General features: G+C 47.8%; 1 long non-coding RNA gene across 1 annotated transcript; it reads right to left on the bottom strand.

The window, feature by feature from the left end:
* Window positions 1–14,882: 14,882 nt before the first annotated feature.
* On the bottom strand, window positions 14,883–63,740 carry LOC122935742. The gene is made up of 3 exons (XR_006388823.1): window positions 63,712–63,740; window positions 62,838–62,839; window positions 14,883–15,001 (listed from the first exon to the last, which is right to left on the bottom strand). It is a non-coding gene; the product is annotated as an uncharacterized LOC122935742 (long non-coding RNA).
* Between the last annotated feature and the right edge of the window lie 8,349 nt (window positions 63,741–72,089).

Genomic DNA, 72,089 nt, shown 5'->3' with positions numbered 1-72,089 from the left:
TTTGCGGATCTGCGGGACACTTACGGACGTGTGAGTGTACCCTAAGTGTAAGCGTAGCTCCTATCGGACATCAGTTTAAGTCCGTGCGCACCTAAATGTAGTGCAGCGCATGCGCACTGGAATCACTCTGGGCCGTTTGGTCTAAGTGTCTGCGCAATTCCGTTTGCGCAGCGCGGACTTGATGACGTATGTAGGAGGCGACAGGCATCAAGGTTTGACCCACCCTGTGGGTGTGTGCTAACTAAGGCAATAGGTCAAATCAGTTAGTTGCTGCCAATCTTACTGGACGAAGGTCCTGTCAATCATTAAACAGTGCATTTAACCCTCCAAACTTGTGGCGACACCCATTGCTGCCCATTTCCCCTGATGAAGCCAGAATACTGGTGAAACATGTTGGGGGCAGTTGTAGTTTGCAGTTTTAGATTCAGTCTTCCACTCCATTGTGATCCAACTGTGTTCAGTCCGGCCGGACTACATCTCAATAGAGAGAACAATCAAGCTATTCAGTTCAAACGCAAGCTCATGGTGTGCACTATAGCTTGTAGGGCTATCTGTGGTCTGGCATTTAGCTGGCCTTACGTGCATCCCTCTGACAGTGGGTTGATGTCGCCTGTTCCCCACTGCTTTACACTGCCATACTGACAACAATATTCAATTGGCAACAGCCCGGCATTGTCCTATAATACAAGAAAGAAGTCTTCCACTCCATTGTGTTCCAATATTCAGTTCAAACACAAGCTCATGGTGTGCACTATAGCTTGTAGGGCTATCTGTGGTCTGGCATCAAGCTGACCTCATGTGCATAAGGGGGTCATTAGCATCCCTCTGACAGTGGGTTGATGTCGCCTGTTCCCCACTGCTTTACACTGCCATACTGACAACAATATTCATTTGGCAACAGCCCTGCACTAAGTAATACAGCATTGCCCTGCATCACAGCTGTGTGACCCTAGACCCCTCAGGGGTGCTGCATCTTGCCCCCCCTGAACCCCCCGCACAACTTTTTTTGTACGTATGCTGACTCTTAGCGTCCGGCCACTGTTAGCGCATCGCACACCCTACCGCTGATCAACTTCAGACTGTTGATCAGCGATTTTGATATTTTTTTTTTATTCAAATTTTTGGGCCTTTTTTTAGTTAGTCTTTTTTTTTTGTCTGTTAGGTTTAGGGTGAGTTTGCGAACACCCGTGCCCCCACACACACGCACACCAAATAAAGTATTCCTCGCATGCACAAACACACACCCCTAGCTTGCCTCCGAGTCCGATTGTCCCAGTGAGGATGAGGATGACCCCACTTTCCATTTGTCATCCGCATCCTCCTTATCATCTAGCGATGATGATGAGCCCCCAAGGTGGCGGAGACGCTGCCAGGTGGAGCAAGGGGACCGCCATGCTAGGGACCCTGTGGCCCACCCTAGTACGAGCATCTCTGGGGCTCGTACTAGTTTTCCGGCCCACCACTTAAATCCACAATTCATGGTGACGGCATCACCCCTGTCCCTGTGCGAGGTACCGCGGCAACGGTCCTCAAGCCTGATTGTATTGTCGACTACAATCGGTATATGGGAGGAGTTGATCTCTCTGATCAAGTCATCAAGCCATATAACGCCATGCGCAAAACCCAGGCATGGTACCAAAAAGTTGAGGTCTACTTGGTAAAGGGTGCCTTGTACAACTCTTTTGTGCTGTCCCGGAGCGCTGACAACACAGGGACATTCCTCCAGTTCTGTGAACCATTGTGGCGAAAAAAGATAGGAAGGCGCTCATAGGGTAATAGGTTCAGTAATAAGTATATAAAATCAAGATATCAGAAATAGTGCTCACCTTGTAGTGTTGTGCATACGTAGGCACAACACTCGTGAGGACAGGGGGTCGGTGCAGCCGGTATCTTCTCAGTCCTCGTAGGTGGAGTAGCCAAGTCTCCAGAGGAATGATATGTATTGCATTAAAAAAAAGATTTATTGTGCACTAGAGTAGTGCACCAATTGATACCTTCTGGCGCAAAGACACGACCTCAGTGGATAGGTAAAGGGGTATTTTATTGATAGGTGACAGCGAGTTTCGGAGTCAATATTCTCCTTTTTCAAGTCTAAGAAATCACAAATTTAGAAGGGGGGTATTTCGGTACAGAAGAGACATAAAATGTATTCACACAGTCATTAAATTAAAAATAAAAAGAATTGGAACATAAAAAATCAGTGTATATGTACAAGTCAAAAAAGCACGAAAGGCAAAACACTAAAATACGTGGTTGGGGAAAATTAAAAATGCCCACAGTTTCAGAGATATAGCACAACTTTAGAGATATACCATAAATGGGGACGGGTAAAAAATATATGTATAAGAGGGGATATATGAAAAAACACATACTTGCCTGAGGTGTACAAACGTATACGTGGCCGCATGTGTAAACACGCATAAAAAATGGAATCGCTGTTGGTAATATAAAATGAGCTAAATTGCCATAAATATGGTGATATATACCATACCACAAGTTTGGTGACATATACCACAACTAGTGGTCATCATAATATTGACATTGGCACTAATGGTAATAATAGTGTCGCCATATAACTTCACATATATACAGTCCTGGACTGCTTACTCTTGATTCTAGTTATGTAAAAGTGCATAAGTGTTATGTATGGGGCTTAAACCAACATATGTATATACATATATATACACACACACATATATAAACACTTGCAAATGCGCTCACACATACACATGCACATGATGAATGATAAATGCACATTGAAACTATATATTGGTAGAGGATCTTAATAGTGGCATGATGGAGACAATTGATTGAATGAGGATTTATCCCATTTTTAATTTTAAGGGGTGGTCTCATACTATTTCAGGTTGAAGGAAACAAGCAAGTACATAATTACATAGTAACTTGAATGGATGGGAAACATAATCCGATGGTTTGGACCACTACAAAATGAAAATAACGTGGAGTGGAGTATAATAATGTTGGGATGGCATAACAGGGATTAATATTGTGGCATGGGGCCAGAATAACAAAATGGACATGAGGAGATCGAAGTCATTGTGGACAGCGCATGCGCCGGGCGCTGTATTAGAAGCTGGCTCCCTGAAGAGGGATCGCTCGCAGGGGGACTGTCATGTGTATTGATAACTAGATTGGGGAATGCTAGGAGGGGAGTGGTGTGGGATCGTGTGTGACTGGAGGCATGGTTTGATTGTGGACAGTGCATGCGCCGGGCGCTGTATTAGAAGCTGGCTAAATAGTAGGGGAGATTAGTGATTGGATGAATTAGTACACCCAATTGCTGATGGTGGCAGTGGAAGTGGCAGTAGGTCGAGGAGACATATTGTGTGGTGATGACAGGGGCCATGGATGGTGTGAATTGCAATGGAGTGGTGGCTGGTGTGGTAGTGGGCTGGTGAGAAAAAAAAAAGGGGGACATAGCCCAGGACCAGTAGTTGGAAGAGGACTGGTCAGAAGCAGTTACTCTCCAGTGATTCGTTAAGGCCATAGGGTTCTATGGTTTTCATTTTAAAAATCCAGAACATTTCTTCTCCAGTTCTATGAGGCAGTCCTCAAGGCCCTGATCTTTTCTGACCGGGAAAGAGCAGGCCGGAGTACCTCGGGAATTGTAGGCGCCCGGATCGTCCCTGGCCAACACTTTCCAGGTGTGGTCCCCCATACTGGAAAGAAGGGACGGACCCCAAAAAGATGCAGAGTGTGTCACAGGGGGGGATACGGAAGGACACCACTACTCAATATGACACGTGCCCCGATCATCCGGGCCTCTGCATTATTGGTTGCTTCCACACTTCCATGGAGCACTAAATTTATATCCCAATTTAGCCACTGATAATCGGATAATATGGAGATACTAAAATGTTATTTTTTTTTGTTTATAAAAAGATAATATAGTGTAAAACATAATTAGGTATCGCAGCATCCGTAATAATCTGCTCTATAGAAATACCCCCCAACCCCTCAAATGAACACGGTAAAAAATAAAAACGGTATGCTTTCGTATACTATGTCATCTTACGTCATGTCCAGCTCCCAGCCACTGGCCTGGAACCTTTTGCCCTGACCTATACTTAATAAGTTTCCATGCATTTTGATCATCTGCCCATATTTAGAGGTGTCTGTGGGCTGGTATGTGTATCTGCATTGTGCTGCTTTCACACTAGCTTTCGGGGCTCCACTTGTGTGTTCCGTTTAAAGGCTCTCACAAGCGGCCCCGAACGGATCTGTAGAGCCCCAATGCATTCTGAGTGGATGCGCTTCCGCTCGGAGTGCATCGGGAGGGCTTCGCTTGGCCTCCGTTCCACTCGGCAGGCGGACACCCGAGCGCAGCTTGCAGCGTTCGGGTGTCCGTCTGGCCGTGCGGAGCCAGACAGATCCGTCCGGACTTGCAGTGTGGGTTATTGAAAACTAATATTACAAATGTAGTTCACACTTTAGGTGTTCCATAAGAGTTAATGGCAAATGGTGATAAAATTTCAGAATTTTAGATTTTTTGGCAAATTTTCCATTTTAATCCATTTTTTCCAGTAACAAAGCAAGGGTTAACAGCCAAACAAAATGCTATATTTATTGACCCGATTCTTAGTTTGCAGAAACACCCCATATGTGGCCGTAAACTACTGTACGGGCACACAGTAGGGCATAGAGGGAAAGGTGCGCCGTATGGTTTTTGGAAGGCAGATTTTGCTGGACTGGTTTTTTTTACACCATGTCCCATTTGAAGCCCCCCTGATGCACCCCTAGAATAGAAACTCCATAAAAGTGACCCCATCTAAGAAACTACACCCCTCAAGGTATTCAAAACTGATTTTACAAACTTTGTTAACCCTTTAAGTGTTCCACAAGATTTAATGGAAAATAGAGATACAATTTCAAAATTTCACTTTTTTGGCAGGTTTTTCATTTTAATAATTTTTTTCCAGTTACAAAGCAAGGGTTAACAGCCAAACAAAACACATTATTTATGGCTCTAATTCTGTAGTTTACAGAAACACCCCATATGTGGTTGTAAACCGCTGTATGGGCACACGGCAGGGTGCAGAAGGAAAAGAATGCCATACGGTTTAAACTCCCAAAAAGTGACCCCATTCAAGAAACTATGGGATAGGGTGGCAGTATTGTTGGTACTAGTTTAGGGTACATATGATCTTTGGTTGCTCTATATTACACTATTTGTGAGGCAAAGTAACAAGAAATAGCTGTTTTGGCATTGGCAGTTTTTATTTTTTTGTTATTTTCAACATTCATTTGACAGGTTAGATGATGTAATATTTTTATAGAGCCGGTTGTCACGGACGCGGCGATACCTAATATGTATACTATTTTATTATTTATGTAAGTTTTACACAATGATTTCATTTTTGAAACAAAAAAAAAATCATATTTCAGTGTCTCCATAGTCTGAGAGCCATAGTTTTTTCATTTTTTGGGCAAATATCTTGGGTAGGGTATAATTTTTGCGGGATGAGATGACGGTTTGGCACTATTTTGGGGTGCGTATGACTTTTTTTATTTTTACATATTATTTTATTTAATCCAATAAAAAACAAAAAGAGCAGTAGTAATAAATTTAACAATTACATGATAAAAACATCAGGCATCAGCCAAGAGGAAGTAAGAGTGCTTAATACAATTGCATTGATAGAAGTAGTAGGGTATTTGTTCCTCTGCTACTAAAACACCCCCTACATGGAGATACTTGACCTATCCAGTATATTACAATAAATAACACATTACTTATATTATCTTTAAGCCTTTATTCCTTATTTCCCCCCTCCCCCCATCCCACCCTTCCCAAACCCATATCCCCCAACCCTATATCCATTGGGGGGGAGGGAAGGACAAAATAAATAAATTATATATATATATATATTTATTTATTTATATATTTTAGCCACTGAGCCCAAATTTTCTCATGTCTATAACCTATGTTACTCTTAATGTGTCCTACTCTTTCTATTATACAATTGGAGTTCATCAATTTTCCCATTCTTTTATTGTTGGTAACTCGGGGCGCATCCATCTTCTTGCTATCAATAAACGAGCTATAAAACATAATTTATATAACATAATTTCATTCTCCTTTGATAGCTCATGGGAAGTTTCACCCAAAATGCATATAGAAGCCGTCCATTGGATTTTAAAACTAAAAATGACCACGATTAATTCAATCAGACTACACCAGAATGGTTAAATCTTTGGGCACCTCCACCACATATGGATAATGTCCGCTTTATCATTCATACATCTAGGACAGTGATGGCGAACCTTTTAGATACCAAGTGCCCAAACTGCACCCCAAAACCCACATATTTATCACAAAGTGCCAACATGGGAATTTCCCCTGAATACTACAGTCCAGTATAGTATATCTTCCAAGTACTTCTCGCTATAAAAGCCTGTTTGCACTCAGTGCGCTGCCTCTGCTGTTCATAGTTCGCCTGCGCTGATAAATGGCAGGAAAAGTCTAAGGCCTCCTGCACATGACTGTAGGTGTCCCGTTGCCATATTGCGGACCGCATTTGCGGATCCGCAATACATGGGCACCGTTCCGTGTGCATTCTGCATCACGGATGCGGACCCATTAACTTTAATGGGTCTGCAAATCCAGAGATGCGGAACGGAAGCACGGAACGGAACCCTACGGAGTGCTTCCATGGGGTTTCATCCTGTACTTTTGTTCCGAAAAAAGATAGAACATGTCCTATCTTTTTGCAGATCATGGACCAATTAAAGTGAATGGGTCTGTGATCCACTACGGTTACCCCATGGTCGGTGTTCATGCATTGCGGCCCACAGCACGGCCACGGTTCGTGTGCAGGAGGCATAAGGCATATTGGTACACCATAGACTTTTCCGGGGTGCAAGTGCCCACAGAGAGGGCTCTGAGTGCCACCTCTGGCACCCGTGACATAGGTTCGCCGTCACTTATCTCCGACATAGTCCGGGCGTTTTAGCTGAAACTTTCTTGAGCCATTTTGGTGTTATATATAAACGGTGTAGTATCATAAACTGAGTTACCCTATGAGAGGGGTTCCTCAGATATGGTTTAAAACACCAAAATTTCCCCCACTGATCGTCTGTTATTATCCCTATATCATTCTGCCATTTAAATTTACTATTACAAATAAATCCCTCACTTCTAGTTTCTCGTATCTTTTTATACAAACTTGACACCAATTTGTGCCTACCTTTCCAGCCTAATATATAATTCATCACCTGACTTTTTGACTTTACTCCATACCCTCACCAATGATTTTACCAATGGGATTTTATATAGGTGCGTACTTTCCAGTTGTCCTGATTCGAGTAATGTGAATATATCCGGTAAACCACCCTCACTGTTACATACCAAATGACTCAGGAAGTCCACCTGTGTCCAATTCATCATTGTTGCAATATTAGCTACCATATAGTACAATCTGATATCTGGGACCTCTAGTCCTCCTTGTTCATAAGATCTTGTAAGCCAGTATAACTTTGTCCTTACCCTTTTGTTTGACCAAATTAATACATTGAATAATTTCTCTATGTCATGAAAAACCGAGTCTCCCAAGTAAATGGGACTGTTTATGATGACATAGAGCAACTGAGGTAGCAGTATCATTTTAATTAGTCCAATTCTATCTGCTTTGTTTATTGGTAATTTATTCCAGACTTTAATCCTCTCCTTCATCCTATCAGTTAATGGTTTAATATTCAATGCTATAAATTTATTAGGGGCCTAAGTATTTAAAACTGTCCTGGGGACTAAGAATCTTTAATTTTGCCTCTGAAATCACATTCTTGTCATTCAGAGGGAGCAGAGTCGATTTATCCCAGTTGATTAGTATACCTGATTGTGTACCAAACTCCTCCACCAGCGACATGACACGTTGCAGATCCATATTTGTATCATCCAGGAAGAAGAGCAGATCATCTGCACATAGAGAGATTTTGTCCTCACTCCCCCTTAGTCCAAAGTCCCACAGATCCACGTCCTGCCTAACCTTTATAGCCAGGATTTCTATTGTCAGGGCAAAAACCAAGGGAAAGAGAGGACAACCCTGTCTCACCCCTCGTTCTATACAGAAGCTATCATATAATATACCATTTACTGATATTCTGGCTTTGGAATCTTTATATATAATCTTCATCCAGTCTATAAAGCATGGGCCAATACCAAATGTTGTCATAGCTTCCCATACAAAGTCCAATGCCTTATGCGCATCTAATGATAGAATAGAGCATACTTTTTTATTATTCTCTGTAAACTGGATATTTGCAAAGACCCTAAGCAAGCCTATTGTTGTAGACCTATCCGGAATGAATCCGTTTTGGTCCTTATGGATCAAATGTACTATGACCTTCCTCAACCTTTTCGCCAAAATCCTAGCCAGAATTTTACAATCATTATTCATGAGTGAAATTGGACGGTACGATATGGGATCCAATTGGTCCTTATCTTTTTTGGGGATTAAAATAATTGTCGCGTCTCCCATAGACTCTGGGAGACATCCTGTACCTTTTGAGTATTCAAATACTTCCATAAGTCTATTTGCCCAGAATTCTTTATCTCTTTTATATAATTCATTTGGAATACCGTTTGGGCCTGGTGTTTTACCAGATGATGCTTCATTTATTGCTACTAATACCTCCTTTACGGATATAGGCCGGTCTAATGCTATCTGTTGATCATCATTGAGTTTTGGGGTTCCTATTTCTCGTCTCTTCTCTATGTATCTGGGTTTTTTCTGAGTACAATTCTTTATAAAAGGTCTTGAATATATCCCGTATTTTTTCCTGATCATTATATAGTAGCCATCTTTTCCTCTAATTGCGGCGATATTCTCAACCACCTCCATATTCTTGAATTACCTTCCCAGTAATTCCTAGTTTTGACAAATAATTCTTTATTCTGCGCCCTTTCCTTCATGTAATCATCATAATTATTAACCGCTTTTATCCACTAATTTTTTATTTCATCTGTGCCTCCTTATTTGTCACCTTAGTTCTTAAATCTTCCTCTTTTTTGCTATATCCTTTTTTAAGCTCAATAATCTTTTTATTTATCAATCCTCTTATGTAGGCCTTAGCAGTGTCCCAAACCACATTCACTCCAGCTGTATCCTTATTAATTTGAAAAAAGAAAGTCAAATCATTTAATATCTGATCTTCGTTACCTATTAAATTGAGCCATATGGGATTTATCATGTAGTTTTCACGCTTCCCTTTCAGATTCTCAACTTTCAAACCCACCTTTACCAGTACTGGAGAGTGATCTGAGATACATCTCGGCTCATACAAGACCTCTATAAAGTCTATTCTTGACAAAGAATCGTAGCTCTTACTATAACATGAGTACTGTTTTGCTTCTGCTGGATTCTGAATCCTCCATATGTCCCCCTACCCAAATTCTTGCATTAGTTTTTTTAGCGGAGTAACTACCATTTTTGTAGGGTTTTCACTTTTTGTTACTCTACCTAAGTTATTATTCATTGTGCAGTTGAAATCACCCATTAATATTAATAAAGAGTCACCTTTGTCAAACAGAAACTCATAATTTTAAGAGCACCTCATGTCTATAAGGTGGGGGAATGTATACCCCAGCCAGTACACATTTTACATTTTCAAAATATCCGTATAAAAATATATACCGTCCCTCCACATCAATGTTCGTCAAGATTATAGAGCACATAACATCCTTATGAATAATAATGCTAACCCCCCTGCTATACCGATTGAACACAGAGTGGAATTGGTGAGTTTAGTCTGTCTCTAACCATATGAGTCTCTACCAGACAAACAAGCGCTGGAAGATATCTCCCAATGATATCAAATAATGCATACATTTTTTATTTCTCCCCAAGGCCTCTCACATTCCAACATAAATTTTTTGCATAGATCATATTTTTTTACTTCTCATATATCCAAGGAGCAGTGGAAAAAAAATAAAAAAAATAAAAAAGGGGCAGAGGGATAGCAGAGCAGGGAGAGGATGGTGCTGCTACTAGGGGGTCTTATCATGGGGGAGTAATAAAGCCCCCCCTAGTAGAAATAATTCTCCTTATAATGTGACAGTGCAAAAAATACCCCCTTGTAATGCTCCCAGTTGAGCTAATGTCCCCATAGTGCCCCCATAATGTGCCAGTATAAAATACCCCTATATAGTGCCCCCAGTAAATGCCTCTATAGTGCTCCTCTCCCCCCTTCCTGCTAGTGCCCCCATAATGTACCAGTATAAAATGCCCCAGTAGATGGCCTCAGTGTCCCCTATAATTTGCAAGTATAAAATACAAGGGGTATTTTATACTTGCAAATTATAGGGGACACTAAGGGCATCTACTGGGGCATTTTATACTGGTACATTATGGGGGGGCACTAGCAGAAGTGGGGGGCGTACTCCTCTTCCCCTTCCCCAAAGTACCCACCATAATGTGTCCCAGTATAAAATGCTTCTGTATAGAGCCCCCCCATATAAAACACCACTTCTTTGTGGCCTCAGTAGATGCCCTTATAGTGCCTGCAATAACAGCCCCCCCATCATGTGCCAGTAGCCAGAGACCCCCATTATGTGCCAGTAGCCAACAGTATTGTACACACAAAAAAAATAAACACTTATACTTACCTCTTTGGCAGCGATGCAGGCCTCTTCCAACCTGTGTCCCGCGCTGTACGGCTCAGGCGGTGCAATAGGCGGCGCAATGACATCATTGCACCGCCTGCGCCGGCCTCTGATAGGCTGCAGTCACTAGGCTGGCAGCCTATCAGAGGAAGGGAAAGGGACACGCCTCTCGCTCACCTGCCTCAGCAGAGTCATCTGTATCGCTGCCCTGAGGATGGCGATACAGATGACTATGGAGATGAATGCTTCCACAATGTTCATCACTTAAATCCTAACTGCCAACTGACGGGCGCTGTTGAGTTCACAGTTAAAGGGCCGGTCACCGTGAAATTCACTGTTAAAGGGGCGGCCATTGCTAAATTCACTGTTATTTAATATAAATTTGCAATAAATAAATACCCGAGCAACGTGGGGTCCACAGCTAGTTTATGTATCAAACATACGAAAGCAAACGATTAAACGTAATAAAATATTTATTTACAAATAGAAAGTATGTAAAATATGAAAAAAAAAGCCTCTAAGGCAAACTTTGGAGTTCTTTCTGGATCTCCAGCAACTCCTTATTCTGGATCTTCCTCTGCTCCTCCAGCTTCCTGAATCCAGCATCCAGCTAACGCTGATGCTTCTGTAAGCGAGCTTGAAGTAGCCGGATTTTATTTTGTTGGGCTTTTATAGCCAGCGTTTCATTGGCTTCAGATTTCTGATGCTCAAGGAGCCTTCTTTTAAGTTTTCAAACAACTGTTAGGATAAAAAAAATTATGATGAAGGCAGTTAGTGGTTTGTGTGGAGTTTTTGTTACAGAACTTTAATTTTTTTTATTACAGTTTTGAAAATTATATAGTTGGTTAATTAGTATTTCAATATAGTATAATGTTATTTATTGTGTTAATTAATGCAAGTTCATTAGAGTATAATAGTATTTAATTGGTTTCTTTAAGATATAAGAAGAATCTACACTTTCGTGTTGCTAAGCATTTCTGTTGCCCATGGTCAATATGAATAACACATGAAAGTTCTCATCTTAAAATATAACTTCTAATACAAAAGAGCTATAAGATTTTTTTAATGCAAATTGAAGACAAAACTTTGTTAAAAGAGATTTTGGACACACTACAAGATCTAAATAGTCTTCTATAAACATAGTCCTGGCACCAGGTCTCTGAGATGCCATAAATTTAAAGACAATAATACGTACTCAGACCCTTATCTGTAAGATAATAACGGACTTATGACGGTCTTTGATATGTTTGTATCTTATATTTCAAATGCCCATTCATTCCACCATGTCTCCCTATTTGTATATACGACAGATGAAGTGACTGTTGAGTTCTTAGAAGCTTGCTATGTGACATATTAATTATTATTTTATGGCCATTAAAATGTATCAAGCCACCACAACTCTTATTTTGTATTTATTAATGAGAGTACAAAATTACTTTGTTATAGTTATGTAATGTTTAATGTGAATTAGTTGGATACTTTATGGTTTTAATGTAGATTACCGATTTATTGTACTTAAAAAAAAATACAATTTCTCAACTTTTTGCTATTTTAAATAATTTTAGGCCCTTTTTCTTATAAACATCGTATGGATATTTAATTATATAGCTGTGTGCACATACTTACCCTCCTGATGGGGGGTGTAGACCTCCTTCTCCCCCTCTTCCAGAGGTGGGGGAGAGGAATCCCCTGGCTGTGATGGTCCTGGATCGGGTCCAGGCTGCTGCTCCTCTGCTCTCCTAGAATTTCTGTCTCTCACAGAAGGAACGGGAACCCCTGTAATTACAGAATGTTAAGAATTTAGACAATCAACTCATAAATCATAACAAAGGTAAATAAATAAATAAAAATCCTATATGGAGGGATCTGCATGGGATTCTGATTATCCACACGGTGGATTTGCCTCATTATGGGTTTATATTACATGACAAAACAAGTGTTACAGATGGGTAAAACTGGCCTAAGTTAAAAAGTAGTATGACGTAACAGGGGTTATTTGATGCTATTATGTTGGTTATAATATATTTTTGGTCTGTCATCGGTAAACTGTCTGCCCAGCTGCATTTTAAATATCTGCTGTCCGTCTTTACTCACAGTTGATTTTGTTGTCACTTTATTATTAGAAGTAGGGGTAAAGTCGCTTGCAGATAGGTGGCGAGATGACTAGATTTCTATATGCTATTTAGTCACTGTTTAGTGCTGTTCTATTCAGCGGTTATAGGGAGTCTGTCATGTAAAATCCTCATTTAACTCCACTAACATCCTGATATCCCTTACCCCAATTACAATATTTCCTTTGATATAGCATTTAATTAGTGGTTTATGAGGATAATTTACTGGGTCTGGTGTGTGTGTGTATATATACAGGGAGTGCAGAATTATTAGGCAAATGAGTATTTTGACCACATCATCCTCTTTATGCATGTTGTCTTACTCCAAGCTGTATAGGCTCGAAAGCCTACTACCAATTAAGCATATTAGGTGATGTGCATCTCTGTAATGAGAAGGGGTGTGGTCTAGTGACATTAACACCCTATATCAGGTGTGCATAATTATTGGGCAACTTCCTTTCCTTTGGCAAAATGGGTCAAAAGAAGGACTTGACAGGCTCAGAAAAGTCAAAAATAGTGAGATATCTTGCAGAGGGATGCAGCACTCTTAAAATTGCAAAACTTCTGAAGCGTGATCATCGAACAATCAAGCGTTTCATTCAAAATAGTCAACAGGGTCGCAAGAAGCGTGTGGAAAAACCAAGGCGCAAAATAACTGCCCATGAACTGAGAAAAGTCAAGCGTGCAGCTGCCAAGATGCCACTTGCCACCAGTTTGGCCATATTTCAGAGCTGCAACATCACTGGAGTGCCCAAAAGCACAAGGTGTGCAATACTCAGAGACATGGCCAAGGTAAAAAAGGCTGAAAGACGACCACCACTGAACAAGACACACAAGCTGAAACGTCAAGACTGGGCCAAGAAATATCTCAAGACTGATTTTTCTAAGGTTTTATGGACTGATGAAATGAGAGTGAGTCTTGATGGGCCAGATGTATGGGCCCGTGGCTGGATTGGTAAAGGGCAGAGAGCTCCAGTCCGACTCAGACACCAGCAAGGTAGAGGTGGAGTACTGGTTTGCGCTGGTATCATCAAAGATGAGCTTGTGGGGCCTTTTCGGGTTGAGGATGGAGTCAAGCTCAACTCCCAGTCCTACTGCCAGTTTCTGGAAGACACCTTCTTCAAGCAGTGGTACAGGAAGTAGTCTGCATCCTTCAAGAAAAACATGATTTTCATGCAGGACATTGCTCCATCACACGCGTCCAAGTACTCCACAGCGTGGCTGGCAAGAAAGGGTATAAAAGAAGAAAATCTAATGACATGGCCTCCTTGTTCACCTGATATGAACCCCATTGAGAACCTGTGGTCCATCATCAAATGTGAGATTTACAAGGAGGGAAAACAGTACACCTCTCTGAACAGTGTCTGGGAGGCTGTGGTTGCTGCTGCACGCAATGTTGATGGTGAACAGATCAAAACACTGACAGAATCCATGGATGGCAGGCTTTTGAGTGTCCTTGCAAAGAAAGGTGGCTATATTGGTCACTGATTTGTTTTTGTTTTGTTTTTGAATGTCAGAAATGTATATTTGTGAATGTTGAGATGTTATATTGGTTTCACTGGTAAAAAATAAATAATTGAAATGGGTATATATTTGTTTTTTGTTAAGTTGCCTAATAATTAAGCACAGTAATAGTCACCTGCACACACAGATATCCCCCTAAAATAGCTAAAACTAAAAACAAACTAAAAACTACTTCCAAAAATATTCAGCTTTGATATTAATGAGTTTTTTGGGTTCATTGAGAACATGGTTGTTGTTCAATAATAAAATTAATCCTCAAAAATACAACTTGCCTAATAATTCTGCACTCCCTGTATATATATATATATATTGTAAAAAGGAACAAGGGACTATAATAGATGGAAGATATGCGTCACCGTGGATCCTGGCCTGGTTGAAGTAGGAGCCAGTAGTGCACGGCCATGGTCAATATGAATAACACATTAAAGTTCTCATATTAAAATATAACTTCTAATACAAAAGAGCTATAAGATTTTTTTAATGCAAAAGTTCTTGGAAGTTCGCTATGTGACATGGTAATTATGTAAATGAGAGGGTTGGTACGAGTGAGCGCCAGCTATCCTGAGGGAAACTTCGGAGGGAACCAGCTACTAGATGGTTCAATTAGTCTTTTGACCCTATACCCAGGTCGGACGACCGATTTGCTCGTCAGGACCGCTGCGGACCTCCACCAGAGTTTCCTCTGGCTTCGCCCTGCCCAGGCATAGTTCACCATCTTTCGGGTCCTATCGCGCGCACTCATGCTCTACCTCCCCGTGGTGTGCACGCCTCTGGTTTTTGGAGCCCGGGGTCGGGATCCCACCTCAGCCAAGGCGCCCAGGCCCTCACCTTCATTGCGCCAACAGGGTTTTGCAGCGACGCCGGGGGCCGCTACCGGCCTAACACCGTCCGCGGGCTGGGCCTCGATCAGAAGGACTTGGGCCCGTGCGAGCGACGCCGGGGTAGGTCCGGTATCCCGTACGCCACATTTCCCAGGGATTCGGTGCTGGGCTCTACCCTCTTCACTCGCCGTTACTGAGTTAGTTTATTTTTCTCCGCTTAGTAATATGCTTAAATTCAGCGGGTCGCCACGTCTGATCTGAGGTCTGAGACGGAAAAAAGGAGGCCTCGAGGAGAGTGGGCGAGCGCGGCGGCCCGGCCCCCCGCGACAGGTAGCCCTGTGTCGCCACATTCAGCCTGAACCTTACATCCACACCAGAGAGGGGCACGGGGCCTCTCGGAAGCCCTCCCACCTTCGCCCCCGGCACCCCACTTCCTACCTCCTCCCCGGATGAAGAGGAGGCGGAGGTCTCATCCAAAGTGAGATATCGGTTGGAGAGCTCAAGAGGGGAGCCAGTTACGCCTTCCCTGGCTACTTTGGTCGGGCTCTTTTTCTTTTTTGAGAACCGTTTCCGTCTGATGTAGGACCCAGTCTCACTACCCTCTGCTGCGCTTTCATAGTGTGAAGACCGGGTCCCATCGGCCCGGTCTAGTCTCTTGACTTCCGCACTTAGCTCCCTGTCCCCTAGGGTCTCCCAACTACGGGATCCTGCCGCTTGGGGAGGGGCAGACATCACCCCATTTTGGTGGGGTTCCTTCTGTTCCCTCTCCGCCTGGCGCCTCTCCCTCAGCCTCTGCCGGGACGGACCGCTCTTGGTCTTCACTGACCCCTTAACTCGACTGTCTCCGCCAGGACCCGCCTCAGGCGAAGAGACCTCCCGGCCCTTTCCTGCATGAGCTCGGGCCGCATTGACCTCAGAGAGGGGACAGCGGCTAAATGGGTGTCCGAGCACACCACACAAGTTGCATCTAATCTCCTTACAAGATGCGGCAAGGTGACCTGTCCCTCATAACAACGCGCACTTCTGCACTTGGCAGCTGGCGCTGAAGTGTGAATGGCTGCCGTACTTGTGACAGAGCTTAGGCTGCCCCCTGTAGAAAACAAGAATCCTATCCAGCCCGATCAAGGCAGAGGATGGAATGTGGGAAACCGTACTTCCCAGACATTTCAACTTCACATTGAAAGTCCAGGCTCCCGACCAAATGCCAAATTCGTCCAGGTTTTTGGATGGTACACCCTGGACGTCACCGTACCTGCTAAGCCAGGTCAGAATATCAACACAAGAAAGTGATTTGTTACGGGTCAAAACAGTCACCTTCTTGACGTTGTTCTGCCGGGTTATCGCCTGGGCAAAAAACCCCTTCCAGTCCGGTAAGTTCTTCACCAGCTCATACCCGGACCAGAAAAGCTCTAGGCCCTCCGGCCGGGCAAAGCTGACGTCGAACTCCTTGGAACCATAGGGATGTATCAGGGCGAAGATGTCAACCACCCTGAAACCCATCCCAAGCAGGAGCTCCACCACCCTTTTTCTTGTAGGGCAGGCATCATTGCTTCTCCACTTGAGACAGACTACATTCCGGTTGTGGGCAGGGACCAGGTGGTCTCGCCCCCCCTTTCCTCTCGGAAAGCCCGCAGGCGTGCCTGTCTATCCATAAGGATAGGTCCACTTTCTCACCCTCTACTGTCATTGAACTCTCACCCCTTCTGAGAGCCTCCAGGAGTCGCCGCTGCAAGTCACCAACCGCGACTCCCGGAAATGAGGAAGCCAACGAGGACAGCCCCTCCCCCCCCCCACGGCCGCAGCCACACTGGCATAACTTCTGCCAGGTGTTACGGCCGCAGGAGGGGCAACCGAACCGGCACCCCCCACTACACTACCACCAGATGCCACACCGGATCCCTCCGGAGGGCGGACACCAGGAGCCGCAGCCACCGCTTTTTCAGCGACGGTCCGCTGACCCCCAGTGTCCCTCCCACCTTTGGGACCAGATGCAGCACCTGCACCAACCCCCTTACCACCACCCTGCTCACATACACCCTTTCTTCCTGCTGGGACAGCTGGTGCAGCAGGTGGTTTAACAGCAGGTGTCATATTATTTTTATTTATCCTGCTATCTCTAACTTTTCCATCTTTGTTATTTACTTTATTATTATTACCCTTATTATTTGTACTGTACCCCCTGCCACCCTCGTTGCCACTGTCCAAGCCCCCCCCCCCTGCCCTTAAGACCTGGGCTTTGACTACCACACTCCCCCCATCCCCAGCACTTAATTCAGCGCTGGAGGAGGAGGCGGAGACAGAGGGGGCGTGTCCAGTGGCAATGTACCTGGCCACTTGTTCTGGCGCAATGACTCCTTTCTTGGTGGACCGAGGCGCCGCAGTCATATCTTCCCCAGCAGCTCCGGCTCCCGGCTCTTTAATACGCAGGCGCTTGCTGCCTGCACCTTTACTCCCAGCTTCAGGGTTGCCTCCAGAAGCACGGCCAGGCACCCCCCCGGCCACGCCCATATGCGCGTCGATAGGAGGATGCCCGGACGCACCTCCAGACACACACCCGGCGCCCCCGGCCACGCCCCCCGCTCCGTACGCCGCCGCCTCCTTTGATCCCCGCCGCACGTTTGCAGCTGCAGGCGGGGACCCAGTGCTATCACCGCCCTGTGTAGGAGGGACGGTGACCCCATCATCACACCGTTTCAGCACCACCCTACACACCGGGACTTCAGGCAGGGCGGTAACCAGAGCGGCAGACGGGGCGGCCGACAGAGCGATGGGCGGGGCCTCCCGATTTTCCTGCCCATCCCCTCCACTTTCAATACATGGCTGCTGGTTCCCTCTTTCTGCTGACACCTCCTCCCTGCCTCCGCATTGTCGGAATATTTATGCTGTCTCCGATTGACAGTCTATATGATTTATGTGAATAAATTAAAATCGGTAATAAAGGAGATTCTAACTTATTATCATAAACATCAAGCTAAAACAAGCTCGTGATCTGCGTTGAATTGAAGACAAAACCCAGTTACAGAAAAAATATATATGTAATTTATTAATACAATTTATAGTGCAAAATAATATATATAATAAAATTGGCGGTAATAAAATTCACTCAATGATATGCAAAATAGTGGTAAAGACAAAAATTATTGAGAACATATATATATATATATACACAATTATGCCTTCTTATAATAATACCCCTCACTTATTTTAAAAGTCAATTTAATACTTGATTTCTCTCAGCCGACAAATGTCCGATTAAACCCAAATCTGGTTTATCTTTTATCTATATAAATATATATATATATTATCAACCATACTGGTCTAGAACTGAATTCAGTTCCTTGGAGATAATACCGTGTTTTCACTAGTATATTTTTAATCTCCCTGTATTGGATTAATTTTCAGGATGATGCTGCAGGTACACCCCAATCTTATTCCAAAACAGATACTATACACAAAGTATGGTTAATTGAATATATCTATAGATATGTATTATATTAATTAATTATCCTATAAAATATAGGTAAGGTTATACTATACCAAAATGTCAGCTAGCAGAAATCAGTTTCAATGGTTCTAAAATGGCTGCCTCCACTGACTGGCAAGGTGGTCAAGATGATGTTCAGAGAGAGAGCGAGATCGATCCCTTCTGTCAGCCCATACCATCTTTTTATCCTATCTTAGAAAGGGCTTGGCCAAGTTTTATCATTAACTAGTGACCTCACTTTATAATTAATAGAACCTCCCTCTAGGGAAAAATATACCCTAGATCTTTGTTACCCTAACACTAGATGGCACTAGTATTCCATACAAAAATCGAAGCATTCATTTATTTCTCTTATTCATATAATAGCAATAAAATGTAATCTAAGGTTTCAGACAAAACCTTGAGAAGATCTTGAAGAGACAATGAGTTTTATACTTGGTCAACTAACTTGTGTATCCTTAAGTCTTTTGACCAGACTTGATTAAATCAAGATAAATAGGGCTATCTCAATTCATTGTTCTTGGAGGAGACAGGGTTTGTTCATGATCACTTGTGTCCACATTTCTCCATTCCAGGAAAGAAATAATTAATTTGTGTGTTCCACTGAGACAGATTCTAAACATGACAGAGGAGTTTATACCTCATTTCTAATCTTACAATTGAATATATCTATGAGGACTATACTCTTATATATATACTATATATTCAGCATACCTATTAAAATTGATTATATAAAATCAATCTACTCCTATATTGATTAATATAAAAACCACAAAGAAAGATTAGAGTCTTTCTATTCACTAAAATCATCAAAACTCAAATACATTGTCTTATCTAGGCCTTGGGACATCTTCTTCTCACAAAACAGACCTAGGTAAACACTTTGGTATATATCGTAAACCTTAGGTTAGCAATTTCAGAGTAAAAAAAAAATCCTGAATTCACTCTGCCTTAAAATAAGACAAAATGGTTGTCCCTTAGGCTCATGTCCATACTCTTTTATATAGGCCTTATAATTATGGACTTTATTCATACCCAATAGTTCTGACAGCATGCAAGGACGGCGCCCGGCGCCATTTTGGGCTGCACAATCTCCCCGCTCCTCCGCTCAGATGCCGAGACAGGGAGTTTAGCGGGATACACGCCTGGTGAAGACTCTTCAGCCTCCACCAAGCGTGTATAGACCAAACGAGTCTGGATGTTTTCTTGTTTCTTTTTCTTCTTTTTTTTTTTCTTCTTGCTGCCACTCTCGTCCTCGTCCAGCAGGTCCTCTCCAAATGCAAACCCCTGAAGGTCCACTGCAGGCGATTCCAGCAACCGTATCTCTCTCAACAGACCGCCTTCCTCACTACTGCCCTCCATGTCTGATGTCTCATCCAAAGATGGTAATGCAGGTAGGTGTACTGGTTCCTGCTCCGGCGGAATGCCACTGCATACCTCCGTTATTGGGGTTACCGGGAGGGCTGGTTCAGACTGCACGGTTTGGGGACCTGCCTGGGATGCCTGAGATTCGGAGTCTATTTCCAACTCCTCCTCCTCGCTCTCCGCACCCCCGCACGGCTCCCCTCTCCTTACAGCCTCCATCTCCCTGAACCGATCCCCATTTTCAAGTTTTTCCCTGAAGGGACCACTTCCCTCCAGTAAATGTTCCTGCTGCCTCAGAGAGGCCTCTAGGTCCTCTTTCAGGACCCTAATTTGTTCTTTGAGGGGGGGCCTCTTTGATCTAGAGGAGATGGTGGACCTGGCCCTCGTCTCCTTCAATTCTTTCCTCACAGCTTTGAGGTGCCGTCCCAGCTCATCATATTCCCGTAGGTGGGCCGCTTCACGGGAGCTGTAGGTGAGGGTGCTTTCTCCCTCCCACCGGGACCCCCATCCTACCTGGGACGACACCTCTCGGCCTCCTGCTGGTAGATTCTTCCTTCCTGACGTCCTCGGGTCCTCAGGGGGGACTTGGCTACCACCGCGTCCAGTTCTTTTCGCCCCCTCGCCGCCATTGTTCAGGGTCGGTATCCATACGTCCATACTCCCCTCCGACCCAAGCCGGGGAGCAGGGGCACCCTTGCGGGACGACATGGCCGCAGGACCCTGCCAGCTCCCTAGGGAGAGGCAGGGCCTGGGCTGGGGAGAGGTGGTAGAGAACTCCCCACAAGTCTGGAACTCCTCCTGGGGAGCAGATGACAGGAAACTCCGCAGAGAGGCCTGTGCTTTGGAAGATCAGGAGCTCAGTGAAAACACTTCCTTCTACCGCGGCTGCTGGCACCAGACTTGCCCTCCAATAGATCCTCGTTAAAGGATTTAAAGTGTACTCATTCCAATTACAGGGCCTCGAAAGAGTCCTTTTATTGTTATTTTTCGTCACTACCTGCCCGAGTCGGGAGTGGGTAATTTGCGCGCTTGCTGCCTTCCTTGGATGTGGTAGACGTTTCTCAGGCTCCCTCTCTGGAATCGAACCCTGATTCCCCGTTACCCGTGGTCACCATGGTAGGCGCAGAAAGTACCATCGAAAGTTGATAGGGCAGACATCCGAATGGATCGTCGCCGTCACGGGGACGTGCGATCGGCCCGAGGTTATCTAGAGTCACCAAAGCGGCCGGGGAGAGCGGCGACGGGCGGGAATCGGGGAGGCCGAGACCACCCCCGCCCCCGGATTGGTTTTGGTCTGATAAATGCACGCATCCCTGGGGGTCAGCGCTCGTCGGCATGTATTAGCTCTAGAATTACCACAGTTATCCAAGTAACGGTTGGAGCGATCAAAGGAACCATAACTGATTTAATGAGCCATTCGCAGTTTCACTGTACCCGACGTGTGTACTTACACGTGCATGGCTTAATCTTTGAGTCAAGCATATGCTACTGGCAGGATCCAGAGTCTGACCAAACACCCCTGAACGGCGCCCGCGCAACCAAGCACGGCCCTCTTCCTCCCCTCCTAGCCGCTGACAGCAGAGGAGCAGACGAGGGCGGTGGGGTTGACAGGGAAGGAGGTGGCGGAGGAGAAGAAGCCCCCAGGGCCGAGGCCCGGGGACAGGTCACCTGCCTCTCGGGCTCCTTGTCTACCCGTTTCAACCCTGTAGTCTCTCTTCTCTTGCAAACGCAGGGCTATGCGGCGCGGATGATACAAAGCCCCGGCGGCCTGCCCCCGCTGGCGAGGTCGCTCGGAAGGCGCGAGTTCACCCCGCCGTGGGGTCGCCATCAAGTGGATCGCCGCGCAGGAGGACACCGCGGAGATGGAACGACCCGGGTTACTGGGGAGCGGCAGAGGGCAGACACCCAATGCATCCCTTAGGCCCAAAATGAATCGGGTGACTGGGGAGCGGCGGAGGGCATACGACCCAAGCGTCACTTAGGCCCAGGAGGCTGTCCTCTCGTGGTGAGACCGCACGACTTCAGACGCCTTTTCCTTGGAAGCCCGGGCGTACGGGTGTCGACCGCAAAGAAGACATGCAGCCGCCGCGCAGCGGGCGCCGCGGGAAAAGAGCAACCGACCTTGGTTACTGGGGAGCGGCAGAGGGCAGACACCCCACGCATCCGTTAGGCCCAAAATAAATTGGGTCGCTGGGGAGCGGCGGAGGGCGTACGACCCGCGCGTCCCTCAGGCCCAGGAGGCTGTCCTCCCGTGGTGAGACCGCACGACTTCAAACGCATTTTCCCTGCCCGTTAGGGTGTCGACCGCAGAGAAGACGTGCCTCCAACGCACGGGGATTGCTGCGGGGTCGGAACGAACCCGGGTTACTGGGGAGAGGCAGAGGGCAGACACCCCACGCATCCCTTAGGCCCAAAATGAATCGGGTGACTGGGGAGCGGCGGAGGACGTACGACCCAAGCATCCCTTAGGCCCGGGACCGCACGGTTTCAAACACATTTTTCTGCCCGTTCGGATATTAGGGTATCGACCGCAGAGAAGATGTGCCGCCACGCAGGGCACACCACAGGGATGGAAACGACTCGGGTTACTGGGGAGAGGCAGAGGGCAGACACCCCAAGCATCCCTTAGGCCCAAAATAATTTGGGTCGCTGGGGAGCGGCGGAGGGCATACGACCCACGCGTCCCTTAGGCCCGGGAGGTCCTCCCGTGGTGAGACCGCATGACTTCAGACACCTTTTTCTGCCCGTTCGGAGCGAGCTCGACAGGACAGCCAGAGGGGTTCCCCAAGCACCCACGTGTGAGGGGACCACCACGAGCGCCACAACATCGCAGCGTCTAACCCGGACTAGAAGGGAGAGAGGACACGCTCGCCATATGCCGACGGGACTCCAAAGTACGGCCGAGCGAGGGTCCCTACCCGCGGGGTCACGACATTCCAAATCGATCGAGGGAGGAGGTTCAAACAGACGAGAAGATCCGAGGGTGGAGAAAGCAGTGGGAGGAACTCCTGCCCAGCCCCTGGAACTGCTGGTCGGATAAAATATCCAGATTCATTCTCATAGCGGTCCTCTCGCTCAAACCGACAGATTCTACCTTCTCTGCCGGCGGGAGGAGTGAGGAACTTCTGCCCAGGCCCCTGAACTGCTTGGTGGGATTCACCCACCCAGTTCTCTCCCCAGGGCCTCTCTACCTTCTTCCGCGAGGTGTTGGAAAGGGGGCCCCCCTCGCGTGTCACACCACCCCTGTGACCGAGGTGTGGCGCACCAGCCTGCCCAGCCCCTGGAACTGCTGGTCGGATAAAATATCCAGATTCATTCTCATAGCGGTTCTCTCGCTCAAACCGACAGATTCTACCTTCTCTGCCGGCGGGAGGAGTGAGGAACTCCTGCCCAGGCCCCTGAACTGCTTGGTGGGATTCATCCACCCAGTTCTCTCCCCAGGGCCTCTCTACCTTCTTCCGCAAGGTGTTGGAAAGGGGGCCCCCCTCGCGTGTCACACCACCCCTGTAACCGAGGTGTGGTGCACCAGCCTGCCCAGCCCCTGGAACTGCTGGTCGGATAAAAAATCTAAATTCAAAGTCCGGTCGAGCGAGGGTCCCTACCCGCCGGGTCACGACATGCCAAATCGATCAAGGGTGGAGGAGACACAACACACAGACATAAGATCAGAGTGTGGAGAAAGCACCTCTTCAAATTGACAGAGTCTACCTTCTATGCCAGCAGAGTCTACCTTCTATGCCCCTGGAACTGATGGTGGGATGAGGCCACGCAGTTCGCCCCCTGAGGCCTATCTCCCTTCTTCCAAGAGGTGTACGAGACTTGACTCCAAGGTCTGGATACACCACATATGGAACCAGCAGAGGCCTGTTGCCATGCCCAGGTGCCTGGAACTGATGGTGGGATGAGGCCACCCAGTTCTCCCCCAGGGAATCTCTACCTTCTTCCGCAAAGTGTTGGAAAGGGGGGCCCCCTCGCTTCTCACATCACCTCTATGACCGGGGTGAGGCGAATCATCATGCCCAGGCTCTGGAACTGATGGTCGGGGGCGACAGTCAGATTCGTTCTCAGAGCCGGTCCTCTCGCTCAAACCGACAGATTCTACCTTCTCTGCCGGCGGGAGGAGTGAGGAACTCCTGCCCAGGCCCCTGGAACTGATGGTGGGATGAGGCCACCCAGTTCGCCCCCCAGGGCATCTCTACCTTCTTCCGAGAGGTGTGCGAGACTTGACTCCAAGGTCAGGATACACCACCTCTGTGAACCAGCAGAGGCCTGTCATCATGCCCAGCCTCTGGAACTGATGACCTGAGCCAACTTCATTTGAGATAGAAAAATAGTTTATTTAATTTACACATACATATTAATCACTGCTACTTGAAGTGTTGGGCAGACATCCCATCTCCCTCTCCACCATGTTTATTTTATCCTGGGGGGCAGCGGCAGCTGGGGTCCGGCCCGCATCACTACCACAAGATCTCTTCACCAGCTTGTAACCATGACATATGTCATCCAGCACTTTCTCTCGGTAGTGCCTGTCCGCCGTGGAGTTTGCGTGTGCCAAGTACTTTGCAAACAGAGACTTTTCAGGATCGGTGTATCTTGCAAGCGTCCATGTTTCACAAACCTTCCTGACCACCTGACTGGAGATATCGGGGAGGTTATATCTGGTAACGAAGGGGAGAATTAGCTGAAGATCCGGGCAACAAAGAGACAGAGAGCGGGGATGACTGCTTGGGCACTACTCACTTTGATTGGTAGCTCTTGATGTCTCTTGAAACAGTATGTCGCTCAGTTCCCACTGATGAAAGGAAGAATTTAGCCATGGGATCGTATTCGTCACTTCTGGTTAGCAATGGCCGGACTGTTTCATAGTAGGCCTGAAACCACTGAGGAGAGAACAAGGGTACAAAATGTTTAAATAGAAGGGGATGGGAGCTGAATAACACCCGGGAACCAGCAAAGGGCCATCTGCTCACACTCACCGACTCTTCATCATTATCAAGTGTGAAAGCAGCAACTTGTTGAGTAGAGGTCTTATGAGTTCTTACACCAATCACACATAGTTTTTCACCTTCGTACTCATGGTGAATCCTCTCATCCCACTCTCCCACCTGCAAGGAGAAGACATGAGAAGACCTCCAATGTATTCACTGAGGAAAATAAATTGTCAGATGACATGCAGAATGCAAAAATAAATTCCCCATTAAAAGTGTCCTGTCTGACCCAGGAAGAAGTACATCAGCGACTTAAAAAGATTAAAATAGACAAATCGCCAGGACCGGATGACATACACCCCCGTATCCTAAAGGAATTAAGTAATTTCATAGCCAGACCCTTATTTCTGATATTTGCAGACTCTATACTGACAGGGAATGTCCCACAGGATTGGCGCATGGCATATGTGGTGCCAATATTCAAAAAGGGGCCAAAAACAGAGCCTGGAAACTATAGGCCGGTAAGTTTAACATCTGTTGTGGGTAAACTGTTTGAAGGTTTTCTGAGAGATGCTATATTAGAGCATCTCAACAGAAATAAGCAAATAACGCCATATCAGCATGGCTTCGTGAGGGATCGGTCATGTCAGACTAATTTAATCAGTTTCTATGAGGAGGTAAGTTCTAGACTTGACAGCGGCGAATCAATGGATGTCGTATATCTGGACTTCTCCAAAGCATTTGACACTGTACCACATAAAAGGTTAGTATATAAAATGAGAATGCTCGGATTGGGAGAAAACGTCTGTATGTGGGTAAGTAACTGGCTGAGGGATAGAAAACAGAGGGTGGTTATTAACGGTACACACTCAGATTGGGTCACTGTCACTAGTGGGGTACCTCAGGGGTCAGTATTGGGCCCTATTCTCTTCAATATATTTATTAATGATCTTGTAGAAGGCTTGCATAGTAAAGTATCAATTTTCGCAGATGACACTAAACTGTGTAAAGTAATTTACACTGATGAGGACAGTATACTACTACAGAGGTATCTGGATAGACTGGAGGCTTGGGCAGATAAGTGGCAGATGGGGTTTAACACTGATAAATGTAAAGTTATGCACATGGGAAGGAAAAATGCAAGTCAACCGTACATACTAAATGGTAAAACACTCGGTAACACTGACATGGAAAAGGATCTAGGAATTTTAATAAACAGCAAACTAAGCTGCAAAAACCAGTGTCAGGCAGCTGCTGCCAAGGCCAACAAGATAATGGGTTGCATCAGAAGGGGCATAGATTCCCGTGATAAGAACATAGTCCTACCACTTTACAAATCGCTAGTCAGACCGCACATGGAGTACTGTGTACAGTTCTGGGCTCCTGTAAACAAGGCAGACATAGCAGAGCTGGAGAAGGTCCAGAGGAGGGCATCTAAAGTAATAACTGGAATGGGGCAACTACAGTACCCTGAAAGATTTTTAAAATTAGGGTTATTCACTTTAGAAAAAAGACGACTGAGGGCAGATCTAATTAATATGTATAAATATATCAGGGGTCAGTACAGAGATCTATCCCGTCATCTATTTATTCCCAGGACGGTGACTGTGACGAGGGGACATCCTCTGCGTCTGGAGGAAAGAAGGTTTGTACACAAACATAGAAAAGGATTCTTTACGGTAAGAGCAGTGAGACTATGGAACTCTCTGCCTGAGGAGGTGGTGATGGTGAGTACAATAAAGGAATTCAAGAGGGGCCTGGACGTATTTCTGGAGCTTAATAATATTACAGGCTATAGCTACTAGAGAGGGGTCTTCCTCTGGATCAACTTGCGGGATAACAGGCCGAACTGGATGGACAAATGTCTTTTTTCGGCCTTACTGTACTATGTTACTATGAATGGTGAAAAAGAGCCCCACATACTGAACCAGAAAAGCGACTTACAGTCATGTTTTGGACTACCCCCGGTCGCTGAAGATGCTTTAACACAAGAAGGCACTCTAGGTAGAGGATAATTTCAGTTTGCTGATAGGAGGTTGCACAGTTGGCCCGGGGTTTTGCTATGCACTCCAAGAACATGCTCTTGGCGTCCATGAGGACTGCTCGGCATTCGGACGGGCTGGGTGATTTTTGGCTCAAGGCTGCGTACCTAAGACAAGGAGAGAAAGAAGACCAGAGAAGTTAGGTACTCACAAACACGGAGTGGGATGGACCAACAAATGACTCCACCATCCCAGCCCTACCCCTGGCTCCACATTCGTCTCTTGAGAGCCGCTTGGACAGGATCTTTTGGATGTCCTCGGTTGCGATGAGGAAGAACTTGCACTTTTTGTACAGGTCAGGCTGCCTGATGGAAAGGTTGGTTGAGCGCATATTGTACTTTACGAACCGTCGAATACGCTGGATGCAATTTAAGCGAGTCTGGTGAGAGAGATTGACTTCTAAGAGCTTGTCAAAGTAAGATCGTACCTTCTCAATGTCGTTGACAAAGTCCAGGCAGGCACATTGTGGATTCATAAAGTATAGGAACCGGGCAACCGTATCCACATCCTGCCCATGATTGCTCAGGCCCAGCGTAGACTTAAGGTAATGGGCGTAAGGCTTCAACAGAGGATCCCCAGAGGGATGACGGTTGTACAGCCCAGCGTCCTGCATCCTCTTCCGTGCAGCACCTTTCCCTGTGGTTTTAAAAGTCCTAGATACAGGGGAAGAGGTTGATGAGAAAAGAAAACAGTCACGGTGCAACCAGGAAAGTCAAGGTTCATCACCGAGGGTCGTGTACCCCCCTGGGAGTGCATTGAAAGAAATTATCATCGATTTCTTCTGGAGACTCAGCTGAGGAGAATAGGTCCATGGTTAATGAAGGGGTCACATCCACCTCCACTCCTGAAGGGGCTAGATCCACCTCCACTAGACTCAGGGTTACTGAGGAACACTCCTCCACTGGGCTCACGGTTACTGGAAAAACCTCCACCACCACTGGGTTCTGAGCTCCAAAAGAACCCTCCTCCGGGCTCACGGTTCCCGAAGAAACATCCACCACTGGGATCATGGTTCCTGAAGAAACCTCCACCACCGGGTTCACGGTTACTGGAGCACCCTTGTCCTCCCCTAGGCTCAGGGTTATTAAATCCCCATCCTCCCAATCACTGCTAAGCTGGCAAACAGTTCCATGATCATTGGGGGTGGAAGATGAAAGCTGCTGGCTGGCCTGGGGAGGAGGACCAGACATCAAACTGGAAGCACTATAGAGAGAAGTATAAGGTATGCAAGTTAAAAGAAGGGTGTTCTGGAGGGAAACGCAGGTTCACCAGACATAACAGCACCTTACCAGGGAGAAGGGGGCTTATCGATGATGGTAAACCCTCTGTCTTCCAGGAACTGTACAATGTCCTCAGTGGATTGAAGGGAGGCGACCTGATTGTAGCTGATGGTGGTACCACGGCTGGCAATGTTTTTCAGGGTGGTCTTGGAAGTTAACAGACTGGATTGGATCTCATCGTCTGTGCGAAGTCTCATGCAGCATCTCCTCAAGTGCGTGGATAGGTCTCTGTACACTTTGTGACAGATGGCACAGGTGAGCGCAGTCCGGTTGTGACTTGGAAGAGAGATAAAATTACAATATAAGCATGGGTATGACAAATCACACACGCCGACTTAGTGCTACTTCATGGAACTGCTGGCGGGATGCGCCCACCCAGTTCACCCACGGTGCCTCTATACCTTCTTCCGCAAGGTTTGAGAGACAGGGATCCCTCATTGGCACGACACACCACCTCTGTGACCGGGGATAGGGGTGACCCAACATGCCCAGCCGCTGGAACTGCTGGATGGGTGCACCTGATAGGTGCATGCTCATTCACGTTCTCTCAAAACAACATAGTCTGCCCTTCTCTTTGCCAGCGGGAGGAGTGAGAGACTCCTGCCTAGGCCCCTGGAACTGCTGGTGGGATGAGACCATGCAGTTCACCCCCAGGGCCTATTTACCTCCTCACATGAGGTGTGGGAGACAGGGTCCCCTCACCCTTGTACTGACAGGCACCTCAGACCATGGAGCCACCAGCGGTCTGACTGAAACAAGCTGAGCAGTGGCCTGAGGGACACGGTGTGCCGGGGGAATCTGCAGACTGGTTTTGGGGTGCACTTGGCAGCCCATAGCCTTTGCAGGACACTCGGCCAGCAGCCATTCAGCCGGCGGCCCCGGCAGACGCTCGCATGGCGGCCGCCTGGCTGGCAACCCAGAGACCTCGTCGGACACTCGCATGGCGGCCGTGTGGCTGCCTGCATGGAGGCTTCGGCGGACACCGACATGACAGCCCCTGGGCTGCTACCCACACAGGCTTCGGTGGACAGTCGCCATGCAGCCCCGAGGCCTCGGCGGACACTCGAATGGCAGCCGACAGTGCTCGGTGAAAACTCGCCCCAGCAGCTCCTCTGCAACCCACCCAGCAGAGAGGGTTATTATCCAAGGGTACAACTCACGGTATGCCTCTTTCATGGCTGATAGGTGTCTGTTTCGGGGACGGGTACATGGAGCGGAGCAAGTGGAGCGCAGTCTGCAATCCTCCAGGTGTTACCTCAGAAATGACACGCCTACGCAACAGCTGCATCTGTCCGCCCGGGTGCGCGGGAACTCGGCAGCCAATGGGCTGACGGCTGGAGTGATTGGAAGCATCTGATGCAGGTCAGGGTCCGAATTATTAGATAGGTTAGATTAGTTAGGTAAAAGATTCAAGATACAGTTAGCTGATAGGTTTTAGTGCAGGGATCTGTGTAGGGCATATAGGTATAGGGAGTTAGGGACTTGAAAACACATATTGATATAGATTAATAGATTAGGTTAGTGTTTAGGGCTATTTAGGACAGATTTTAGGTTAGGTCAGTTAGGGATTTAGGGTAATTTTGTGTCTTTCTGTCTGTCCTTGTTAAAAAGTTTTGTTTTAATAGTTTTTTGCTTGACTGTCTTTGTGTTTCTTTGTTAATTATTTTAAAAATTTTTGGGGGGGTTTAGCTTTGTTACATCTGTTTTGTCTTTGCGTCTGATTGTCCGCGTTTTTAGTGTTTTACAGTTAGAAAAAAAAAAACGTTTGGTTCTTTCTGTTTAGCTTTGTTATATCTGTCTTTTCTTTGTGTTTCATTGTCCGCGTTTTCAGTGTTTTACAGTTAGAAAAAAAAAAAAGTTTGGTTATTTCTGTTTAGATTTGTTACATCTGTCTTGTCTTTGCGTCTGATTGTCCGAGTTTTTTCTGTTTTATAGTTAACAAAACTTTTTTTTTCCTTTTTGTTCAGCTTAATTACATTTGTCTTGTATTTCCGTTTGATTGTCTCAGTTTTTCTTTGTTAGTTTTATAAAAAAAAAAAAAAAGGTTTAGTTTGTTCTGTGTTTGTGTCTGATTGTCTGCGTGTTTCTGTGTTTGTCTTAGTTTGTCATAAAAAACAAAAAAAAAGTTTTATATTTTCTTAGAATTAGTTTGGTTTTTAAGTTAGGGGTTTTATTTTAGGTTTATTACTTTCATTTATTTTTTTTTACATAATTTTTTTTTTTCACACATGTCCCTACCCCAATAAAGTTTGACCAAAAACACATTTTAAATTAGTTTAATAAATAAACTAAAAAAATATGAGTGCACGGGGCCGTGCAGGCAGCCGCGGTGGGGCCAATAGAGGAGTCATTTCCGATGCTGGACCGCTGCCAGCACGGGGCCGCTCCTCCAGTCACGGACAGGCAGGGGCAGGTGGCAGGGGTGTCCGCCTGATCCGTGACTTTTTTGGTTTTAGCAGTCGTCCAAGGGCCATACATTCTCAGGACGCCGAGACAGTGATGGCTTTGGTGGCTGACTCCAGTGCCACGGAGTCCTCAGCCCCAGTTCACAGCAGCAGCAGTAGCGGCAGATCTACGCCTCCTGTACAAGCAACCCCCACTTCCACAGAATTGTCCCCGCTGATGTTTGAAGACGAGGACACTGAGCTGGACATTCTGGGGGAGGCTATGCAGGAGGCTGAATTACAGTTCAGCCCTCAAGATGGGCAGGACTTTTTGAAATCCCTTCCAACAGGTGCGGGTGGTTTGAAAAACACCAAACCCGCACCTAGTCAGACCCAGGTGTCAGCGAGGGGACAGCGGATCCCAGTCAGGGGCTCCATGTTAGCTGTTCCCCTCAGTCCACCACAGTTTGGCACCGGGTCTGACATTGCAGATGAGGAGGAGGGTGACGCCGAATGGGTGCCACCTACTTTGGCAGATGACAGCAGCACTGAAGAAGGTAGGCACCCGAGGCAAACGGTGCGCCAGGTCTCCAGGGAGCCCATTGGCAGGGGCTCTACTGTTGAGAGTAGCAGGCAGCAGCAGCATGCTCCACCTGTGCACACCGAGCCCCAACAGGCGCAAGCCAGCACCACCCCATCGGACAGGAGGTTGGTGCGGAAGTCGCCTGTTTGGGCTTTCTTCACCCTGGCAACATATGATGTTACTGTTGCCATTTGTAACCTCTGCCATGCCAGGGTGAGGAGAGGGAGGTCAGTTGCTCGGCTGGGTACCACAGCCCTGAACCATTACATGCGACTGAACCACTGGCGGGAGTAGGAACAGAGTAAGAGTGGTAGTAGCAGCAGCGCCACCGGCAGTGTGCAGGGGACAGCAGCTCCTGCCACTGTACAGCAGCTCCCCCTCTCTATTGCTACTGATTCCCACCCCCCAGCTCCCTCTAGTAGAGGTATTAGTACCGGCAGCCATCCCTCTGCAACCAGTGCACCCTCCTCTATCTCCTCCTCTGCCGTCCGGCGCCAGCCATCAGTTGCTGATGCTTTTGAACGCACCGCGCCCTATGCCCCAGGGGACCGACGTGTGCGTTCACTCAATGGGCTCCTGGCAAGGGTTATTGCCCAACATCTGCTTCCGTACAATCTGGTTGACAGCAACCCATTTAGGCAGCTGTTGGAGCAGGCCCAACCCAGATGGCGTGTCCCCAGCCGCCATTACTTTGCCAGGACTGGCGTCCCTGCCCTACACCAGCACCTTGTGCAAAATGTATCCCTGTCGCTGGATCATGCTGTCAGCGACAGGGTGCATCTCACAATGGATGCTTGAACCAGCAGGCATGGGCAGGGTCGATACCTACATTTTACAGCCCATTGGGTTTCCCTCCGAGGCGCCGGGGAGGGAACGGCGGCATCTGAGTTTGTGGTGCCGCCCCGGGGTGTCCATGGGAGAAATGCTCCTCTCCCGCAAGCCACTGTCTCCACGGTTGCTGAGCCCCCAAGCAAGCGTCCCCGTAGCTACGCAAGTGTGGGGCACGTCCGCTGCCAGGCTGTGCTCCAGCTTGTGAGCTTGGGGGAACGGAGACACACTGGACCTGATGCTCTGTCCGCACTACAGACTCAGGTCCAGAAGTGGCTGACACCCCGAAGTCTCCAGGCAGGTATGGTTGTCTGTGACAATGGCAGCAACCTACTCGCCGCCCTTCAGGCTGGCAGTCTCACACACGTGCCCTGCATGGCACATGTCCTCAACCTTGTGGTTCAGAAATTCCTCCGCACTTACCCAGGGTTGAGTGACATTGTGCAGAGGGTACGTAGGATTGCCAGACACTTCCGCCGATCCCCAACCGCCGCTGCGTCCCTGTCCAAACTGCAGCGGGACAACAGCCTGCCTACCCACAGGCTGATTATGGACAGTGTGACGCAGTGGAACTCCACCCTCAACATGCTGGAGAGGTTGTGGGAGCAGCGACGGACGGTGAGGGAGTACCTGCTGGAGCTTGGCACTCCAGGGCCATCACACCCACTCCCCTATGTCACTAATGCGGAGTGGGGGCAGATTCAGCAAGTCTGCCATGTGTTGGCCACATTCGAGCAGGCGACAAAGATGGTCAGCTGGGAGCATGTTGGCCTCAACTACGTGCTCCCCTTAGCGTTCCTGCTGGACAGGACACTAGATCGCTTGCTTGAGGCTGGTGAGAGTGCCTTGGTGGAGCATGAAGAGTCAACCATGCTCCACCATGACCAAGTCCAGGACGACGAGGAGGAGGATGAATTAGTGGACATCCAGGAGTCTGGGCTTGGTCAGGAGGGAGTGCCGGTGCTGGGGGCACCGATAGTCCGGGGGTGGGGCACCTCCGACCGGGAGCAGCAGCATCGGCAGCAGGAGGACCAAGAGGTCATGGTCCCGGGCAGCTCTGAAGAGTCACAGCGGGCTGTGCTCTTCCCCATGGCTGCCCATATGCTGCGATGCCTCAGGAGGGACCCCCGGATCATAAAAATAAAGGAGAGGGATGAGTTTTGGTTGGCCACCCTTTTAGACCCTCGCTGCAAGGGGAAACTGGAGCAGTTTCTACCAGCCAGCCGGAGGCAGGCCCGTATTGAAAAATTGCGGGCCTGTCTGGTCCACCGGCTGGAGGAGGCAAACCCTAGGCCTCACGCTCCAGTTCTCCCCGCCCATCTCACCCAGCAGGTGGCTGGAACCAGCAGCACCAGCCGAGCAGGTGACCTTATGGGTGAGATGAGGCTGTTCTACCAGTCTGCGTGACCCAGTACCACCAGCAGCAGCAGCATCAGTCACCACCAGCGGCTGGCCCGCATGGTGGCAGACTACATGGGGTCCGTTGGTGCTTCCGACAGCATGAGCACCAACAACCCCATGGAGTACTGGGTTGCCAGGCTGGACACCTGCCGTGAGCTGGCTCAGTATGCGCTGGAGTTACTTTCTTGCCCCCCCTCCAGCGTACTGTCTGAGCGGACTTTCAGCGCGGCAGGTGGGGTGGTCACCGACAAGAGGACTCGTCCTGACTCTGTGGACAGACTCCCATTCATTAAAATGAATGAGTCCTGTATCAGCAGTGACTTCTTGGCCCCCGCTGTCGGTTCAGGGTGCTAAAGGGTCCCTTGTTCATCCCTCTCCTTTGCTCTCCCTCCAATTCTCCGTTGTTTTTTAATGTTTCTTAATGACATGGACACTAACACAACTGGCCAAGGCCAAGCAACGTCTTCACTGACTTCTGGGCTCTGTTTGATCTCAGGACGGTGTGGACGTGCACATGTCGTTAGAGCTGGATGTGAGCACCGACAATCATGTATGGGTCTGGCGACCTGCGTTACATATCTCTCCTCACAAACGGAGGACAACAGAGACACTACTAAACCCTTTCAGTCATTTATCCCTATGGCTCAGAGGAATCAGAACATGTTGAGTCATGTTGCGTTAACACAGTTGTCTGCTACATAATTGATGCGCCTTATATCGAAAATTATAGATAAATGTTGCTGGCATAAAGTATACCTGATTGATAAATTGAAAATGTCAAACTGCTTTAGTAAAAACATTTTTTAAATGTAAATATTTAATTTATTATATATGTTACAACATTACTGTTTTAGACTATTAAATTAAAAATCTGTTTTTATTTAGTTTTGGGTTGTGTTCATGGTCTGATGGGTGGTCCATTCATGAATTCACATTCATGCTGCTTAGTTAGAAAATGATACAATGTAAGGTGTATTATTTTAGTGTTGGTGCTGCCCCTTTTTGTTGGTGGGGCCATTCATGGTAATATTTTCCGGATGCACATTTAGCTGCTCCTGCCGCCTGTCCTGCTGATTTTGTGCCTAGCTATATGCGGGCCTCATTCAATACAATTTTCAAATATGCTCTGTTGGATGCTGTCTCCTGTCCAGACTCCTGATATATATGAGTCATCTAGGGGCCTAAAAACACTCTATCTACTGCTGCTGCTGCTGCTGCTACATGTCCTGCTGATTTGAGCCTAGCTATATGTGGGCCTCATACAATACCATTTTCAAATATCCTCTGGTGGATGCAGCTGACTGTCCTGATCTATATGAGTCATGTAGGGGCCTAATAAGACTACAATTTGTGCTTTGATGTGTATACTATTTTTCTATTAATTTAACTACATAGTCTACATTTCAATCCTGATGTCTTGCAGGTTTACAGTTTATTTTGGCCTTAAATTGTAGCTTTAATACTATTTCTTTAGTACACTTACAAAATTAAATACATTTTTTATATTAGATAATATTATTGGAGCAACCAAGTTGAAAATTAAGTAATGTGTTTATATATTTTTCTGCTCCGTATTCTTTTTTCTTTTAATTTCATAAACAACAATGCAGAAATATATATTTTCTGATTCTGTAAAAATTATGTTTGTAATTTACAGAAAAGTCATAACAGTGTCAAGTATCAAACATAGAGCGAAATATTCATAGATTGACCTGAGTCCTAAAATGGGTGTAATAAATGTTATAAACAATTTGAATAAAATTGAAATGTAGAACTGATAAGTAAAAGGTTGATATTTTAGATATATGTAAATATAAACTTTATAATCCTGATTGGCAATAACTTAAATTTTTTTGGGGAAAAAAACTTACTAAAAACACAATCAAGTACTTCCGGTTCTGGCGCCGCCATGTGAGGGAGTCGAGCGCGTGAGCTCCGCAGCACATGAGACGATAATCGCCATGGGAACTTGTAACACCTCTTTTATACAATATGAAGATAGTGTCATGGAACGTTAAAGGGTTACGTTCACCCCAAAAACGTAACAAGATATTGGGACGGATAAAACATTTAGGGCCCAACATAGCAATGTTGCAAGAAACTCACTTGTCAGAAAGCGAATTTTGCAGAATGAAGAAACAGTGGGTGGGGACGGTGGTGGGTTCTCCCGCAGTGAATCGCAAGGCTGGAGTATGTTTTCTCCTTCAAAGGAATCTGGCTTGTGACGTACTGGGGACTGAATCTGACAACCAAGGCCGTTGTTGTGTTCTGCACATCAAAGTTGGGTCAGAATAAATTATGATTTATAATGTCTATGGACCTAATGGGGACAATAAGCAATTTTTTGATGATTTGGCCAGTAAAATTAATAGAGACCCTGTCCCGAAGCGTATTGTTGGGGGAGACCTGAACACTGTATTCAACACTGTGGATGATAGGAAAAAGTCAAACACCCACGTTGAGGCGATACAAACGCGCGATAGTGTCCTAGAACCCTTCCTACGAGATACTGCTCTACTTCACGCCTGGAGGTATGCGAATCCAGAGGGTAGAGAGTTTACATTCTATTCCACACCACATGACTCATGGTCCAGGATAGATTATTTCCTATTGTCGGAAACACTGAACCTAGGGCAGCGGAATCAAAAATACATGACATGGTGCTCTCGGATCACACTACAATTTATATAGGTTTTTTAGAGAAGCAGCCTAAAGACCAGGATATTATGTGGAGGTTCCCCTTTTACTTGTATAACGATGATAACTTTAGAGATATTGTCCTAGGCTGGTATCTAGAGTACAGAGGAGATAATGTTTCTAGTCTATCTAACCCCTCGCTGTTCTGGGATGCTGCCAAGGCTGTCCTTAGAGGGAGGATAATGGCTTCTGTAAGGGGACTTAAAAAAAAGATCACTCAACAACTGCAAGATCTCAGTTTCTCCCTTTGTACCGCTTTTACCACTTATCAGACCTCCCCTAATGAAAATACCAAGAAGAGCTGGCATCTGGCTAAAGGGGATTATAAACTGTGGTACAAGAGATAGATGAGATGCGACATGTCTGGAATAGATAATAAGTTCTTTAGAGGTGGTAACAAATCAGGAAGGATGTTGGCCAACCTTGTTAAAAACTCCAGACGACAATCCCACATCTCGAAATTGGCAGATAACAGTGGGGCTATACATGACAATCCTGGCAAAATCACCTCTATTTTAGGGGATTATTATAAAGAGTTATATAAGGACCCGGGACTTAAGACTACCCTGTCGTCATTTATTTCTAAGTGTGTGGCGCTTCCGTCCCTCTCTGTTACCCAGCTGGATTCGCTGAACTCCCCGATATCTGAGGATGAGGTGTTATCAGCGATTAAAGGCATGCACTTACATAAAGCCCCTGGTCCGGACGGGTTCACAGGAGAATTTTTTAAGATGTTAGGTGAGTACCTTAAAACCCCTCTGGCAGCTGTGTTTAATGGCATACTGGCGGGCAATCCGTTGTCCGCAACAGACAACTTAGCTTACATTAAACTGATTCCTAAACCGGGGAAAGATAGTCTTAATCCCGCCTCGTATCGCCCAATTTCGCTGATCAACGTAGATCTCAAGTTAGGGGAGAAGATCATGGCTGACAGACTCTCACTTGTCCTGCCAGCTCTGGTTTCGCGGCCTCTGTCACGGTTCGTCAAAGGAAGGTCAGCGGTTTCAAACCTTGGGAAAGTTTTGACAGTGTTGGATGCAGTGCAGGGAAACCTCATCTCTTCTACGCGGCCGTCCTTGATGGCAATTGACGCGGAGAGGGCGTTTGATAACGTTCGCTGGGACTGGCTAGACGAAGTGTTAAGTAGAATGCATTTTGATGGACCAATTAAAACTTTGATAACAGCTTTGTACACTGCCCCTAGTGCCCACATAGCTATTCAAGGTTTTTTTTTGTCAGCCCCTTTCCCACTTTACAGGGGGACACGTCAGGGGTGTCCGCTTTCCCCACTATTGTTTAACCTTGCACTTGAACCATTGGCCTGCATGCTTGAGGGAGGGGACGTCTTCAGTGGAATAAAAGTAGGCCATAAAGAAATCTATACCTCCTTATTTGCGGACGACATCCTATTGATCATGGCGGACCCAGTTGAGGACCTTGAGAAAGTCTTTCAACTCCTGGACGCATTTGGTCCAGTCTCGCGTTTTAAAATAAATCTGTATAAGTCTGTGATATTGCCATTAACATCCCTGAAGTTGAAGGAATTACTCCCGGGGTCATGTAGCAACATAGTGGTGAGTAACTCTCACATTACCTATCTGGGAATAAAAATAGGAAAATCTTCATCATGCCTTTATAATCTAAATTACCCGCCCCTATTTAAAGCTATTTCCGCCGATCTTAAAAGATGGCAGAATCTTCCACTGTCCTTAACGGGTAGAAGTCATATTCTGAAAATGCTATGTTTTCCCAAATTGCTGTATCCCCTGCAGAAGATTCCATTACTCCTGAAGCATGCGGATGTCACGGGCCTTCATTCGGTCTTTACTAGATTTTTATGGTCAGGTAGAAAGCCTTGCATTGCATTGACAAAACTGATGTTACCAAGAGATAAGGGGGGTTTGAACGTACCAAATATTAGAATGTACAACTTAGCGAGCCTTTTCAGACACTGCCTGGACTGGATACAGGGGACTAGCCACTTCTCCAACTTCGAACCTGTAAACCCACTTGTCCCATCCATGGCCATTAGTTAACTTGCTTCATATGAGAAGGCAGTTCCTGACGCCAGGTTTGAAACAATCTCCCTTAAACGTGATACGATTGTGGCGTTGAAGGAGGCACGTAAGCTGGCAAAAAGGCCAATTCCTTGCGTCTAGGGTCTTGAAGTTGTGGCAGCATCTAGAATTCCCACAGGGAAGTACAAATAAGATTTTCAAGGTCTGGAGGGCTAAGGGCATTGGGACTTTGCTTGATCTCCTTTATATCCCTGATAAAAGATACCTAACCTTTGCAGAGTTCTGTCAGAAGTATGGCCTGGGGGGTTCGCACGCTCTTCCCTTCCAACAAGTCTACCTATTTTGTAGGGAGAGATTGCGTAATGTCACCGAGGAGTGTTTAGGGAACTCTTTGGTTTTCTCGCTGGGGGGTGGAAACTCTATAATTTCCATCTCTCACATCTACCAAGTGATGCGTGACTCAAACAATAAAGCCTCTGCACAAACTCTTTTTAAAAGGTGGGAAAAGGTGCTTCATGTCACAGCTGACGCTGAACAGATCCTGCAGGAATGGATTAGGGTATGCAAAGCAGTGCCATGTGAAGTATGGAGGGAAAGGCATCTTCGTCTAATACAAGCGGCCATTTATGCTTTTACCTTTCCCCCAAAAATTGAATATTGCTTTTCTAAATGCTTGTCTGAAATGTGGGTTGGATAAGGCAGATCTGGTGCATTGTGTTTGGGTATGCCCACAGGTTCAACATTTCTGGAAGCATGTCAGATGCTGGATTAAGTCTACACTGGGATGCACCTTGACTCAGAAACCTAAGGTTCTTCTCTTTCATGTCTATGGAGAGACTACCGCTCCCCCCAGGCTGTAGTGGTATCATTGCGCTGTTTACTGCAAAACTGGTTGAAGGCAAAGGTGCCCCAGATGCATGAGGTCATGTCGCAGGTGAGGCGTTTTATGTACCTATATAAAACTGAGGCAGAGCAAAACAAAGATAAAAAGACCAAATGGTTTTCCAAGAGGTGGAGGATCTTTACTAAAAAAAGTTTTCCCCAGGATGAAATTAAAAACATAATGCAAACGTTAAAAATCACAGATTGGTATATTTTGGAGGCACTTCACGGCACGTTAGGGGTGCTATCTCTTGAGGAATCAGCTGCGTAGGGTGAAAGGTATATGACACACTATAGGGTAACTTCTATTAAGATGTACGAGCTCAATTATGGAAATGGTGATTATCGTCATGATGATTCGGGGGGGGGGGGGTTTGTGGATGGGGGCTTTTGGGAAATGTTTTTACTGTTATAAAAACTGGAAATTATGTATCACTGACTGTATTTGACCTGTATTCAAAAGTCTATACTTTTTTTGCTTACTGGTGGTACTAATAAAGAAATTTAAAAAATTTATAAATAAATAACACAATCAAAATCCTTTGAAATGTTTAACAGTGAAAGTAGGTGTTTTTAAAAAAAAAAAAAGCACAATGAAAAGGGAACTCAAGACATTGGTACTGAACATTTGTTTTCAATACCCTTATGAAAAAACATAATATTTATTTAATTTTGATTAAATAATATAGATTGGACTCTGAAGCAATTTCATAATTTTATGTTGTCGGATGATTCAGGATTTAACATGTTCCAGAGTGATACGCTCAAATAAAAAAGCCCATCATGCCTAGTGCCTACTGTACAAGCCTGTGGGTCCAGTGCTATATTCTAGTTGTTCAAGTGTATGTTCAGCATTGAGCAACAGTATGTTTTGAAAGAATTAGTTCAACAGATCAAGTGACCCGGTTAATAATACATTAAATAATGTTTTCTGCCGTGATGCCATGAGCAGTCTTCAAGAAGACAATGCCATCATGCATCTTGTATCAAATGTGAACTAGTGGTTCAGGGAGCATTAGACCGAATTTAAAAACCAGATATTTGAGACCTTTACGACAGTATATATATATTTTTTTAACAGGTACTAGGGATGTCCTGATACAGATACCAGTATCGGTATCGGTACCGATACCGGACATTTGCACGAGTACTTGTACTCATGCAAATGTCCCCGATACCACTGCCGATACCTGTGCGCCGCCGCGGTATATTTCGTTACGTCATAGCTGCCTTCCACCATCATTATCTATATCTATATCTACCAGCGGCTCCTCCTGCTTGATCGGAATGTGCTGTGACTGTCTATGCCCACCGACCGACGTCTAACGTCGGAATCAGGTGACGCCCCCAGGCTGAGACTAGAGCAGCGCAGTACATACATACTACAGCAGCGAGTGGCGGGAAAGTCAGTCAGAGAATATCCCACACTCCGTCCGACCCCCACCCCCTGCGGAGAGAAGAGAGTCAACCCTATATATCACAGGCACAGCTGCCGGACCGGCAGCTATTAAAAGGAAAAGGTGTAATGTCACTACAGTCAACTTTGTGCAATATTACCCCAGTTATATGTCTTGGCCCACAGCCCACTCAGTCCTTCATGCCTGCCAGTGGCTGCATGCTCCGCCCCAAGTGAGCCATTATACGTCCCTCGACTCCCTCCAGTACCTTCCGGCTCCCCCATGACATGAGCATGACCAACAAGAAGGAATTATGGTGGTGGCAGCCTGGCAGGCAGGTGACAAGTCAGTCACGGTGAGGCAGCTGCTGCCCCCCAGCTCCATACTCTAACTAGGTAATGTCTCCTTTGGTGGCATACAGTATAACGTCTGCTTGTGGCTGCCCCATACAGTGTAACGTGTCCTTGTGGCTGCCCCCATAGAGTATAACGTGTCCTTGTGGCTGCCCCCATACAGTATAACGTCTCCTTGTGGCTGCCCTCATACAGTATGTCTCCTAACTCTCCTTGGAACCTCAAGTGTTTTTTTTTTATTCATGTTGCCCATGACTTTGCCCACAGACATCTGATGTTTCTTTGTACAAGGTTTGATAAATCTCCCCTATGACTAAATTAAATTGAAATTTGCTGTAACATTACTACTACCAAAAAGGTGAAGAAACTTATTTATTGCATCTTTTCAGTGCACAGAGCTGCCAGCAAAATGTCAGCAGTGTAGAAGCATTTCAAAATTTGCGAAGACAACCCATGCATGGCAGAATGCAATCTTTGTTCTACAAAGATATCAAGAGGAGGTGCAAAAGTTAGCTCATATAATACTAGCAATCTTATAAAACACCTAAAAATAAAACATAAAAATGAGCATGGAGAATTTGCTGCCGTTTCTACCAGCAGTGTTCGGCAGCCAACACTGGAGGAAACCCTAGCAAGACGAGAAAAGGTTTTCATGAGATAACCCAAGAGCTGTACAAATAACAGAGGCGCTTACTCAGTTTATTATTCTCGATGATCAACCACTGTCAATAGTGGATAACATGGGTTTTCAAAGATTTGTTAATGTTTTAGAGCCAAAGTACGAGATTCCCAGTCGCCACTATGTCACTGATGTAATCTTACCACATTACACGACACCGTTAAAAAGCATGTCACCAGCATGTTGCAGGTGAAGAAGAATGCCATCAGCTTCACTACTGACATATGGAGCTGCAGTGGGAGTCCAGTGTCCTTGGTTAGCTTAACAGCGCGGTGGATAGATGAGGATTTTTCTCTAAAACAAGTTATGCTCCATGCAAAGGCATTTTAAAGGCTCTCACACTGGTCAAGCAATAGCAAACATCCTTCATGAAATGCTTGAGACTTGGGCAATTCCTAAAAGTTCTGTTCATGTTGTGGTCCGTGACAGTGACAAAAATATGATAAAAGGCATGGATGAAGCTGGACTTTGCAGTATTTCCTGTGTGGCACATACACGGCAGCTGGCTGTCTCAGAGGGCCTGTTAGCACAGCGCAGCGTTGCTGATGCTCTGGGAATAGGGCGCAAAATAGTCAGCCACTTCAAACATTCAAACCTGGCATACTCTCGCTTACAAGATATTCAAAAGCAGCTTGGTCAACCAATTAAAAGGCTTCAACAAGACGTGCAGCCTCATTGGAACAGCACGTTTTACATGCTTCAGTCATTGAATGAGCAGAAACGGGCACTAGGAGTATATATGTCTGAGCATGAGCTTCCGGCCACTTTATCTGCAAACTACTGGAATCTAATGGAGAAAGTGTTACACGACTTGGCTCCCTTTGAAGAGCTGACACGTCCAGTGAGTTCTGCGGATGCTTCTGCGTCAGAGGTTATTCCTGCTGTGACTGTGCTGCAGAGACTGCTCTCAAAAGAGGATGATGACCACGGTATTAAAACAATGAAGAGCACTTTGCTTGATGATTTGCAGAAACACTTTTCGGATACAGAGCGCAATCCACTATACTACATAGCAACAATAATTGATGCAAGGTAATGCAGTAACTTTTAAATAAAGCTTTAATTTGCTCATAAACCTTGGGGGGGGGGGAATGATGTGTTTCATCATGAAACTTATCATTCCTCCCAACATTTATGAGCAAATTGTATATATATATATAATTTTTCTAGGTATAAAGATGGATTATTTTCCAATGCTGACAGTGCCAGGCAGGTCAAAGAAATGTTTGTTGATGAACTTCAAAAGCTTTCGGAAGACACAGCCACGCTTGAGGAAGAACCAGCTGTCGAAAAACCGCACCATGACAAGCTGAGTACCAGCCTGGACTGTGTTTTTCAGGAAATAGCAGATGAACATCCCTCTACATCTGTGAGCATCACTCCAAAAGCTGCTACTGTGCAGCTGTTCAGGTACCTAGAGGAGAACACTGTCTCCTGCTCAGATAGTCCACTTAAATACTGGGCATTAAATAAAATTCGTTTTCCAACTTTGGCTGTAATGGCGCAAAAGTATCTTTCAGCCCCATGCAGTAGTGTGGAAAGTGAAAGACTGTTCAGCTCAGTGTCTCACGTTCTGACCGAAGGCAAAAAAAGACTTCTGATGAGTTTGTGATGGAGTATAGGGGCCTTACTGTAACCTAATATTTGGAAATTAATAAGAAAACTTCAATTAATCAAATAAAAACAAACACACAATATTTTTTTAACAGGAAAATATTATCTTAACATTAGCAAAATAAAATAAATTAACAAAAGTGCCTTAAGGCAAGGCATTTAGTTGAGAATGGAGGTCCATGAGCTCCCCCATGCATTTGTGGTGCTGCTCCTCCAGGACTGCCATTTGGTGGGAGTACTGCATCCGAAGCTCCCTCATTTTCCGGCAGTGCTGCTCCCGGGACTGCCTGATAAGGGTGCTATACTCCAGATCTATGACATCTTTCTCTCCAAAGACTTAAGTACTGTTAAAAAATAAAATTAAAAAAATGTGAAATATAGAGTCTTTACTCTTGAGTAAAAGAGCCATGTATGGCGACTGTGGCAAAGTACGACGGGGTTGGGAGGTCATTGGCACAATAACTTTATATTTGCCATAATTATTTAAAAGATTATTTAAACAATATTATTATTTTTTATATTATTATTAAATATTATATATATAATATTATATATATATATATTATATTATAATATTATTTTTGGCTGAACCATTGAAATGAATGGTTCAGTATATGTTCCGCCTACTGAACTAAAAAAAACGGCCAGTATACTGAACGCAAAATACTGTCGTGTGCATGAGCCCTAACGGTGCTGTTAAAAAGGATGTTAAGATAAAGTGCAGACAGGCCATCCCAACGCAGAACAATCTGAGAAGGGAACCAGAACGGTGACAGACTGTAAAGAGGATTGCGATAGTACTGTCTTGTTACCCTGCTTGTAATGAACTGTAAGGCCTCGTTCACACTTCAGTGTTTGGTCAGTGATTTCCATCAGTGATTTGTGAGCCAAAACCAGAAGAGAAGCCTCCACAGACATAACGTATAAGGGAAAGATCTGCTCCTGTTCTTCCTGTTCTGTGTTTAGAGCCGGACCTGTTTTTGGCTCACGAATCACTGATGGTAATCACTGACCGAACACTGACGTGTGAATGAGGCATAAGTGTGGGACTTTCTGTTATCCAATATAACTAAACTAATACGTGTGTGTGTGTGAATGAGTTTAAACAAGAAAAGCACATATTTACCCTGCTTGTGTGGGGTGGTGACTACACCGTCATCATCCTCTTCCTCCTCTTCATCATCCTCCAAAATTGCTGGGGGGGGGACTCTTGGATGGCCGATGGTCCAGCCTCTTCCTCCTCCTGTGGTGGTGCAGGGGCACTTGTGGGCCCTGAGGGTCCTGGCTGCTCTTCCTCCTCCCCCTCAGACGCGGACACCTCCCAGGAATCCTTCGTGGCCAGCCTGCGCCTGACCGAGGGAAGGCGAGCATCTATAATAACAAATTAGACTTATGTAAAAATTATAATCACAAATAATAAATTTAACGCAGCATTACATTACTTTTGTTTATTTCACCAACACTCAGTAATCATTGTACCTGGGCAGTGGGCATCCCGGATCTGGCGTATTCTTGGCAGATGCCGCCGCTTCAGGTCTGACCACTTCTTCAGTATGGCCAGAGGGGTGTGTTTCCCACCATGCACCCTTCTGAGTTCATCAACAAGGTCATTAATAATGACCTTCTTGTCCGCGTGTGAACGAAGGTCATCATACCCCCTCTCTAACAGGCGCTGCGTGATTAAAAAAAATCATTTAATCAAAAACATTTAATAAAACTAATATTACGCAACTTTAACATTAGTAGAAGTGGATTACGTCAGGCTATTCCAGAAAGTTGAACAATCGGTCGGATCCGTCCTGCCGCTAGTTCACTTATGCCCCCAGACAGTGGCGTAGCTAGAAATGACTTTGCCACACAGAATTTTTTTTAATGGGGACAACCTACCTACCCCAGAAATATTTTCACAAGCCCTTCCTTTCATGCCACCCACATAACTGTGGCTAGTAGAGATCGCTCTCTCAGACCAGGCCCGACAGCTGTTCCATACATTTTCTCTACTGTCTATACTGTCACTGTGTATAATTTCATTGTGTAATACTGTTCAGGGGGCCCTGAAAAAATCTTTTAGTGCTCCTCCTCCAGGATGGGCCCCTTCTAAATACGCCACAGCGACAAGAATGACGATCCGTCAACATTTACTATAATGGTGGCGGCCAGGGGTGTAACTATAGGGGAAGCAGGAGAAGCGTCTGCTTTGCGGCCCTGACCCAGAAGAGGCCCATCCCACAGAAGGAGGAGGACTAAAAGATTTGGTCAGGCCCCCTCGGCAGTATTACACAATGAAATTATGTAACACAGAGACAGTGAAGGAAACGGATGGAACAGCTGCCGGGCCTGCAGCTACACCGCTGGTGGCGAGGGGAAAGTTCCAGCAGCAGCAAGGCAGCACACGACGAGAGGCAGTCTAGCTAAAAGCTATGCATGTTGTAGTTTAATTGCAGGGAACTGCTCGCCGTGCGCTGCCTTGATGCCGCAGTAACTGACCACCACCATGTCATCATCATCATCACAACCACCAAACCAACAATTATTATTGTTTGAGAGTGAAATAATACAATTTAAGTTAACGTAAACGTACAAAATCTAAATTGTATAAAAAAATTGGATGTGTGTGGGGTATAAGCTATTAGATATTGTCCATCTGAGGAGAGATGTACCTGTCTAGTGACGTGACGGTACGGTATGGGGTGTAAAGCTGGTCCGCCTCCCCGTGGTGCACCCTGGGTAACGATTAATGAGCCAGCGAATATAGAATGTCAAAAATTCCGTCTCCTGACCAACAGGACACTTAGTAGAATCTTTAAACTAGCCATCCGCACACTGTGGCCCTACAGCAAACTGCGTCCCTATAGCTGTGGCAAAAATACAACTCACAAATAGTGTTGAGCGCGAATATTCGAATCGCGAATTTTTTTCTCGAATATCGCAATTTCGAGATTTCGCGAATATTTAGAATATCGTTCTATATATTCGCGAATTCGAATATTCGTCTTTTTTTTTTTTTTTTTTTTTTTTTATTATTATAATTTTTTCCTTTCCCACTTCCCTAAAGTTGTTCTTACCTGTCCTTTGGATTCCTGGCTTCCTGGCTGCTCCAGTCAGTGGCGTTTTCAACTTACTGCTATATTCAATATTAGCTAAATTACAATCTAATCTATATGTGTATTTTACGAAATTTCGCAAAAGCCGAAATTGCGATGCGAGTAATATAATACGAAATAATCGCATGAAGATTTCAATTTAGCACTGCTATATTCCATATTCTAGCCTAATATGGAATATAGCTGTGCTAAGTTAGCACTGCTACATTCCATACTAGGCTAGAATATGGAATATAGCAGTGCTAAAGTTGAAATCTTCATGCGATTATTTCGTATTATATTATTCGCATCGCAATTTCGACTTATTCAAATGTTCTTATTATTGCTCTAACTTCGTCTTTTCGAAATTTCGTAATATTCTGAAAGACGAAGTTAAAGCAATATTACGAATATTCTAAAAGACGAAGTTAGAGCAATATTACGAAATTTCGTAAAATACACATATAGATTGTAATTTAGCTTATATAGTGCTATAATCCCTTTTTTTTCCTCAAAGTTTTTTTTTGCCTCTTCTGAACTTAAGTTTTGTAAAATATGTACACTATTAAAAAATATTACTATAGCAGTATATTAGCTTAAATACAATCTATGTGTATTTTACGAAATTTCGTAATATTGCTCTAACTTCGTCTTTTCGAAATTTCGTAATATTGCTTTAACTTCGTCTTTCAGAATATTACGAAATTTCGAAAAGACGAAGTTAGAGCAATAATAAGAACATTTGAATAAGTCGAAATTGCGATGCGAATAATATAATACGAAATAATCGCATGAAGATTTCAACTTTAGCACTGCTATATTCCATATTCTAGCCTAGTATGGAATGTAGCAGTGCTAACTTAGCACAGCTATATTCCATATTAGGCTAGAATATGGAATATAGCAGTGCTAAATTGAAATCTTCATGCGATTATTTCGTATTATATTACTCGCATCGCAATTTCGGCTTTTGCAAATGTTCTTAATATTGCTCTAACTTCGTCTATTAGAATATTACGAATATTCTAAAAGACGAAGTTAGAGCAATATTACGAAATTTCGAAAAGACGAAGTTAGAGCAATATTACGAAATTTCGTAAAATGCACATATTAGCCTAGCCATTGTCAATTAGCATAGGAACGTTGCCTTATACTATCAAGATAAATAATCGCAATACGCGAAAATTTTTATTCGTATATTATTCGCGATAATTGGAATAATTACGAATATTCGATTTCGACGAATATAACACGAATATTCATTCGAATATTCGCGAAATATCGCGAAATCGAATATGGCACCTCCCGCTCATCACTACTCACAAACACAAAATTGTTTAAAATTATCAGGGTACAGTGAGATGATATAAGGTTATTATGTATGCTAATTAGCTCTTAGCTGTATTAAGATATTCCTTTATATCTGTAGGATGCACCAGCGAGGCACATTCAATTATACACTTGAGGTAACCTCTTATAATTTTTATGTATTTTTTTATATATATTTATTTTGTATATATTTATTATGGATTTTTTCCATTAATAGACCGGTCATTTCTTTATCCACAACCTTTGTGTTTAAGAGGTTGTTAATCCACTATTAATCCACTGCACATGGGATACAGGGGTGACGTATACACTGTATATTGCAGTCTATCCGTGCTTGCAGGCTCCAAATGGCACCATCCTCTTATGCTCCCATTATAGGATAGCCGTATTCGCAGTCTGAGTTTTCTACTCAACTTGCTAATGAGTGCCCCCCTATGTACAGTGTGGTTACTGAGTGTGCAACTGCAGCACGGGTTGCTGCTGACTGTCGTCACTGTGCGCTGACTATGCGCTCACCATCTGCTGAATGCACAATTGCAGACGAGTTAATACTCCCTGTTCTATATAGTTACTAAACTGACCCTGTGCAGTAGCTGGATATACACGGTCAAAATCCCTTATACTTTATAACAATGAATTGATAACACTGTGCCTTCATTGTGGCTCCCTCAATCTCTCACTGTTCCTGTTTAAAACGTGAAAACGCTACACTGTTACACCACTATGTGGCTTCGTCAGGGGATGTGGGTATAGACGTCTATACCCACATCCACGTCTATACCCACATCCCCTGACGAAGCCACATAGTGGCGAAACATGTCGGGAGGGGTGTAACGGTGTAGCATCCCCACGAACAGGAACGGCACCGGGAACGCCCCCGGACACGCCCCCAGCCGCCGCATCTCCGCTCCCCGATCCCCGCCGCAAGCCGACAGCGGGGACCGAGGGAGCACCAACATGGGTAGGAGGAACGGCGAACCCGTCGCACCGCCCCAACACCACCTTACACATTGGGGCGGCAGACAGGCCCGCCTCTATCAAGGGAGCAGGCTCCCGCACCAAGCCACTCCCACAGGGGAGTGACCCACAGTGCCGGAGGCCCCCGGTCGGCCGCCCTTAGACACAACGCCTTCCAAAGTCTGTGCCATTTTTACTGACGCCGCACCTGACATGGACTTTTCAGCCCCTGCCAGGTGCGGAACAAAAATGTATCTGACCTCTTTCTTTTTCTTTACTTTTTTTTTTTCCTTCTACCTCCGTCCTCTAAGACTTCACCCCCAAACGCAAAATTCTGGAATGCCACGGGCGACTCCAACATGCGGATTTCCTTCATGAGTCCTCCGCCACCACCACTCTCAAAATCATCATCATCATCTGACAGGGGCAGCTCTGCTTGTTCAGCAGGGATGCTGCTAAAGCCCTCTGGAACTGACAGTTGGGAATCCAGGGGTGGTGCTGGCGCAGGCTCGGGAATAGGCGACCAGGGATTGACAGCCACGCTGGGCACGGATAGCACACTGCCCTCTTCCTCCTCCCTGTTACCGTCACCTTCCTCCCCGCTGCTCTCCTCACACCGCTCCCCTTTCACTTTTTTTTCCTCCATTGCTGCAAACCTGTCCTCATTGAGAAGTTTCTCCTTAAAGGGACCACTCATATTTATTAAAGCATCCCTTTTGTTTTTGAACATAGCAATTTCACTTTTCAAATCTTTGATCCTCTGTGACACAGGGGGGCCGCTTCTTGCTTGACATTGTATTAGCCTTTGCCCTCTGCAACCCAAGCTCCTGGCTCAGGATTTTGAGGTGCCGTCCCAGCTCCTTAACCTCGCGGAGGTGGTACGCCACACGGGAGCTATAGGTGGGGGTGGTTTTCCTCGCCCCCTCGCCTCCACCACTCTGGGTCCGTGCGCGGGATTCCTTTCCTCCGCCTGACCCCGACCGGGGAGCAGGGTAACTCCGTCTGGATGCCATGGCCACGGGTCCCCACCAACTCCCTAGGGAGCGGCAGGGCCCGGGCTGGGGAGAAAGGTGGAAACTCTCCCCACAAGTCTGGTTCCGCCCAGGGGATTAAGATGATAGGAAATCACCATGGGCCTTGCTGCCTCTGGAGGTTCAGGAGCTCCACCCAAGCACGTCCTCCCTCCTTGCTGGTTGGAGCTGGAACTCTTTTTATTTTATATAAAAGTACAAATCATAACAAATATATACAAAAACACAAACAGAAAACTTAAACAAAAGACAGCATTCCAGCTGCCCCAGCCTCATTCTCACACACATTCATACCTATAACTAGACAAACCTACTAATAACTCTATAATAACACTATAATAAATGAAACTTACCTAGCCGGTTCGGCTGTAAATCCTAACCCAAAATAAACTAAGAAAACTAAAGAAGACTAAAGAAAATCAAAAAGTCAAACTATAACCCAAAAACAAGGCTACTTCGCCATAACTTAAAATAAAATAAATATTTTTAATTATAATAACACTACACACAACACACAACTTAGCCTAACCTAAACTGTCCCTAGCCAAACCCTAATCTGATCTAAGACCCTCAGGGCTGACCTCCGCCTCATGTCCTCAGCATGTCCGCATAGTCCGAGGCCAGCCCCTCCACCACCACCCACATCCAGCCCTCGCCCCATGTCCTCCCATGTCCGCGTAGTCCTGGACTGGATGCAGGCCTCCCCACACTTAAAAAAGTGCCCTCCCCTCTCCCTAACCCACCCAACCTAACTAACTAACCCCCACTTGCCCTATACTCAACATAACGTAATATAATATAATATAACAATATATAAACAACATTATACCACACACAATAAACATCACGTCCCCCAGAATGTTCCTACACACCTCATCCACTGGGAGGACTTTCTGCTTCGTTGAGACTAAACACCGTGCATTCCACGTGTAAAACCTGACCACTATGCTAACTAAAAAACATGTGCACAGGTCCCTTCTTCCCAGGTCTCTGAGCACTCCATAGGCCCACTCCGCATAGGAGAGGCTGGCTAGCCTAGGCCAGCCAATGGAAGCTCCCACCCGTTTGTACACTGCTGTATTAAAGGGACACTGAAGCAGGAAGTGCTCCATACTTTCCAGTATGGAGCCGCACTCCTCCCGGGGACAACCCCTTTCCTCAGAGTTCCTGTATTTCAGATTGTCCCTTACGTACAGCCTCCCGTGAAAGCAGCACCAAGCCAAGTCCCAAAACTTCAAGGGGATCCTTGCAGAATTTAGCAACTGTAACCCCTTGTCTAGATCCCGGCTTGGGCAATCCTTGACGGCCAGGGGCTTTTGGAAGTGGGACAACAAGACCCTCTCGTCAAGGGACCTCCTTGACAGAGTCCTGATTTCCCCTACCTCCAAACCCCACCTGCGGATTACCTTCAGAATCGGGGTGACATAAGCCGGGAGATATCCATGAGGCGTGCGCAAGTCCTTCACTCGCCCTCCTGTCTTCCATTCCTGGAAGAAAGGCCGAAACCACCCCCGGCAGGAGACTACCCACGGAGAAGCCCTCTCCATCCAGAGGTTTGCCAAATTTGCCTTAACAAATGTGTTTACAAGAAACACCACGGGGTTGACCATAGATAACCCCCCTAGTCTCCTCGTGCGGTAAGTCACCTCCCTCTTGATCAGGTTCAGTCTATTTCCCCATAAGAGCTGGAAGAACAGACTGTAAACCCGAGTCCAGAGAGGCTCTGGCAAGATACACACACTGCCCAAATAGATTAGCAAAGGGAGCAAGAAAGCTTTGATCAGGTGCACCCTTTCCCTGAGGGTCAAAGACCCAGGGGCCCTGGGAGGGTGTCCGGGAAATCGAAAGCTGGATCACCCCCTCCCAGCCAGAGACTCTCACACTTATCCCGATTGATCATGGACCCGGATGCCTTCGAGTAGCGATCCACCTCAGACATCACGTATTCCGCCTCCCCTTTCGAGGACACGAAAATGGTGACATCGTCGGCGTACGCTACTGTCCTCAGAGTGGCTTCCGGCGCCGCCGGATCCATCCCGACTCCCGCCAACGGTCCACGATTGACCCGCTTAAGAAAGGGATCAATCGCGAACGCGAATAAAAGCGGGCTCAAAGGGGACAACCCTGGCGAACGCCAGACCCAACCTCAAAAGGGCAGCCAGACCAACCGTTCACAAGCGGGAAACTCTCCGCCCCCGCATACAAGATCTTTAACCAATCGACGAACCCCCCCGGCAGGCCATACTTCAGAAGGACCGACCAGAGGTACTCGTGGTTCACCCGATCAAACGCCTTTGCTTGATCTAAGGACAGCATGTACCCCCTCCAGTGGCCTGCCCTACTCTGTTCCACTGCCTCTCGGACACCGAGGACAGCACTAAAAGTGCTGCGGCCTGGAACTGAGCAATGCTGAGCCACCGAAAGAAGCTGAGGCGCGAACTTCACCAGCCTGTTAAACAGTATCTTGGCCAGAATCTTTCTGTCCGTATTGAGAAGTGCTATGGGACGCCAGTTCTCAATATGGCTCGGATCTTTACCCTTTGATAGAAGGATCAGTGCTGACCTCCTCATTGACTGAGGCAGAGTGCCCGAGGATAGACACTCATTGAATACCTCAGTCAAGAGGGGACATAAAGGGTCCTTAAAGGTCTTATAAAACTCGGATGTTAAGCCATCCGGGCCTGGCGACTTCTTCAGAGCTAACCCTTCCACCGCCAGGATAACTTCCTCCTTTCTGATCTCTTCTACCAAAACGTCAAAAGAGAGGTGAGCTTCTGTCTCAGGGGTGATTTCAGCCAGGAAAGCCGACATCTTGTCCCGATCCAGATCCCTCTTCCCCAAGACGCACGAGTAAAAGGATTTGACGACTTCCAGGATCCCTGATCTGGACCTGTTCAGAGACCCCGTACCATCAACCAGTCCTGTTATTAATTTACTCTTCACTGACATCTTACAGTTTCTGTAGGGGTCGGGCGAGCGGTACCTCCCGAAATCCCTCTCAAAAACCAAAGTTGCGTGTCTATCATACTGGCACCTCTTGAGCAAAGATTTCACCCTGGAGATATCCTCGCGGCTACCTCCAGTCGAGACCAGATCTTCGAGTTTCCTCCTCAAACTCTGATACAGGCGGTACCTGTCCAGAGACCTGAGGCTCCAGAGCTGGCGGAAGAACTTTGCAGCCCGATCTTTGAATACCTCCCACCACTCTGACTTAGTGTCACAGAGATCCAGCAAGGCTACCTGATTCTGAAGAAAGTCCTCAAAGGATTGTCTCACCTCTGCTTCCTCCAGGACTCCCGCATTCAGCTTCCAGTAACCTCTTCCCATTTGGGGGGATTCTGAAATATTCAGAGAAAACATAATCAGACAGTGATCAGAGAATTCTACCTCCACAATTCTCAAGGGCGAGAAAGTAGTCTCCTCTTTCAAAAAAACCTGTCTATTCTAGACCTAATCCTATCTCCTCTATAATAAGTGAAACCCCCGTGGTCTGGGGTGTGCCTAATGTGGACATCCACCAGACGAGCCTCACTAGCTATACTATTCAACGCTATACTGTCATAAGCCAGCCGGTCTCTGGTGCCTCCCCTATCTTGGGACCTCACGATGGTGTTGAAGTCCCCACCAAAGACCACTTGCCGGCTTGTAAAAAGGAAAGGCTTGATCCTCATAAAGAGACATTTCCTGTCCCACTTGGACTGGGGCCCATAGATGTTAATTAGGCGCAGTTCCTGTCCCTTCATGAGGATATCTAAAATCAAACACCTCCCCATTTCCAGCTCAACCACCCGTCGGCATTCTACCGGTACGGTGAAAAGGACCGCCACTCCGCTATACGGCTCAGCCGCAAGAGACCAGAAGGAGGGCCCAGATCTCCACTCCCTCTTTGCTTTGTGTATTTCTGCCAAGTTTGACAGTCTGGTCTCCTGCAAAAATAAAACGTCAGCTTCAACACGGCTGAAAAAATCAAAGGCTGCGTAGCGAGCCGCATCAGATTTTACGCTGGCGACATTAATGGTCGCCAGCGTGAGCTGAAGTGGGTACCGCCATACTTGGTGTTTAAGCTGAACGTCCTCCTTCCTTCCCACCCCTCCTACCCTTCCCGGGGCTATCCTCTAAGGTGGCACGTCCTCTTTTGAGAGAGACGGTGGTGTCCATACCTTCTGCCACCTCTTGCGTACCGCCCCTGCCTTTCTTAGTTCCGGGAATCAGGTTTGCCTCCTCTTCTGGGGACCTTACGTCCGCAGCAGAGAGGGGCACGGGGCCTCCTGGAGGCTCTCCCACCTTCGCCTCCGGTACCCCACTTCTTACCTCCTCCCCGGATGAAGAGGAGGCGGAGGTCTCATCCAAAGTGAGATACCGGTTGGAGAGTTCAAGAGGGGAGCCAGTTACGCCTTCCTTGGCTACTTTGGTCGGGCTCTTGATCTTTTTGGAGTACCGCTTCCGTCTGTTAGTATAGGACCCAGCCTCACCACCCTCTGATACGCTTTCGTAGTGCGAAGACTGGATCCCATCGGCTCGGTCTAGTCTCTCGACTTCCGCACTTAGCTCCCTGTCCCCTAGGGTCTCCGAACTACGGGAGTCAGCCATTTGGGGAGGTGCAGACATCACCCCATTGTGGCAGGGTTCCTCCTGCTCCCTCTCCGCCTGGCGTCTCTCCCTCCGCCTCTGCTGGGACGGACCTCTCTTGGTCTTCACTGACCCCTCAACTCGACTGTCTCCGCCAGCACCCGCCTCAGCCGAAGGGACCTCCCGGCCCGCTCCTGCGTGAACTCGGGCCGCATTAACCTCTGAGAGGGGACAACGACTAAATGGGTGTCCGAGCACACCACACAGGTTGCACCTAATCTCCTTACAAGATGCAGCAAGGTGACCTGTCCCTCCACACAACGCGCACTTCTGCACTTGGCAGCTGGCGCTGAAGTGTGAAGGGCTGCCGCACTTGTGACAGAGCTTAGGCTGCCCCCTGTAGAAGACGAGAATCCTATCCCGGCCGATGAAGGCAGAGGATGGAATGTGGGAAACCGTACTTCCCAGACATTTCAACTTTATATTGAAAGTCCAGGCTCCCGACCAAATGCCAAATTCGTCCAGGTTTTTAGATGGCACACCGTGGACGTCGCCATTCCTGCTAAGCCAGGTCAGAATGTCAACGCAAGAAAGTGATTCGTTACGGGTTAAAACGGTCACTTTCTTGACGTTGTTCTGACGGGATATCGCCTGGGCGAAAAATCCCTTCCAATCCGGTGAGTTCTTTGCCAGCTCATACCCGGACCAGAAAAGCTCTAGGCCCTCCGGCCGGGCAAAGCTGACGTCAAACTCCCTGGAACCATAGGGATGTATCAGGGCGAAGATGTCAGCCACCCTGAAACCCATCCCAAGCAGGAGCTCCACCACCCTTTTTCTTGTAGGGCAGGCATCATCGCTTCTCCACTTGAGACAGACTACATTCCGTCTGGTCCCAGGTCCGGTTGTGGGCAGGGACCAGGTGGTCTCGCCCCCCCTTTCCTCTCGGAAAGCCCGCAGGCCGTGCCTGTCTATCCATAAGGATAGGTCAACTTTCTCGCCCTCTACTAACATCGAACTCTCTCCCTTTTTGAGGGCCTCCAGGAGTCGCCGCTGCAAGTCACCAACCGCAACTCCCGGGAATGAGGAAGCCAACGAGGATAGCCCCTCCCCTCCACGGCCGCAGCCACACTGGCATAACTTCTGCCAGGTGTTAAGGCCGCAGGAGGGGCAACCGAACCGGCACTCCCCACAACACTACCACCAGATGCCACACCGGACCCCTCCGGAGGGCGGACACCAGGAGCCGCAGCCACCGCTTTTTCAGCGGCGGTCCGCTGACCCCTAGTATCCACCCTGCCTTTGGGACCCGGCACAGCACCTCTACCAACACCACTAACCTGTTCAAATGCACCCTGTCTCCCTGCTGGGACAGCTGGTGCAACGAACGTCACCATACCATGTACATTATTATTTACATTTTTACTCTTCTTGTTATCTTCATTGCCACTGGCCACGCCCCCTCCTGCTGCCCTCAAGACCTGGGCATTGACAACCACACTCCTCCCTTCTCCAGCACTTAATTCAGCGCCGGAGGAGGAGGAGGGAACAGAGGGGGCGTGTTCAGTGGCAATGTATGCCGCCAGATGCTCAGGCGCAATAATGCCTCTTTTTTTCGATGACCGGGGCCCCGACCCACCCCCTTTGGCGACTCCAACTCCCGGCTCTTCTGCACAAAGGCGTTTACTGGCCGCGCCCACGAAGTCACTCGCGGCATTAGGGGCGCGCCCCGAGACACGACCCGGCGGCCCCCCGGCCACGCCACAGTGCGTGCCAACCGGAGGAGGCCCGGACGCGCCCCCATCCGCACCATCACAGGGGTGGGAAAGACTACGCCCAGGAGCGCACCCAGACACGCCCCCGACACCATCCCCACCCACAGGAACAGCGCCGGGAACGCCCCCGGGCACGCCCCCAGCCGTGCCCCCCGCCACGTCTCCGCTCCCTGATCTCTGCCGTACACCGACCACGGGGACCGAGGGAACACCGCCATGGGTGGGAGGGATGGCGATCCCGTCGCACCGCCCCAGTGCCACCCTGCACACCGGGACGGCGGACAGGACCGCCTCTTTCACGGGAGCGGGCTCCCGCACCAAGCCGCTCCCCCCTCCCACAGGGGAGCGACCCACAGTGCCGGAGGCCCCCGACCGGCCGCCATTACGCAAAACTCCATCACCGGACGCCATCTTGTCTTTTACCGGTGCCGCACCTGACATGGACTTTTCAGCCCCTGCCAGGTGCGGAACAAAGACATATCGGATTTCCTCTTTTTTTTTCTCTTTCCTCTTTTCTTTTCTCCTTTTACCACCACCTCCGTCTTCCAGGAGATCTCCCCCAAAAGCGAAATCCTGGAACTGCACTGGTGACTCCAGAATCCGTATTTGCTCCATGAGCCCTCCACCACCACCACTGCTGTTTTCAAAGTCATCATCATCATCATTATTGTCTTTATCTGTCAGGGGTAGCTCTGCTTGCTCAGCAGGAAGGCTGCTAAAAATCCCCTGGAATTGACAACTGAGAGTCCAGGGGTGGTGCTGGCGCAGGTTCAGGAAGGGACGACAAGGGAGAGACAGCTACGCTGGGCATGGGTAGCACGCTGCCCTCTGCCTCCTCCCTGTTACTGTCACCCTCTTCCCCGCTGCTCCTTCCACACCGCTCCCCCCTTTCCTCCTTCATTGCTGCATATCTGTCTTCATTTATCAGTTTCTCTTTGAAGGGACCACTTTTGTTAATTAAAGTCTCCCTTTTATTTTCATACATGGCAATCTCCTTTTTTAGTTCTCTTACCCTCCTGGATATGGGGGGCCGCTTCTTGCTGGACGAGACATTCGCCCTCGCCCTCTACACCTCGAGTTCCTGGCTCAGGATTTTGAGGTGCCGTCCCAGTTCCTTTACTTCGCGGAGGTGAAAAGCCACGCGGGAGCTGTAGGTGGGGGTAGACTCTCCCTCCCGCTGGGACCCCCAACCTACCTGGGACGACACCTCACGATCCTCCGCGGGATGACTTTCTTCTCCATGTGACTTTGGGTCCTTAGGGGGGACATCGCTGCGTCCGGGTGTAAAAACCCCCTCGCCTCCATCCTTCAGGGTCGGTCGCTGGGACCCTCTACTCCCCTCCGACCCACGCCGGGGAGCAGAGGCACCCTTGCGGGCTGACATTGCCACAGGACCCCTCCAGCTCCCTAGGGAGAGGCAGGGCCTGGGCTGGGGAGCAAGGTGACAAAGCTCCCCACAAGCCTGGTTCCGCCCAGGGGATTCAGATGAAAATAAAATCCCCTGGGCCTTGCTGCTCTGCAGGTTCAGGAGCTCCAACTGCACACGTCCTCCCTCCCTGCAGGTTGGAGCTGGAATTACCGCGGCTGCTGGCACCAGACTTGCCCTCCAATAGATCCTCGTTAAAGGATTTAACCACCTCCGGACCGCCTAACGCACATGTGCGTTCCGGAGGTGGCAGGCTGGCGCACAGTCACGCATATACGCGTCATCTCGCGATACGCGAGATTTCCTGTGAACGCGCGCACACAGGCGCGCGCGCTCACAGGAACGGAAGGTAAGCGAGTGGATCTCCAGCATGCCAGCGGCGATCGTTCGCTGGCAGGCTGGAGATCCGAATTTTTTAACCCCTAACAGGTATATTAGACGCTGTTTTCATAACAGCGTCTAATATACCTCCTACCTGGTCCTCTGGTGGTCCCTTTTGTTAGGATCGACCACCAGAGGACTCAGGTAGGTCAGTACAGTCGCACCAAACACCACACTACACTACACCCCCCCCCCGTCACTTATTAACCCCTTATAAACCCCTGATCACCCCATATAAACTCCCTGATCACCCCCCTGTCATTGATCACCGCCCTGTCATTGATCACCCCCCTGTCAGGCTCCGTTCAGACGTCCGTATGATTTTTACGGATCCACGGATACATGGATCGGATCCGCAAAACGCATACGGACGTCTAAATGGAGCCTTACAGGGGGGTGATCAATGACAGGCGGGTGATCACCCATATACACTCCCTGATCACCCCCTGTCATTGATCACCCCCCTGTCACTGATCACCCCCCTGTAAGGCTCCATTCAGACGTCCGCATGATTTTTACGGATCCATGGATACATGGATCGGATCCGCAAAACACATGCGGACGTCTGAATGGAGCCTTACAGGGGGGTGATCACCCATATACACTCCCTGATCACCCCCTGTCATTGATCACCCCCCTGTAAGGCTCCATTTAGACGTCCGCATGTTTTTTGTGGATCCGATCAATGTATCCATGGATCCGTAAAAAATCATACGGACGTCTGAATGGAGCCTTACAGGGGGGGTGATCAGTGACAGGGGGGTGATCACCCTGATCACCCCCTGTCATTGATAACCCCCCTGTAAGGCTCCATTCAGACGTCCGCATGTTTTTTGTGGATCCGATCCATGTATCCATGGATCCGTAAAAAATCATGCGGATGTCTGAATGGAGCCTTACAGGGGGGGTGATCCGTGACAGGGGGGTGATCACCCTGATCACCCCCTGTCATTGATAACCCCCCTGTAAGGCTCCTTTCAGACGTCCGCATGTTTTTTGTGGATCCGATCCATGGATCCATGGATCCGTAAAAAATCATGCGGATGTCTGAATGGAGCCTTACAGGGGGGTGATCACCCTGATCACCCCCTGTCATTGATAACCCCCCTGTAAGGCTCCATTCAGACGTCCGCATGTTTTTTGTGGATCCGATCCATGTATCCATGGATCCGTAAAAAATCATGCGGATGTCTGAATGGAGCCTTACAGGGGGGGTGATCCGTGACAGGGGGGTGATCACCCTGATCACCCCCTGTCATTGATAACCCCCCTGTAAGGCTCCATTCAGACGTCCGCATGTTTTTTGTGGATCCGATCCATGTATCCATGGATCCGTAAAAAATCATGCGGATGTCTGAATGGAGCCTTACAGGGGGGGTGATCCGTGACAGGGGGGTGATCACCCTGATCACCCTGATCACCCCCTGTCATTGATAACCCCCCTGTAAGGCTCCATTCAGACGTCCGCATGTTTTTTGTGGATCCGATCCATGTATCCATGGATCCGTAAAAAATCATGCGGATGTCTGAATGGAGCCTTACAGGGGGGGTGATCCGTGACAGGGGGGTGATCACCCTGATCACCCTGATCACCCCCTGTCATTGATAACCCCCCTGTAAGGCTCCATTCAGACGTCCGCATGTGTTTTGCGGATCCGATCCATGGATCCGTAAAAATTATACGGACGTCTGAATGGAGCCTTACCAGGGGGGTGATCAATGACAGGGGGGTGATCCGGGAGTCTATATGGGTGATTACCCCCCTGTCATTGATCACCCCCCTGTCATTGATCACCCCCCTGTCATTGATCACCCCCCCTGTAAGGCTCCATTCAGACATTTTTTTTGGCACAAGTTAGCGGAAATCTTTTTTTGTTTTGTTTTTCTTACTAAGTCTCATATTCTACTAACTTGTGTCAAAAAATAAAATCTCCCATGAACTCACCATACCCCTCACGGAATCCAAATGCGTAAACATTTTTAGACATTTATATTCCAGACTTCTTCTCACGCTTTAGGGCCCCTAAAAAGCCAGGGCAGTATAAATACCCCACATGTGACCCCATTTCGGAAAGAAGACACCCCAAGGTATTCGCTGAGGGGCATATTGAGTCCATGAAAGATTGAAATTTTTGTCCTAAGTTAGCGGAAAGTGAGACTTTGTGAGAAAAAAAACCAAAAAAAATCAATTTCCGCTAACATATGCAAAAAATAAAAAATTTCTAGGAACTCGCCAGGCCCCTCATTGAATACCTTGGGGTGTCTTCTTTCCAAAGTGGGGTCACATGTGGGGTATTTATACTGCCCAGGCTTTTTAGGGGCCCGAAAGTGTGAGAAGAAGTCTGGGATCCAAATGTCTAAAAATGCCCTCCTAAAAGGAATTTGGGCCCCTTTGCGCATCTAGGCTGCAAAAAAGTGTGACACATCTGGTATCGCCGTACTCAGGAGAAGTTGGGGAATGTGTTTTGGGGTGTCATTTTACATATACCCATGCTGGGTGAGAGAAATATCTTGGTCAAATGCCAACTTTGTATAAAAAAATAGGAAAAGTTGTCTTTTGCCAAGATATTTCTATCACCCAGCATGGGTATATGTAAAATGACACCCCAAAACACATTCCCCAACTTCTCCTGAGTACGGCGATACCAGATGTGTGACACTTTTTTGCAGCCAAGGTGGGCAAAGGGGCACATATTCCAAAGTGCACCTTTCGGATTTCACAGGCCATTTTTTACAGATTTTGATTGCAAGGTACTTCTCACACATTTGGGCCCCTAAATTGCCAGGGCACTATAACTACGCCACAAGTGACCCCATTTTGGAAAGAAGACACCCCAAGGTATTCCGTGAGGGGCATGGCGAGTTCCTAGAATTTTTTATTTTTTGTCGCAAGTTAGTGGAATATGAGACTTTGTAAGGAAAAAAGAGAAGGAAAAAAAAATCATCATTTTCCGCTAACTTGTGACCAAAAATAAAAAATTCTAGGAACTCGCCATGCCCCTCACGGAATACCTTGGGGTGTCTTCTTTCCAAAATGGGGTCACTTGTGGCGTAGTTATACTGCCCTGGCAATTTAGGGGCCCAAATGTGTGAGAAGTACCTTGCAATCAAAATGTGTAAAAAATGGCCTGCAAAATCTGAAAGGTGCACTTTGGAATATGTGCCCCTTTGCCCACCTTGGCAGCAAAAAAGTGTGACACATCTGGTATCGCCGTACTCAGGAGAAGTTGGGGAATGTGTTTTGGGGTGTCATTTTACATATACCCATGCTGGATGAGAGAAATATCTTGGCAAAAGACAACTTTTCCCATTTTTTTATACAAAGTTGGCATTTGACCAAGATATTTTTCTCACCCAGCATGGGTATATGTAAAATGACACCCCAAAACACATTCCCCAACTTCTCCTGAGTACGGCGATACCAGATGTGTCACACTTTTTTGCTGCCAAGGTGGGCAAAGGGGCACATATTCCAAAGTGCACCTTTTGGATTTCACCGGTCATTTTTTACACATTTTGATTGCAAAGTTCTTCTCACACATTTGGGCCCCTAAATTGCCAGGGCAGTATAACTACGCCACAAGTGACCCCATTTTGGAAAGAAGACACCCCAAGGTATTCCGTGAGGGGCATGGCGAGTTCCTAGAATTTTTTATTTTTTGTCGCAAGTTAGTGGAATATGAGACTTTGTAAGAAAAATAAAAAAAATAAAAATCATCATCATTTTCCGCTAACTTGTGACAAAAAATAAAAAGTTCTATGAACTCACTATGCCCATCAGCGAATACCTTAGGGTGTCTACTTTCCGAAATGGGGTCATTTGTGGGGGTTTTCTACTGTTTGGGCATTGTAGAACCTCAGGAATCATGACAGGTGCTCAGAAAGTCAGAGCTGTTTCAAAAAGCGGAAATTCACATTTTTGTACAATAGTTTGTAAATGCTATAACTTTTACCCAAACCATTTTTTTTTTGCCCAAACATTTTTTTTTTATCAAAGACATGTAGAACAATAAATTTGGCGAAAAATTTATATATGGATGTCGTTTTTTTTGCAAAATTTTACAGCTGAAAGTGAAAAATGTCATTTTTTTGCAAAAAAATCGTTACATTTTGATTAATAACAAAAAAAGTAAAAATGTCAGCAGCAATAAAATACCACCAAATGAAAGCTCCATTAGTGAGAAGAAAAGGAGGTAAAATTCATTTGGGTGGTAAGTTGCATGACCGAGCGATAAACGGTGAAAGGAGTGTAGTGCCGAAGTGTAAAAAGTGCTCTGGTCATGAAGGGGGTTTCACCTAGCGGGGCTGAAGTGGTTAAAGTGTACTCATTCCAATTACAGGGCCTCGAAAGAGTCCTGTATTGTTATTTTTCGTCACTACCTCCCCGAGTCGGGAGTGGGTAATTTGCGCGCCTGCTGCCTTTCTTGGGTGTGATAGCCGTTTCTCAGGCTTCCTCTCCGGAATCGAACCCTGATTCCCCGTTACCCGTGGTCACCATGGTAGGCGCAGAAAGTACCATCGAAAGTTGATAGGGCAGACATCCGAATGGATCGTCGGCGTCACGGGGACGTGCGATCGGCCCGAGGCTATCTAGAGTCACCAAAGCGGCCGAGGAGAGCGGCGACAGGCGGGAATCGGGGAGGCCGAGACCACCCCCGCTGGCCCTCGGATTGGTTTTGGTCTGATAAATGCACGCATCCCTGGGGGTCAGCGCTCGTTGGTATGTATTAGCTCTAGAATTACCACAGTTATCCAAGTAACGGTTGGAGCGATCAAAGGAACCATAACTGATTTAATGAGCCATTCGCAGTTTCACTGTACCGGCCGTGCGGACTTACACGTGCATGGCTTAATCTTTGCTTCCTTTGCTGAGGTGTCAGATACAAGTGAAGTGGTTGATGATGACGATGGATGCCACGTAGGTGCCTGCTCGAAGAGAAGAAGAAGAGGGGGAAAGTTCAGAAGGAGAGACAGAGAGAAGGAGGAGACGAGTTGGAAGCAGGGGGAGGTCATCGCAAGGAGCTAGTGGCACAGTCAGACAGCATGTATCGGCATCCGGGGTCAGCCAGACAGCACGCCAATCAACGCATGGTGTTGCCACCACCAGAATGCTGTCATTGCAAAGCTCAGAAATGTGGCATTTTTTTGTGTGTCTGCCTCTGACAACAGCGATGCCATTTGCAACCTGTGCCAAAAGAAACTGAGTCGTGGGAAATCTAACACCCACCTAGGTACGACTGCTTTGCAGATGGCGCATGATCGCACATCAAAAACGCCTATGGGATCAACACATGATGACGAGTAGAAGCAGCACACAAGCTCAAAGCCAACATCCTCCTCCTGGTCCAGCATCTTCAGCCACGTCAACAACTGCTGTCCTCCTTGCCCCATCTCAACCACCCGCCACTCCGCCTCTCACCTTCAGCAGTTCCATCTCATCTGCCCACAATCAGGTGCCTGTAAAGGAAATGGTTGATTGCAAGAAGCCAATGTCACAGAGTCACCCCCTTGCCCGGCGTCTGACAGCTGATGATTTACACCATCTCCCCCGGATTTTCAAGGGCCATCGAGAGCTCACCGGACGCCGCCGGAACCGCGACGCTTTCCAAGACGCGGGCCCCTGTCTCGGGGCGAATCCATTCCAGGGCGCTCTGCCCTTCACAAAGAAAAGAGAACTCTCCCCGGGGCTCCCGCCGGCTTCTCCGGGATCGGTCGCGTTGCCGCACTGGACGCCCTCCCGCCGCCTCCCCCGCCCTGCGACGGGGGGGGGGGGGGAGAAGAAGGGGCGCCCGTCTCCGCCGCTCCGGGTTCGGGGATCTGAACCCGACTCTCTTTCGATCGTCTGAGGGCGACGGAGGCCATCGCCCGTCCCATCCGAATGGGCCCGACGCTCCAGCGCCATCCATTTTCAGAGCTAGTTGATTCGGCAGGTGAGTTATTACACACTCCTTAGCGGATTCCGACTTCCATGTCCACCGTCCTGCTGTCTATATAACCAACACCTTTTCTGGGGTCTGATGATCATCGCATCGGGCGCCTTAACTCAGCGTTCGGTTCATCCCGCAGCGCCAGTTCTGCTTACCAAAAGTGGCCCACTGGGCGCTCGCATTCCACGCCCGGCTCCGAGCTGGCGTGCCGGGCTTCTTACCCATTTAAAGTTTGAGAATAGGTTGAGATCGTTTCGACCTGAAATCATTCGCTTTACCGGATAAAACTGCTTCGAGAGGGTTGGTACGAGTGAGCGCCAGCTATCCTGAGGGAAACTTCGGAGGGTTCCAGCTACTATATGGTTCGATTAGTCTTCCGCCCCTATACCCAGGTCGGACGACCGATTTGCACGTCAGGACTGCTGCGGACCTCCACAAGAGTTTTCTCTGGCTTCGCCGTGCCCAGGCATAGTTCACCATCTTTTGGGTCCTATCGCGCGCGCTCATGCTCAACCTCCACGACGGTGCGGGCGAGACGAGCCGGTGGTGCGCCCGCCCCGGGTTTTTGGGGCCCGGGGGCGGGATCCCACCTCAGTCGGGGCGCCCTGGTCCTCACCTTCATTGCGCCAGCAGGGTTTCGTAGCGAGCCCTCCGACTCGCGCGCACGTTAAACTCGCATTAGACGCGCGCGCGTTAGGCCAGCGCGCACGCACCCCGTGCGGGTGGTTGCCGTATACCGTTAATGATCCTTCCGCAGGTTCACTTACGGAAACCTTGTTACGACTTTTACTTCCTCTAGATAGTCAAGTTTGAAGAAAGACCTCAAAGGATTGTCTCACCTCTGCTTCCTCCAGGAGGGCCGAATTCATCTTCCAATACCCTCTTCCCATGCGGGGAGACTCTGCAATGTTCAGAGAAAACATAATTAAACAGTGATCGGAGAATTCCACCTCCACAACCTTTAAAGGTGAGAAGATAGCCTCCTCCTTTAAATAAAGCCTATCTATTCTAGACCTAACATTACTTCCCCTATAGTATGTGAATCCTGTGCGGCCTGGGGTATGCCTAATGTGGACATCCACCAGGCGAGCCTCGCTAGCTATACTATTAAGGGAAATGCTATCATAAGCCAGCCGGTCTCTGGCGCCTCCTCTATACTGGGGCCTTGTGATGGTATCGAAATCCCCTCCAAAGACCACCTGCCGGCTCGAAAAAAGGAAAGGCTTGATCCTCATGAGGAGGCTTTTCCTCTCCCACTTAGATTGGGGCCCATATATATTAATCAGGCGGAGTTCTAGCCCCCTCATGAGGACATCCAAGATCAAACACCTCCCCATTTCTAACTCGATTATCCGTCGTCTTTCAACCGGTGCGGTAAAAAGGACCGCCACTCCGCTATACGGCTCAGCCGCAAGAGACCAGTAGGAGGGCCCAGATCGCCACTCCATCCTCGCCTTATGAACTACAGCCAAATCCGACAGCCTGGTCTCTTGCAAAAACAAAATGTCAGCTTCAATATGGCTAAAAAAATAGAAGGCTGCATAGCGAGCCGCATCTGACTTGATGCTGGCGACATTAATGGTCGCCAGAGTCAGCAGAGTGGGTGCCGCCATACAGGATGATTGAGTTAGATGTCCTTCTTCCTTCCACCCCTCCCGGGGCTATACTCTAAGGTAGTACGCCCTCTCTTGATGGAGACAGTTGTGTCCATCCCTTCTGTTCCAGTCTCCTGATTTCTCTCCTTAGCTCGCTGTCCCCTGGGGTCTCCGATCCTTTATGGGAGGCCACCGCTTGGGAAGGGGCAGACATCACCCCAGAATGGGGATCCACCCGCTCCCTTTCCGCCTGGCGCTTCTCCCTCCGCCTCTGCCTAGACGGACCGTTACTGCTCTTCCCAGACCCCTGACCTCTACTAGCTCCGCCAGCACCCGCCTCAGCAGTGGAGGCCTCCCGGCCCGCCCCTGCGTGAGCTTGGGCCGCATTGGCCTGAGAGAGGGGACAACGACTAAACGGATGTCCTAAGACACCGCACAGGTTGCACCTAATCTGCTGCTCACAAGATGCGGCCAGATGACCCAACCCCCCGCACAAAGCGCACTTCTGCTCTGGGCAGCTGGCGCTAAAGTGAGAGGGGCTGCCGCACTTATGGTAGAGCTTAGGTTGCCCCCTGTAAAAAAACAGGATCCTGTCACGGCCGATGAAGGCAGATGACGGAATGTGGGAAACCGAACCTCCTAGATTCTTTAATTTAATGTTGAAGGTCCAGGCGCGCAACCAGATGCCAAACTCATCCAGGTTTTTTGCTGGGAAACCCTGGACGTCCCCGTACCGACTCAACCAGGTAATGATGTGTGTACAAGAAAGTGACTCGTTACGGGTGAGAACGGTCACCTTCTTCACCTCATTCTGGCGGGTCACCGGGCAAGCTCGGAAACCGCGCCAGTCTGGCATGTTCTTCACCAGCTGATATCCGGACCAGAAAAGCTCAAGGCCCTCTGGCCGGACAAAACTGATGTCGAACTCCTTGGAACCGAACGGATGTATCAAGGCGAAGATGTCAGCCACCTTGAACCCCATCCCGAACATGAGCTCCGCGACCCTCTTTCTAGTAGGGCACGCATCATCGCTTCCCCATTTGAGACAGACTACATTCCGCCTAGTCCCAGGGCCGGTTGTGGGTAAAGACCAGTTGGTCTTGCCCCCTCTCTGCTCTCAGAAGGCCCTTAGTCCGAACCTATCTATCTAGAAGGATAGATCAAACTTCTCACCCTCTACTATAATGGAGCTTTCCCCCATTTTGAGGGCCTCCAGAGCTCGCCGCTGCAAGTCACCAGAACTAGACTCAGGAAATGAGGAAGCCAATGAAGACAAACATAACTTCTGCCGGGCACCACCACCACAGGGGGGTGGGGCAGCCAGACCGGCCCCCCCCCTCCCCCACTATACTAGGCCGTACTGCACCAGACCCCATCAGGGGGCAACACCAGGGACCCCAGCCACCCGTCCAGCGGCCAAGGGCTGAACCCCCGCAGTCGCCCCACCCTGCCGGGGCCAGGCGCAGCCTCCTTACTTTTCTTAACTGTACATTCAATTTTCCTTGCCAAATCCGCAAGAAATGTGGTTACATTAACCTTTTCCTGGGGGGGTTTTCCCCCATTGGCCCTCCCAGGGGTCAGAGGGACCGCAGAGGCACCAGCCAGTTCACCAGGACCACCAGCGGCTTCTACAGCCACCGATGACACATCCCCAGACACATCCCCAGCCGCAACATCACAGGGAGGAGGACCGCGGCCAGGAGCGCATCCAGACACGCCCCCCCACACCATCCATACTTACAAAAACGGCGCCGGGAGCGCCCCCAGACATGCCCCCAACAGTAGGAGCATCACCAGAGGCGCGCCCGGTCACGCCCCCCGCCGCACCTCCGCTCCCCTATCCCTGCCGCAAACAGACAGCGGGGACCGAGGGAGCAATATCTTCCTTCGCACCGCCCCAGCACCACTTTTACATACAGGGGCGGCGGACAGGCCGCCTCTATCACGGGAGCAAGCTCCCGCACCAAGCCACTCCCCCCTCCCACAGGGGAGTGACCCACAGTGCCGGAGGCTCCCGACTGATCACCATTATACACGGTGTCCTCCACGAGGCCGGGAACGCCGACACTTGGCGCCATTTCTCCAAAATGTCCTCCTTTACTCCCAGGCACAATCAGACCCGGGATGTCTCTTACTGACGCCGCACCTGACATGGACTTTTCAGCCCCTGCCAGGTGCGGAACATAAACGTATCTAATCTCCTTTTTCTCCATTTTCTTTTCCTTTTTCTTTTCTTTTTTCTTCCTTACACCTCCGTCCTCTAGGAGTTTACCCCCAAAGGCAAAATTCTGAAATTCTACTGGCGACTCCAGCATGCGGATCTCCTCCAGGAGCCCTCCGCCACCACCACTGCCGCTCTCAAAATCATCGTCATCGGACGGGGGCAGCTCTGCTTGCTCATCAGGAATGCTGCTATAGCCCTCCGGTAACGACAGCTGGGAATCCAGGGGTGGTGTTGGTGCAGGCTCGGGAAGAGACAACCGGGGAGTGACAGCCATGCTGGACACAGGTAGCACACTGCCCTCTTCCTCCTCCCCATTACCGTCACCCTCCTCCCCGCTACTCCCCTCACACTGCTCCCCTCTCTTTTCTTCCATAGCTGCAAATCTATCTTCATTCAGAAGTTTTTCTTTAAAGGGTCCACTTTTATGGATTAAAGCTTCCCTTTTTTCCCTATGCATGTTAATCTCTTGCTTTAGTTATTTAATCCTCTGTGATACAGGAAACCGTATTTTACTCGACATAACATTTGCTTTGGCCCTCTGAGCTCTTGGCTCCCCACAAGTCTGGTTCCTGGGGATTGAGGTGGAAAGAAATCACCCTGGGGCCTTGCTGCTCTGGAGGTTCAGGAGCTCCAAACAGATACGTCCTCCCTCCTCGCCTGCTGGAGCTGGAACTCTTTTTATTAAAAAAATTGCAAAACATAACACTCAAAAATACACATTACAAAACTTAAATATAGACGGCATCCCAGCTGCCCCAGCCACATTCCCACACACATTCATACCTACAACTAGAAACCTACTAACAACACACTATAATAAATAAAACTTACCTAGCCGGTTCGGCTGTAATCCTAACCCAAAAACAAGCTGAGAAAAAAAAACTGAAAAAATAAACCTAAAGAAAATCAAAATCAAAAAGTCTAAACTTAAACAAAAACAAGGCTACCTCGCCATAACATAATATTAGGCAAATTGCCTCTATAAGAAAAGAAAAATATATATAATATTATAATAAATTTGTATTTATTTTGTTTATAATATAATATATCACTACACAACAACTTATCCTAACTTGAGTTGAGCGAACACCTGGATGTTCGGGTTCGAGAAGTTCGGCCGAACTTCCCGGAAATGTTCAGGTTCAGGATCCGAACCGGACCCGTACTTCGTCCCGAACCCCCATTGAAGTCAATGGGGACCCGAACTTTTCAGCACTAAAAAGACTGTAAAACAGCACAGGAAAGGGCTAGAGGGCTGCAAAAGGCAGCAACATGTAGGTAAATCCCCTGCAAACAAATGTGGATAGGGAAATGAATAAAAATAAAAATAAGATAAATAAAAGTTAACCAATATCAATTGGAGAGAGGTCCCATAGCAGAGAATCTGGCTTCACGTCACCCACCACTGTAACAGTCCATTCTCAGATATTTAGGCCCAGGGACCCAGGCAGAGGAGAGAGGTCCCGTAACAGAGAATCTGGCTTCATGTCAGCAGAGAATCAGTCTTCATATCATAGCAGAGAATAATGCTTCACGTCACCCAACACTGGAACAGTCCATTGTCAGATATTTAGGCCCAGGCACCCAGGCAGAGGAGAGAGGTCCCGTAACAGAGAATCTGGCTTCATGTCAGCAGAGAATCAGTCTGTATGTCATAGCAGAGAATCAGGCTTCACGTCACCCACCACTGTACCAGTCCATTGTCATAAATTTAGGCCCGGCACCCAGGCAGAGGAGAGAGGTCCCGTAACAGAGAATCTGGCTTCATGTCAGCAGAGAATCAGTCTTCATATCATAGCAGAGAATCATGCTTCACGTCACCCAACACTGGTACAGTCCATTGTCAGATATTTAGGCCCAGGCACCCAGGCAGAGGAGAGAGGTCCTGTAACAGAGAATCTGGCTTCATGTCAGCAGAGAATCAGGCTTCACGTCACCCACCACTGTAACAGTCCATTGTCACATATTTAGGCCCCGGCACCCAGACAGAGGAGAGATTCATTCAACTTTGGGTTGCCCCTCAATATAATGGTAAAATGAAAATAAAAATAGAATTGAATGAGGAAGTGCCCTGGAGTACAATAATATATGGTTAAGGGGAGGTAGTTAATGTCTAATCTGCACAAGGGATGGACAGGTCCTGTGGGATCCATGCCTTGTTCATTTTTATGAACGTCAGCTTGTCCACATTGGCTGTAGACAGGCGGCTGCGTTTGTCTGTAATGACGCCCCCTGCCGTGCTGAATACACGTTCAGACAAAACGCTGGCTGCCGGGCAGGCCAGCACCTCCAAGGCATAAAAGGCTAGCTCTGGCCACGTGGACAATTTAGAGACCCAGAAGTTGAATGGGGCCGACCCATCAGTCAGTACGTGGAGGGGTGTGCACACGTACTGTTCCACCATGTTAGTGAAATGTTGCCTCCTGCTAACACGTTGCGTATCAGGTGGTGGTGCAGTTAGCTGTGGCGTGTTGACAAGAGTTTTCCACTTCTCTGCCATGCTAACCCTGCCCTCAGAGGAGCTGGCCGTGACACAGCTGCCTTGGCGACCTCTTGCTCCTCCTCTGCCTTGGCCTTGGGCTTCCACTTGTTCCCTTGTGACATTTGGGAATGCTCTCAGTAGCGCGTTTACCAACGTGCGCTTGTACTCGCACATCTTCCTATCACGCTCCAGTGCAGGAAGTAAGGTGGGCACATTGTCTTTGTACCGTGGTTTCAGCAGGGTGGCAACCCAGTAGTCCGCACACGTTAAAATGTGGGCAACTCTGCTGTCGTTGCGCAGGCACTGCAGCATGTAGTCGCTCATGTGTGCCAGGCTGCCCAGAGGTAAGGACAAGTTGTCCTCTGTGGGAGGCGTATCGTTCTGCGTTTTCCCCCAGCCACGCACCAGTGATGGGCCCGAGCTGCGTTGGGAGCCACCCCACTGTGACCATGCTTCATCCTCATCCTCCTCCTCCTCCTCATCCTCGTCCTCCAGTAGTGGGCCCTGGCTGGCCACATTTGTACCTGGCCTCTGCTATTGCAAAAAATCTCCCACTGAGTCACTTCGAAGAGACTGGCCTGAAAGTGCTAAAAATGACCCCTCTTCCTCCTCCTCCTCCTCCTCCTGGGCCACCTCCTCTTCCATCATCGCCCTAAGTGTTTTCTCAAGGAGAAGTGGTATTGTAACGCTTATAACGGCGTCATCGCCACTGGCCATGTTGGTGGAGTACTCGAAACAGCGCAACAGGGCACACAGGTCTCGCATGGAGGCCCAGTCATTGGTGGTGAAGTGGTGCTGTTCCGCAGTGCGACTGACCCGTGCGTGCTGCAGCTGAAACTCCACTATGGCCTGCTGATGCTCGCACAGTCTGTCCAGCATGTGCAAGGTGGAGTTCCACCTGGTGGGCACGTCGCATATGAGGCGGTGAGCGGGAAGGCCGAAGTTGCGCTGTAGCGCAGACAGGCGAGCAGCAGCAGGATGTGAACGCCGGAAGCGCGAACAGACGGCCCGCACTTTATGCAGCAGCTCTGACATGTCGGGGTAGTTGTGAATGAACTTCTGCACCACCAAATTCAGCACATGCACCAAGCAAGGGATGTGCGTCAAACCGGCTAGTCCCAGAGCTGCAACGAGATTTCGCCCATTATCGCACACCACCAGGCCGGGCTTGAGGCTCACTGGCAGCAACCACTCGTCAGTCTGTTGTTCTATACCCCGCCACAACTCCTGTGCGGTGTGGGGCCTGTCCCCCAAACATATGAGTTTCAGAATGGCCTGCTGACGTTTACCCCGGGCTGTGCTGAAGTTGGTGGTGAAGGTGTGTGGCTGACTGGATGAGCAGGTGGAAGAAGAGGAGAAGGAAGCCGAGTAGGAGGAGGAGGCAACAGGAGGCAAAGAATGTTGCCCTGCGATCCTTGGCGGCGGAAGGACGTGCGCCAAACAGCTCTCCCTGGCCATGCTTACTGGTCCACGTATCTGTGGTTAGGTGGACCTTGCCACAGATTGCGTTGCGCAGTGCACACTTGATTTTATCGGATACTTGGTTGTGCAGGGAAGGCACAGCTCTCTTGGAGAAGTAGTGGCGGCTGGGAACAACATACTGTGGGACAGCAAGCGACATGAGCTGTTTGAAGCTGTATGTGTCCACCAGCCTAAATGACAGCATTTCATAGGCCAGTAGTTTCGAAATGCTGGCGTTCAGGGCCAGGGATCGAGGGTGGCTAGGTGGGAATTTACGCTTTCTCTCAAATGTTTGTGAGATGGAGAGCTGAACGCTGCCGTGTGACATGGTTGAGATGCTTGGTGACGAAGGTGGTGGTGTTGGTGGTACATCCCCTGTTTGCTGGGCGGCAGGTGCCAATGTTCCTCCAGAGGCGCAGGAAGAGGCCGAGGCGGCAGCAGCAGAAGAGGCCGAGGCGGCAGCAGCAGAAGAGGTAGCAGGGGGAGCCTGAGTGACTTCCTTGTTTTTAAGGTGTTTACTCCACTGCAGTTCATTCTTTGCATGCAGGTGCCTGGTCATGCAGGTTGTGCTAAGGTTCCGAACGTTAATGCCTCGCTTCAGGCTCTGATGGCACAGTGTGAAAACCTCTCGGGTCTTGTCGTCAGCACATTGTTTGAAGAAGTGCCATGCCAGGGAACTCCTTGAAGCTGCCTTTGGGGTGCTCGGTCCCAGATGGCAGCGGTCAGTAGCAGGCGGAGTCTCTTGGCGGCGGGTGTTCTGCTTTTGCCCACTGCTCCCTCTTTTGCTACGCTGTTGGCTCGGTCTCACCACTGCCTCTTCCTCCGAACTGTGAAAGT

Source organism: Bufo gargarizans, chromosome 4 (genome assembly GCF_014858855.1).
Source record: "Bufo gargarizans isolate SCDJY-AF-19 chromosome 4, ASM1485885v1, whole genome shotgun sequence".
NCBI lineage: Eukaryota > Metazoa > Chordata > Amphibia > Anura > Bufonidae > Bufo > Bufo gargarizans.
Note: the sequence above shows the minus strand (reverse complement) of the source record. Positions and strands in the feature narration are given on the sequence as shown.